Source organism: Tenrec ecaudatus, chromosome 12 (genome assembly GCF_050624435.1).
Source record: "Tenrec ecaudatus isolate mTenEca1 chromosome 12, mTenEca1.hap1, whole genome shotgun sequence".
NCBI lineage: Eukaryota > Metazoa > Chordata > Mammalia > Afrosoricida > Tenrecidae > Tenrec > Tenrec ecaudatus.
In genome coordinates this window covers 54,057,790-54,129,878 of record NC_134541.1, presented here as the reverse complement: position 1 = coordinate 54,129,878, position 72,089 = coordinate 54,057,790, and the positions used below count along the sequence as shown (strand labels likewise).

At 39.3% G+C, this 72,089-nt stretch overlaps 1 non-coding gene across 1 annotated transcript; it reads left to right on the top strand.

Annotated features, from left to right (window-relative positions):
• The first annotated feature begins 29,825 nt into the window (after positions 1-29,825).
• On the top strand, positions 29,826-30,016 carry LOC142423482 (U2 spliceosomal RNA). The gene has a single exon (XR_012779128.1). It is a non-coding gene; the product is annotated as a U2 spliceosomal RNA (small nuclear RNA).
• The last annotated feature ends 42,073 nt before the right edge of the window (positions 30,017-72,089 follow it).

Below are 72,089 nucleotides of genomic sequence, written 5' to 3'. Positions count from 1 at the left end.
ATGGATCTGTTTCTCCATCATCATATATAAATATATTTACATATGTACATGCCTGTATTTAGACCTCTATATATGCCCTTTGCCTCCTGCTTCTTTCCTCCATTTACTTTTACTTTCCTCTTGTCCCACTATCATGCTTAGCCTTCATTTGGGTTTCAATAAATCCTCTCAGTTACATTGCCCTTGATCACTCCCTACCAGGCCTCCTACCCGCTCCTTGCCACTGGTTTTGAATCACTCATTATTCCCATGTCTCTGGGTTTGTTAACACCACTTCCTTTTCCCCACCTACCCCAGAACCATCGGTCCCATTGTTTTCTTCTCTACATTGTTTATGCAGCCTATCTTATCTAGATAGACCTGCAGAGATAATAATATGCACAAAAAAACAGAATCAAAGTCACACAGAAAAACAAGGTGAAGACAGCACCAACCAAAAAAAAGCCAATGACATACAAAATCAAAAAGAAAGAAAGAAAGAGAGCAAGAAAGAAAGAAAAGCCTGTAATTAGTTCAAGGTCGAAAAATCATTCAAGGTTTGTTTGTTGACCCTTAGGGGTGCTTTCCTGTTGGGTCTGATGGGGTGCCACGCTCTGGCCCCCAAATCTATTTTTGATACTTCCTTGGGACTTCCTTGTTTTGCTTCCCTTGCTGTTCTATTGCATGCCCTTAGAGTTTTGCCTCGGTGTGGTGGGGTCAACTCGGTCACACATCCCACACTCTCTCTCCAGTGCTGTCCCATGCAGGGCTATGGGTCAGTGCAGGATGTCACATCTCATAATAGGGCCAGCCATACTGTCCTCTCTGTGCATTGGCTGCTCTGAGCCAGGGTATTGTCAAGAAAGTTTGATTTTAAAGAAAGAGAATGCTGTGAACTAAAATTTCTTTGGACAACTGGCATATATTGGTTGAAAATAACAACAAAGAAACTAACCTGATGCCATCAAGTTAATTCAGACTCATAGTGACTCTGAAACAGAATAGATTTGTCTCATGTTGTTTTCAAGGCTGTAAATCTTTATAGAAGCAGACTGCTCCATCTTTCTCAGCTCATCTTGAGTGCTTAACCATGGCAACACCAGGGATGCCTCTGTGCCCATGACAACCCCCAAAACATGAATGTTTGGTATTTTATCTTAACAGCACATATCTATTTCCTCAATAAAAATATTGTAAACACAAAAAGAAAGAAAAAATAAAATTAGAGTAAGAACTCACCAACTCACCACAATTAACATTTGAGAAGGTGAAATGAAGAAGAAGGCAGCATCAGGGTTGGAGGAAGGTGTGTTTACAAGCCTCAAAGGCAGATAAAGCAGCCCTGCTTGCTGAAAGTGAGAGGACTTGAACCGTGTGCTGATCAATATCGAGGATTGCAGCCTTCAGAATGAATTATAACTCAATGTGAAGAAGATAAAAATCTTCACAGCTAGACTTAGTTTATTGTTTGTGTGATGCTTTGATTTTTTTCTCATAATCATAATGAAGATTATTGCTTCAGAGTATTTTACTATCTGGGTTTTTATAGGGACAATTTGTGTCACTTGATTTTGTTTATTTCTAATAGTTCTATTGGCATGTAACTCAAATATCATACAATTTAATAATTCATTTATATTAGGAAGCATTGTGCAATCATCACTAAAATAAATTTAGAATGTTTTCTTTTATTTTGTATTCATTGTTCTTAGTTCATCATTTCTCTTACCTCTTCTGATAATTATTAATCCATTTACTGACTCTATAGATTTACCTATCCTGGATTTAATATACAGAAAGTCATACAAAACAAGAAGCAAACAAAGCAGAAAACCCACCAACAATTACCAAACAAAGTAGAGAAAAATATAAATTGAAAAGAAAGCACAGGATATTAAAAACCGAATGAACTTCAAAAAGGAGATAAATGAGAAGGTGTTACATTTTAACCTAATTACATCTTCCATGACTGGCTTTATAATGCTCTCTCTCTAATCACAAGTCTATTCACATTCCTGGGCTATGGGCAGAGGGGCTTCATTGTAGGATTAATCTACTGGGGACCTTAGAGTTAGACTTTTAACTTTCACTGTCATCCATAGCTTTCTGCAAATCAAGTTGTTTCAAATTAAAGCTCTGATACTGTTCCCTCTTCTAGATTTGGATTTTATTATTTACAATCCTTGAATCACACAGGTTCATTGAACCTAAGGTCAACAGGAAGATGACCAGCTGGTGATGGCAGAAGCCAAAGAACCCAAGGTCAGCAAGTCAGGTCTGTGGTTGCACAGGTAAATGAATCCCAGTTCAGCAGGAAAGCTTAACAAGAAATTGGGAGACCACAGGTTAATAGTTATAAAGTTGCATCAATCCAAGATTGGTAGGAACATTGCAGGTCACTGGCAGCTGTTCCCAGTGTTGATTGACCACATGGGCCACTGGCTTCTGAAAGCAGATGCAAAATCCAACCAAGTAGGAAGTAGAGGGGCAAAAGAGAGACAAGTTCTCCACAGCACCTATTATAAAATAGGTCATACTCCCAGGAGGCATTATTAGGCTGTGTCCTGATTGAGATTTTTGGTTCCACCCATGTCTTCCCATAGATCAAGCAATGTCACATAATCAAACCATCACAGCCCACCTCTTGGCAAGTTGGCACTTGTACATAATTCTTTAACCATACATAATTTTAAAGACAATTATAAAATCATACTTTTACCTAACATGATACAACTAACACACATACAAATGAAAATGCACTAACTCATTGGCACCTTATATTTTAATAAGTAAACAAAACAAAAATATTTGATGACTATCAATTGCAGTTCTGTGAAGAGCCACCTGGACTTGAATCCTATGATCCTATAACGCTTTCTACCACCTACTCTTCTCTAGAAAAGAAAAGAAAAAATATTGCTTGGGGATCCTTCTTTGTTCCATTTGTGTGAGACTAAACACATCCATGAAAGTTTATACGTCATCTGCTTCATGTCTTTATCTCCCCTCAAACTGGATACCCAATTGCTAAATTGCCCATTGATATCAACCCAGTGTTGTGAGGAGACAAGTATGACTACTTGATGTGAAGAATGTTCATTCCAGTTAGAACTTTAGAGTATTTGCATAAGGAAAGTTTAATCTAGAAAAGGCCATCTATCAAGACTTCAGCAATGCATCCCAGCTTGCAACAAACACCGCATTTCCTATCTAGTCAGGTTCCAGTCAACTCAGTGCTAGATAATCCAAGTTAAGTCAATGGATATGAATAGGAAGCTCAGGAGCTCACACACATCTGGTCCCTTCACATATTCTTATCAACCTTAGCCCCCTTGGGCTATGCCCTATCCTCAGGTTCCACACAACTTTTTAAAACTTCTTTCAAGCTAGCCCTTCCTCATCTATTCTTTTTGTGGACAAGTGGCCAAACTCAAACCATCATTGGTGCGTTTTCCCCATGTCAAGTCAATAAGTAAATTCATATGGTCACCGAATGAGTGCACCAGGCATGGAGGAAGGAAGGAAGGAAAGACTGTGTAAATATGTAAAGATATGAGGTGAGGAAAGTAGAAGAGAAGCAAACTAGCTAAAGCCTAATGTAGGTCAGGTACTGTGATCTGTATTTCATCTGTAGCACCTTTAAGTCTCATTCAAGATAGAAACAAGTGAGAAGATCGCATCTTGGAAAGTTTACGTAACACGTGTAGGTAACAAAGTTATTAAGTGGCACTTTGTTTATTATTGTTGTTTTTACTTTTACTGTGATTTGGAAGGAGTTTAGGAGCTTTGGTGATGTGGTTGGTTAAATTTTGGGATGTTAACTTTAAGGTCAGTAGTTTAAACCCACCAGCTGTTTTTTTGGGAGAAAGATAAGTCTTCCTACTCCTTAAGAAATTTGCAGCCTCAGAAACTCTAGGGAGTAGTTCTACTCTGCCCGATAGAATTGATATAAGTTGGAATGTATTCTATAGCAGTGGGGGTGGTTTTAATTGAGTGAAAGTTTAAAAACAAGTTGATGTCCATTCAGAAATTCATATATTTGTTAGCCACCTGAATGTCTTTTCTGGTGAACTATCGGTTCATATCCTGTGCCAATTTTAAAATTTGCATGTTGTTATTGAAATGTTGAAGTTTTCTATAAATTTTTAAGATTAGTTCCTTCTCCAGTATGTTGTTACCCTCCCCTTTCCAAATTTTTGTAGTCTATCCAGTGTGGTTGTGTTAGTCTGGGTTGACTAGAGAAACAAATGAATAAACACTCATATGTGTATAAGAAAGAGCTTTATATAAAGTGTAATTTTATATTAAGAAAACATCTCAGCCCAGTCCGGATCAAGTTCATAAATCTGATATTAGCCCATATGGCTGATACAAATCAAAATCCTCTTCAGATTCACAAAACGCATGCAACGATGCTGAATGCAGGAAGATCACCAGCCAGTGGGTGTGAAGTCTTGTGGATCCAGTGGCATTGTAAGCATCTCAGTGCTGGCAGGGGTCTCCACATGGCTTCCCCAGCTCAGGGGCACTAGTGGAGCTCCACATGGCTTGTCAGCTGCAATGACACCCAGGGAGCGAGCCTGAGTCCTGCCTTCAGTGAGCTATTTATCTTCTTAGTGCTTCCAAATGAGGTCATCACGCTGCAACCTGATTGACAGGCTAAACCCCACCCCTTCACTCTTAATTCTCTCAAATAGACAATAGATTATGTAAGTACTACAGTGGTAGTCCCCATGTTCTCATTTTTCATTATATTAGGGAAATGTCCTGTCAATAAATTGACAATTTACTTCCTGGTGGTGTTTTTTGTTTGCCTCTTCTTGTTTAGGAATTCTGATTATTGAATATTTGAAGAAGTGTTATTGTTAGTTACCCTGGAGTTAGACCTCAACTTATGATGGCCTCATCATCAAAGCTGATTGTTGTTTTCATTAACTGAATTTTGGATACATACATATTGTCAGTCTTCTGGTCCTAGAATGTCTTATTTAGGAAGCTCCAATGAAATTTGTTCAGCTTTATAGCAATATGACCAACAGGTGACAGCTGTGCCTAAAGTGTACTATCTAGGAATCAAATCAACTGCTACATGGAAAATGATAATTCACACACTAGCTTGTGTGATCCAAAAATGACAATGAAAATTTTTGAATATGGCTAAAGGAAAAGTGTCAGAGCTAAAAATATGAACACCCAATTTTAGAAGGTTACGGAGGACAGTGGGTGCCCCAAACCCATCAGCAGAGTATCTGATCAGACTGAGCCACTAGCAGATCCACTCTAGCACAGGCTTGCTGTCGGGCAGAGACGATTGTGAACTTGAATATGAATAATTGAACTAGACAATTGGTCAGATGACCACTCTATAGACCCAAACTGAGTCTGTTCGGGGTTCAAGTATGTCTTATGTGTTCCATGACAGAAATTCCTTTCCTGGTTTTTGGAATGTTCTTCCTGGCTTTTCTTTCTTACCCATTATTTGTTTTCTGGTCTTTATACTATTATTATTTTATCCTTACCACCTTATTTCAATTTTGGTTTTTATTGTTTCTGTTGAGTCTCCCGGTTTGTGTCCCCCAGGAGAGTAGATGCCTAGTGATAATAACTGATAGAAGGGTTGACAGGGGACGCCGGGCTGGGGTGCTATAGAGAGGGAAAGGGCATTTCAGGAGTACGAAGTGAAGGCAGGAGTGGCAGGGAGTACTAGGACTGACTGTGATCAAACAACTCATTTAAAGGAGATGTAACCATTGGGGGAGGGGTGTTCTAAATTTGATATGGTAGCAACTATATCATTCTCCTTGATATGATTGAATGATTGAACTATTGGATTATATGCTATGTAAATTATGTACCAGCAAAACTGTTAAAAAGAAATAATTTTTTAAATAAGTACATTAATTTTTTAAAAGGAAAATGATAAATCTGCCATGGAACCATCACTACAGGACAATTATTTTACAGAGCATTGCTTAGTTTTGACTTACCCAATAACTTTTCATTTTTGACTGAAAGTCACTAAAGCAATACTCTGCTCAGTGCCCCTTGTTAGAAGTCCTCAATCATGTAATATTGACCGTGTCAATTTTGAGTTTAATTAGTTAGTCCATGCTCAATAAAATTACCTTGTAAATCTTCCAGAGCTTGAAAGCTGACTGTAGACTAAGTGTTATTTTACTTTGAATATTAGAAATATCATTGAGAAATGCATTTTTAATAAACTCTGCTATTTATGTTCCATAGAATCTTTCACTATTGCAAATTGAGCTATGAATTTTTCTTTAGTTTTTTTCAGCTTAAGATGTGCTTAGCATGGTCTTCCATTTTGGTTTTCTAACCTAGGTCTTTACAGCTTTGATTATATTACTTTACTTTGTTTTCCCACGTTGCCCTTTGAAATTTTCTGTTCAGCTCTTCAATTTTATCATTTCTTCCCCTTTTTAACAACTGTCTGTTTTCCTTGTTTGATATCCCTGCTGTCCTCCCACAGCTCACTAGGAGGTCTTCTGTCCTAGAGCTCAATGCATCACCTCTGCTCTTGCGTTGTTCTCAAATTCTGGTGGGATCTTTCCAAGTCTTATTTTGACTCTTGTGGTCCTATTTCCTTTTCTTCAGCTTCAATCTAAACTTACAAATGAACATTTGATGGTATGTTCCATAGTTAGCTCCTGACCTGGTTTTAGTGCTAATATTGAGCTTCTCTATGGACTCTTTTCACAGATGTAGTCTACGTGATTTCTTTGTGTTCCATCTAGATAGTGGATCTAGAAATCTATGTGGATAGTCAGCATTTGTGCTGTTGAAAAAAGGAGTTCGTTATGAACAAGTGTTTGGTCTTACAAACTTCTATCATGTACTCTCCAGTGTCATTTCTATCACCAGGAGCATGATTTCCAACAATTGCTCCTTCCTCTGTTTCCAACATTTGCATTCCAGTGATTATGTATCTTGAGTGCATGTTTGATCAAATTCTGACTGGGACGTGGTAGAATCCTTCACTTTCATCACTAGTTTTATTAGTTGGTTTATAAATTGGAATAATAGTTGCATTGACTCTCTTTCCTTGTATGTGAATAGGTTTTATTCTATCCCAGACAGCTTTTTGGTCAAAGATAGGTATTAAAAGGTCCTTTTTGACAATGCATGAATTGGCATGAATTTGTGAGTACTGGAATAATAAATCATATGACTGATTCAAAATGGCCAACACCAGCTCACTTCAGTCCATTAATGCCTAAAATATATATCTTTATGCATTCCATTTCATTTTTAACAATTTTTCCATATTCATATTTTCTACCTCTTAAATTCCAATTATTATTTCACATTTGATCTTACTTTCATTTTGAGTTATGTCCCATCAGCCAATGAAGATCCAGAAGGCTGTACTTGCACAGATTTTACTCCATCCAAATCAATGCTATTTACTATCCGTGAAGAAGGCAACTCTTCCTCAGTCATAATTTGATTGCTGTCTGATCTGAGGGGTTCCTCTTCTGGCACTATCTCGGTCGCTGTTCTGTTTCTATTTGAGGTTTTCAGCATCTGGTAATATTTAGATGCTATTCCTAAGGTTTTCAGTGGCTCGTTCCTCTGAAATGGTCAGCAAAATATTAAATGATGCAGGAAACACCAAAAGAAGTTAGAAAGACCACACAGAGTCACTGTATTAGAAAATACTAGTTAACACACAACCATTTTAATAGGCAGCATAGGTGCAAGAGCCAATGATACTGAAGGTAGAAGTCTAAGCTACACTGGAAGCATTAGTTTTAAAAAAAGGTTCCTGGAATTGATGGAATATAAAGAGAAATGTTTCAAGAATCTGATCAAGCACTGGAAGCACTCACTCATCTATGCCAAGAAATTTGGAAGACAGCTACTTTGCCAATTGACTGAAAGAGATCCATATTTGTATCCATTCCAAAGAAAGACAGTCCAACTGAATGCCCCAAATTATGGAACAATATCATTATTATCACATGCAAGTAACATTTTGCTGAAGACTGCCCAACAGTGGATGCAGCAGTACATTGGAAGGCGGCTTCCAGAGTGTCAGGCCAGATTCAGAAAAGGATGTGGAGCAAGAAATACCATTACTGACAACAGATGGATCTTGGCAGAAAGCAGAGAATACCAGAAAGGTGTTTACTTGACTATGATAAGGCATTAGATTGTGTGGATCATGACAAAGTATGGGTAGGTTTTAGAAGAATGGGAATTCTGGAACACTTCATTGTCTTCAAGTGAAACCTGTACATGGATCAAACACAACAAGGGAATACAGCATGGTTTAAAATTAAGAAATATATGTGGTAGAGATTATCCTCTCACCATACTTATTCAACCTGTATGCTAAGCAAATAAACAGAGAAGCTGCATTATATAAAGAAAAACGTGGCATCAGGATTGGATGAAGCCTTATTAGCAACCTGTGATATGCAGAAGACACAATGTTGCTTACTGAAAGTGAGGATGTCATGAAACATTTGCTAATAAAGATTCAGGTTTGCAGCCTTCAGTATGGATTACAACTTAATGCAAAGAAAACCAAAATTTTCACAATTGGACTAATAGGTAACCTGAGGATAATTGGAGAAAAGTTTGAGGTCAAGGACTTAATCTTGGATCCATAATCAATGTTCATAGAAGCAACTACCCAGAGATCAAATGATATAGTACATTGGTGAATCTGCTGCAAAAGACTCCTTTAAAAAAAAAGATAATATATATTTAATTTCTTTAAATATTTAATTTTAATATTATATATATTTAATTTGCTTAATATTTATATAATTATTTAATATTAAGTATATTTGATTTCTTTGAATATTTATTTAATTATTTAATATTAAATATATATTTAATTTCTTTGAATATAATCTGAACCAATATTAGTACTCAGAGTGGGGTCGGTATAATTCAGTTTCAATTTATTTTGTATAAAATTGAAATATTTCTTTTTGTACTTCTTAATTACCTTAACATGTATATCTTTTTGTAAATCATTTTATTTGGAGCTTGTACAACACTTCTCACAATCTATACATCCATACTTTTTGTCCAGCACATTTGTTGCCATCATCATTCTCAAAACATTTGCTTTCTACTTGAGCCCTTGGTATCAGCTCCTCATTTTCCCCTCCCTCCCCGCATCCTCCTTCCCTCCCAAAGACTTGATCATTTATAAATTATTATTTTGTCATATCTTACACTCTCCGACATCTCCCTTCACCCACTTTTCTGTTGTCCATCCCCCAGAGAGGAGGTTATATGTAGATCTTTGTGATTGGTTCCCCCTTTCTACCCTACCTTTGCTCCACCTTCCCAGTACCGCCACTCTCGCCACTAGTCCTGAGGGATTTATCTGTCCTGGATTCCCTGTGTTTCCAGTTCCTATCTGTACCAGTGTGCATCCTCTGATCTAGCCTGACTTGTAAGGTGGAATTGGGATCAACGGGACTGACGGTTCTGGGGGCACGTGGGAGAGGGGGAGGTGGGGGGAAGGAAATGGTGTGCACTTGAATTATGGTGCTGGTTAAGAATTTTGAAAGTACCATGGGCTACCAAACCAACAAACAAATCTGTATTAGAGGAAGTATAGCCAGAATACTCTTTAGAAGCAAGGAGTCTATATCCAAAGAGACCAGTCTTTTGAAAAGAACATTTGCTTGGTGTGTTAATCTGGGTAGACTAGAGAAACAAATTCAAGGAGATTCATATGGGTATAAAGAAGAGGTTTATATACAAGAGAAATTGGGTATTTAGAAAACATCCCAGCCCAGTCCAGATCAAGTCCATAAGTCTGATATTAGCCTGCATGTCCAATACCAGTCGATAAAGTTCTCTTCTGACACATGCAGTGACGCTGAATGCAGGAAGATCACAGGCCAGTGGGCCGGTGGTCTTGTGAATCCAGCGGCATTGTAAGCATCTCAGCACTGGCAGTGGTCTCCATGTGGCTTCTCTGGCTTCTGAGATTTGGTTGCATCAGGGTAGGTCCATGTGGCTTCTCCAGCTCCAGACACTAGCACAGTTCCATGTGTCTTGCCAGCTGCAATATCTCCCAGAGAGTGAATAGAATGAGAGGATGTCTTCTGCCTCCAAGAAGGAAAAATAGGAGTTCCCAGAATTCTCAGAAGGGCACGCCCACACAGAGGTTCATTGGTTATATCTTGATGGACAGGCCAGACTCCACCCCTTCACTCGTAATCCTCTCAAATTGACACCAGATTATGTAATTACCACATTGGTTAAGTAGAAGGACAATGAAAAAGAAGAATATTCTGGACAAAAAAGACTGGCAGTGGCTGCAAAAATGAGCCAAGATCAAACTTGAGGGACTCTTACAACATGTACTTTTCAATCATTTACCAGTAGCTAAGAAGAGAAAAAAAGTGAACATCAAATCAGAATGTATTAATATTTCTAACAAATTATATAGACAATCTAATAAAGAATTGATTTTTAAGGACATAGCTAAACCATTTTTTACATAAAGTGAATAATAACTATATAGGATAAACACTACATCTAAATATGTTATGAAAAACTGAAGCACCTCAATTAAGTCTGCTAAAGGAGATTTTACCATTTTTTAAAAAAGGTGTTTTTTGGTTTTGTTTTGTTGGAGCTCTGTAATGTTTGAATATCACTTTAGTTTCCAAATTCCACCTGAGAGTTGCCTTTAAGGCCATGACATTTTATGTTTCTGGCATCATTAGAAAATAAGACATTCCCACATAAATAAAATCTTTAGCTAAATTTACACATCCTGAGAAGTCTGGTAACTGGTGCTGCTGCTGTTCCCTTTAAAATGCTGCCTGTGTATTGAGCAGAACCATCTGTAAGCCATGTATCTCTTTTTAGTTATCAAGTGACCACACCTCCAGGAAGACATCATCGGGCTGTTACCTACATTTATGGTGGAGGGCTTACTGCCAAACCACAGAAAATCTTGGCTAAGACAAGTTGACTCAAAGCCTAATTATCACAACTGACCTCTGAAAGTCAGAAGACTTTACTTGGCTCATTAAGGTAGAATAAAAGTTTATAGCTATGTTTCCCTATGCTAAATGGCCTATAACATTCTGTGTTTATTTTCAGCTGTGTATTTTCTTTAAAAACTTTAACCAAGATAATATAAATTACAAGGAGTACCTAAATAAAACCAGAAAAAAAGTCTACTGGGTAAAGCTCTTATGGTACACACTGTTCCCTGCTAGGTAAGCATCGAGCAACTTGTTCTGAATTAGTGTACACAGTGGTGTTGCTTGGGAAGTTTCTCTCTGGTCACAGTGAATTTTTCATAAAAGCAGTTTCACTCAAACCACATTTTTTTTGTTATGGCCAATTTAAGAGAACTTGTGACTATGAAATTTTGTTTCCTGCTGAGGAAAAATGCCACAAAAACAGTTGTGATGTTGAACACAGCTTACAAAGACAGCATTATGGGAAAAACTCATGTGTATGAGTGGTTTTCTCCTTTCATATTAGGTGAAATGTCAATTGATGACAAACCTCATTCTGAATGCCCAGCAACTTCCCAAACAATGAAAATGCAGACAAAATTCATGCACTTATACTTGAAGACCGACAACAGACCACTGAAGAAATGGGGAAAATTTCTGGTCAATACTAGTGCTCAGTTCAGTGAATTTTCATGGAAGATTTGGGAATGAGAGTGTCACTGTGAAATTTCTGCCTCAGGTTCTGACTGACCAGCAAAAAGAGTGTCAAGTAGAAACATGCCATGCTTTGAAAGAACAGCTTCAATGTGACCCAGACATTTTTTCAAGGTCATTACTGGTGACAAGACATGGTAATATTTTTACTACGCCAAAAGCAAACATCAATCAAGCCAGTGGATGACACCATGGTCACCTCACCCCCAAAAGAGTTCATCAAGTGAAATCAAAGATCAAGACAATGCTTTATTATTATTATTATTTTAAATGTGAGGGGAGTCCCACCAGGTCAGACTATTAATCAAGCTTTCTACTTAGAAGTTCTGAAAAGATAGTATAACAGTATGGAACAAAAAAGACCCGATTTGTGGCAGATGGGGACTGGTTTTGCCATCACAACAATGCACCTGGTCACTTGGCCATCTCAGTGTGCTAGTTTTGGGCAAAAAAGAGCATGCTTCTCTTATCCCATGAATCTTACTCACCTTAACTTATTCCGTATGACTTATTTTTTGTTTCTGAGAATGAAGAGGGACATGAAAGGACAGTGATTTGATGACATTTAAGAGGTGAAAAAAAACAAACAAGGAAGATGTTGTCGGCCATCCAAACAGATGATTTTGAAAAATATTTCTGAGAATGAACTCTCATATTTGACAAATGTACAAGGTGTAATAGAGAGTACTTTGAAGGTGATAAGGTTATTTTGTCAAAAATTTCAATAAGTAACTTTGAAAAAATATTGTAGTTTTTTTTGTTCCCCATCGTATTTATTCTAAAGTAATAAAAACGTTAGTCATGTCTGAGTTCATAATTGAATGGAAATAAATTTACCTTTGGACATTTTCACCAACTTCGGCTATCAAGGTGTACTGATAATTACTATTGATTAGAAGATGAAAATTGGAAACAAAAAAGAAGGATTAGTACTTGGAAAATATCATCTTGGTTGTAGATAAGATGCCAGGGACTGCATGACAGTTTTTCAAGAACAAGATTTATTCATTTTAAACAACTTTTCTTCAAGAACATAAATGGCATGTGAATCTCACTAGATGGAATACACAAGAATATATTTGACTACCTCAGTATGCAAAAAGATTTTGGAGAAGTTCAATTTCATCAACTAGGACGAGGCCACGTGATGGGAAATGTGGAGAAAATCTTAAATTACTCATGTTCAAGTTCAAGAGGAAGCAGAAGAAAATTCAAACAAGCCTATGAAAGCAAAGGAACTACATTGAGTGTATCCCACTTTAATTTAGAGACCAAGTCTAAAATAGATATGATGCAAAGACTAAATGACATAATAAAGACATATGAAAGTGAAAGTATTTTGAAAGAAAATAGTGAAATCCCACTATTCATTGATTCTTGAAGGGCACATTTTTTTAATATCTCATTTCTTCCATGAGTTTTTTCATTTAAATATATTTTCTCTGGATGTGATTGCTGTCAGGTCTCCTCTGAGATCAGTAACATGGGCTTGCTGGCTGGAATTCAGTGATGGAGAACAAACACCAATGCTTCTGATGGACATCAGCTTACTAATTCCTCACTCAGCCTCCACACTAACTATATTACCACCCTTTATCACAGTAGTTCTCAACCTCTGGGTTGTGACCCATTTGGGGGGGCGAACGACTCTTTCACAGGGGTTGCCTGATTCACAACAGGAACAAAGTTACAGTTATGATGTAGCAATGAAAATAATTTTATGGTTGGGGGGGGGGGTCGCCACAATATGAGGAACGGTATCAAAGGGTTGTGGCATTAGGCAACTTGAGAACCACTGCTTCATCACCACGGTCTCAACCCACAGCCCAGACTCCTAATGGACCTCCTGGACTCACCTTCATGAAAATTCTTGTCAGTTTTCATTCCCCATTTTGAGAATTCACGTCAGATTTTGGTAAACAGCTGCCACTTACCATTCTATTGACTTTTCTTTGTAGTAAGCAAAAATGTTGTGATCTAATTGCATTGCTTTACTGTTCAGAAAAAGTCAGCATAAGCTGAGACACTCAAATTATGTTGATGGGTGCCTGTGTTTCCAGGGTTGACCACTGAGGGATCTTGGGAAAGTAGAGGTCTTGGCAATAGATCCTCCCACCTCCTTTTATCCCTGTGGGTCTTAGGGATGTCAATGCCAAGAAAATTGTGACTCATCTGTTATTGTCTTTTATTTGAATTTCTAAAATGGGCAGAGAGTTCTGTAGAAAACTGAGAGAAAATATAGGAACTTTATATTGTAGTAAAGATTATAAAGAAGAAATCCTGGAACTCTTTTTGTAAGGGGTAGTGTAGCTGGCAGCAGATTTGACAGAGGGACTACTGGGGGATCATTGGTTGTTCTTCAAGTCTCCCACACTCCTGCTTCTGTGAAAACACCCTTGAGTGGAGATGCCCACTTTTCATGGTTCCCAGCCTCATACAGCATGGACCTCTGGGACTTTTAAAATTAAGTTAGACTGAAATTTAAATATAATCAAAATAACTTTTATAAGTGAACAGTCAGGTAGCATGTAGTACATACACAATGGATAGCGACTACCTCTATCTAGTCCCTAATATTTCATCATTCTAAAAGGATATGCCATAACCAGTAAGCAATTGCTCCCCTTCCCCCTGGCAACCACTGATTCAGATCGATCTATTCTGGAAATTTCATATAAATGCAATCACACAACAAATAGAATGAAAACACCAAAATGGGTGTTAGAAGAGACTCTGGAGACCTGCAAGATGGTGCCTAGGTAAGCAGCCTACATTAGGAGCTCCACAGAGATCAGTGAACCAAGTTTCCAGGAGGACTACTGTGCAGATTCTGGTAAGTGAACAGAACCCCATGACGAGGAGGAGTACATCCTTGGTCTGGGAGGTGACTTTCCCCCACATTTAACCTTGCTCCAGATCCCTGGGGATCTGCAACCTGGTCCCAGGAATTCCCTGGACCTCTGCTGCCTGCGTTACTTTGGGCACCACAGGGGTCACCACTCTCTGATAACTCCCTATCCCCAAAGTCTGATAGCTTCATCTAGAGTTAGCCAGCTGCCTTACTGAGTCCTTGACAATTGCGGCTGGACTCCCACCTGGTGGCGGCACTCTCCACCATGAGTTGCTCCCTCCTGAGGCTCTCCTCTCCCCTCATGGCAGCAGGTGCTGCCACAAAGTTTGGGTCACTTAAACCACCCACATGTGGCCCTATGGATAGACCTTGCCTGCGGTCCACCTACAGTAAGTTTAGTGTGGGGGTTCTCCCCGCCATTGTTTAACACCCCATCCCCACTCCTGCAGCAGCCATATATCATCCGTTGCTGAACCGTGTCCATGCCCACAACAGAGGTGGCCTCTCCCATGCCCAAATGATGTCCCTTCTGCAGTTCTGGCAGTTGCCCCACTGGTGTTCAGTGACACCACCCTGTGGCACTGGGGCTTTTCCTACTGGTGCCTAACACGCCCTCCCACAGCCGCAGGACACTCCTCGCATTTGCTCACGTCTTTGCATGCAGCAACCAGCTTTCCCCGTGGTAGCTGGCATTTCCACCAGCAGCAGTGGGGATTTTCCTACTGTCACCTGACACCCTCTTCTGTGGCAGAGGAGCCTCTCCTGCCTTCCCCAGCACCTCCATCCATGGCACAGAGGCTTTTCCTGTGGAAGCCCCACGGCAGCGGGACTTTCCCCAAGTTTGCTCAGCACCCCCTGCCAGTGGCAGCTGGGTTTCCCCCACAGTTGTCTGTCACCCACTGCCCAAGCTACACTTGCTGCCTGCAACCGCCTGCTTGTGTGCCCTGAAAGGCCCACTAGAACTTTTCTCAATATAGGGAAGAACCACACCTATCTAAGGAGACTAAAACCCTTTTGAGGTAAAGAAGTATTCCCAACAGCCACCCCCCTAACCCCCTGCCGCTCAGTTGTCTTTAGGCAACCCACAGAAGCATTTCTACCAGGCTCATAAATGGAGAACCAAGGGCTCTTTGACTCCCTGGAAAATGGCATCAAGGTTCTCCAAAATGACTCAGACAGCAACCTCCCACAACAACCTCAATGAATAAAATGGGAGAAAAATAATGTATTGTCAGAGGAAGTCCTGACTCTAGCAATGTGTGTAGAACAAGTAGAAGTTGAGCTACCATTGAAAGAAATATTCAGTATGCTACTTGTAGCCTTAAGGGACATAGGGGAGCATTGCAGGAAAAGGATAAAATGATAGAGGAAATAAAGGCTGTGCATCAAAGGGAAATATAAGCATTCAGGGATGATCACTAAAGGGAAATACAAGAGTAAAGGGATGATGTACCAAAAGCAAATAATAAGTTAACAGGCTTTGACAACAGATTAGAAGAAGTTGAGAATTATATCAGTGACCATGAAGACAACCAGGCAGACTCCAATAAATGGGAAAGACAGGCAAAGGTCATCAAAGAAACTGAAGAACACCTTAGAAAAATGTCAGATGCTGTGAAGAGGAACAATATTAGAAAAATTGGACTACTAGAACAAGACACAACAAATAAGTCAATTAAAAATAGTGTGGAAATTCCTAGATGAAAATTTCCCCAGCTTAATGAATGAGAATCAGGCAACCATCCAGGAAGCATAGAGGACACCAGCTAGACTAAATCAAAGGAAGAATTCGCCAAGGCATATAATATTTAAACTATCCAACTTCGAGGAAAAGGAGAAAATCATGACAGCTAGGAGGGAAAAAGGAAGTCCCATATAAATGTACCCAACTAAAAATATGGTAAGACTTTAAGAAGAGGAGAGAGTAAAATAACACCTTCTAAAAGTTGAAAAAAATGCAAACCCAAGGATCCTCTATCCAACCAATTATCTATCAAGATAGACAGTGAAGTAAGAGTCTTCCTGGACAAGGAAAACTCAAAGACTACTTTAAAAGAAATGCAGCTCCACAAAAAAATCATTGCTACCAAGTGTAATCAGAATAACAACACACAAAGCACAAATAGGAGACCACCATATAGGGCAACTCCATGGAGAGGCCAACACAATGAAAACAGCCCCAAGATAACATGGTCTCAATGGTGAGAGAAGGGTAGAATGAACCACACTCATTCACACAATGCACTGATAAGAAGGGAGATAGGAAAACAGCCAACAAAAGAGGTACAACATGAAATCAGAGTCCACTGATGGATGGTATAACTCTGAATATCAATGGACTGAATTCACCCATTAAAAAACAGACTATTGGATTGACTTTGAACACACAACCCATTGATCTGCTGCTTGATATAATTGATGTATGGATTGTTACAAGAGCTCTAACTTGTAATTGTTACAAGAGCCATCAGTAAAATGTTTAATAAAAAGAGAGAGAGACACAGCTCAAGCTTGCAGACAGAAATAGGCTTTTATTCAAAGGCTGGAGAAAAATATATCAAGCAAACAGCAATTAAAAAAAAAGCAGGGGTTTCCATCTTAATCTATGACAATATTGAACTCAAGGTGCAAACCATAACAAAAGAGAAGGCACTATATAATGCTCAAGGGAATAGTAGACCAAGAACCAGCAAGCATAATAAATATTTACATACCCAACAAGAGACCCACAGAATTTGTCAAACACTTCAAGAGATGAAAAAAGAAATCACAGTCTTAACAATCTTATTAGGTGACTTTAATATATTGCTGTCTGAGAAAGATAGATAACAGGGAAAGAAACTTAGTAAATAAGCTACAGAACTAAATTCTACAATTAGGCGACTTGACCTGATAGACATTTTCAGAGCTATTCCCCAAATGCAAATAAATTCACATTCTTTTAAGGTCCACATGGCACACATTCAAAGATAGACACATAATGGACAAAAGTCGAGCCTATTAAATTCAAGCACATAGAGGTCACTCAGAGTTCCCTCCAGACCATTATGTCATAAGGCTGGAAATCAACAAAAGGAGGATTAAGCAAACTAGGACAAACAATTAGATGGATGAATAGCCCTTTACTGCAAAATGAGTGGGTATTGACCAAATCCAGATATGAAATCAGGAAGTATCTAGAAACCAATGAGAATGAGAATACAACGTACAAAAACCTTTGTGATACAGCAAAAGCAGTTACGAGAGGAAGTTTGATAGCAATAAATGCACACATGAAAAAGGAGGAGAAACTTGTGATTGATATGCTGCCACAAAACCTCCAGCAATTACAGCAGAGTCAACAGGACAATCCTACGAATAGCAAAAGAAAAGAAATAATAAAAATTAGGGCAGAAATAAACAAGTGGGAAGCCAAGAATAAAATGCAAAAAATCAATGCAGTCAAAAGCTGTTTTTTTAAGGATTAACAGAATTATAGACTTTTGGTAACCCTAAACAAAGAAAGAAAGAACAAATATCAATTGTTAGGATGAGGCATAAAACAAGGGAAATGACAAAGGGCCCTAATGAAATTAAAAAACTAATTACACAGTACTATAAAGGCCTGTATTCCAATGAATTCAACAACTTGGAAGACATGGAGAAATAATGGGAAAACAATCCCTCCCTTGACTATCCCAGATGGACATCAAGCAACCCAACAGAACCATAGTAATTGAGGAAATAGTCAAGGTCATGAAGGAAATACCAACTAAAAATCCCCTTGGCCAGACGGCTTCACAGGAGAATTCTACTAATCATTCAGGGAAGAGCTGACACCAATCCTCCACACACTCTTTCAGAGCATAGAAAAAGGCAGCAAACTCCCAAACTCTTTCCATGTAGCTAGTATAACACTGATACCTAAAGCGGCCAAAGATCCCACAAGAATGGAGAACTACAGACCGATAGAGCTAATGAACATCGATGCAAAAACATTGAACAAAATATGAAGCAGGGTTCAGCATTCCCTGGGGACCTTGCCACTCCATTCCCTTGCTGTTTCGCTGCACTCCCCCAGTGCTTTGCCTCAGTGTGGTGGGATCAGGTCAGGTGCAATTCCCACACCGTGTCTCCAGTGCTGTCCCCTGTATCGCCCTTAGTCACTGAGGGGCATCATGTCTCATAGTAGGGCCAGCCATGTTGTTCTCTCTGGGGTTTAGGAAAGGAGATGGATGAGTCAGAGTGCGAGGTAGTTCTGATGAAGAACACTGCTTTCCCCACAGATCCTGGATGCTTCCTCCCCCCAACTACCATGATCCGAATTCTACCTTGCAGGGCTGGATAGGGCAGAGGTTGTACACTGGTACATATGGGAGTTGGAGGCACAGGGAATCCAGGGTGGATGATACCTTCAGGACCAAGGGTGTGAGGGGCGATGCTGGGAGAGTTGAGGGTGAGTGGGTTGGAAAGGGGGAACTGATTACAGAGGATCCACATGTGACCTCCTCCTTGGGAGATGGACAGCAGAGAAGGGGGGTAGCGAGACTCCGGATAGGGCAAGATATGACAAAATAACAATGTATAAATTACCAAGGGCACATGAGGGAGGGGGGAGCGGGTAGGGAGGGGGAAAAAAAGAGGACCTGATGCAAAGGGCTTAAGTGGAGAGTAAATGCTTTGAGAATGATTGGGGTAGGGAATGTGCGGATGTGCTTTATACAATTGATGTATGTATATGTATGGATTGTGATAAAAGTTGTATGAGCCCCTAATAAAATGTAAAAAATATGAAGCAGGGAACGAATAGAAGGGGCTGTGGGGGTTGCCGTAGTCCCAGCTACGCGACCCACCCCTCTGGCCAGGCTGTATCATCAGTACTGTCCGCTCTCGTGCATTCTTCTGGGGAAGGGTTCCTGTAGCTGGGACTAGGGCCACCCCCACAGACCGTTCTATGACTTTTTTTTTTGAGTTTTCTTGATATAGTATTCACATGTTGTACACTTCCATTGTTAAATATCTTTCAAAAGAATTGTATATATATCATCCCAATCAATTCTTGTGATAGCTCCCTCCAGTGTTCATTGTTTTCTCCTCAAGTCCTTTCACCTTCCCATCCCACTCCCATCTACATTCCCGATAAACTAGTGCATCAGTTATTGTCTATGTGCATCCACTCCTTCTGTGCTGCACAGGCTGGAAACCCAACAGAAACAATAAAAACAAAAACTAAACAAAACAACAAGAGGAAAATTGTGGGATCCAGCTCCACATCTAGATGGGTCCTAAGGGGGCAGTTGTGTAATTAAGGGGCATATTAAAGAGACACGAGAGAAGCATACAAGGGCTCACCTCTTCCTATGGAGACTGGAACCAGAAAGAAAGAATAATATATTCTCTCAAGAGTTTATATAATGTCAGGCATGCAAGCCTTGGTAAGCACATATATAACAGGAAGGGGTTATAAGGATATGCATAACATTAGGGGGATGAGCTAGGGGTGTAGATGCAATAGGAAGGGGATGTACTGAGAGGCATACATGTGATAGGAAGGTATTTACGTAACAAGATGAGTAGATTCTACAGCCAAAATGGCAGCCAAGCCTTGGTCGTCTCTGAGTTGGCTTGCTCTTAGATAACTTTAAACTCTTCTCCAGGGGAATAATCTATAATCCTCATCAGAAGGCAATGGGCTGCAGACAGGGTTAGATAATCTGACTGCTTTTGATGGCCGATAACCTTTAAGAAGATAGCCTTCAAGCAACTGACCTTTAAGAGTACAGTAACAACTATGTGCTTGTAATCAGCACTTCAAAACTGGCATTATTATGGGGTATTTTGAGAGGAATAATTTTTACTTAGGAGAGTGTAACTGGAACACATCTTCAACCTATGAATGTGAAGGTCTCCCCCCACAGGAGCCCTGGCCTCCCAATCTCCTGAACACATTAGCATTGAGAGTTTGTCCCCATATACTCTCTTCCCAGTTCTGTTTCCTGGGAAGCAGAAAATAATAATAATAATAATATAAAGATAAAACTACAAATAAGGAGTAAGAAAGAAAAGACCACCATCAATATTTTAAAACCCAAAGAAATTTCGGTTGTGAACACATGAGTAATACTTGAGCCTAGAGCAAATTCAGGTTGTGTCAGGAGTGTCAACTGACTTTCATATTGTACCATGGTTCGATACACCATCATTGAGTTTACAATAACTTCTGTCTGATAGTAAAGCTGTTCAAGTCTCTTTCCTGGGGAGAGAAGGGATCTGCCAGAGACTTAACCTGGCTAGACAGATTTCTGGTTCCCACTGTCCTCCCTTTCTGCAAATTGGGTATTCACAATTTAAGCTCTGATGCTTTCCCTTCATCATATTTGGATTGCGTTATTGCGATGATTGAATCACACAGGCTAGTGTTCTCCTTCTTTGTGGACTTAGTTGCTGCCTCACTTACATAACTGCTTGAGAAACACTTAACTGTCCTCATGAGGAACCTGTAGAGATGAAGACGATGTTTCTACAAGACAAGAAGAAATCGGATGGTTGGATATCATGCTGGCTGTCTCGTGTGTCACAGTTAACCCTTTACCATATGTATTCAATCTACATACTGAGCGAACAATTTCAAAAGTTGGATTATGTAATCCTAAAAAAGGCTCGCAGGAAATCTAACTAATACCTTGTGTTATCAGACACACCTCCTTGCTTGCTGAAAGTGAAGCGGTCTTGAAGCATTTACTGATGAAGATCAAAGACTATAGCTTTCAGAATGGATTACATCTCAAATAAAGAAAACAAAAACCCTCCAAACTGGACCAATAAGCAACATTATGATAAATGGAGAAAAAAACTGAAGTTACTTTACTTTACTTTGGCCCATACACAATAAACATCTATGGAAACAGCAGTCAATAAATAAAACAATATATTGCATTGGGTAAGTATCATCCAGAAGATTTCATTATAGCGTTAAGAAGCAAATTTGTAACTTTGAGAACTAAGATGTGCCTTACACAAGTCGTGGTATGTTCAATGGCCTGTACTCAAAGGAAAACTGCACAACGAATAAGGAAGACTGAAAACTTGATGCATTTGAACTATGGTGTTTTCAAATAACCTTGAATATACCGTAGACTTCAGGAAGAATGAATAAATCTGTGTTGGAAGCAGCAAAGGCCAGAGTGTTTCATATCAGGGAGAACAGTGCGGTGGGGTCTCATGTGCTTTGTCTCATGTACTCATGTGCTTTGTCCATGTTAACAGAAGAGCCCAGTCTCTGGAAAAAGGTATCATACATAGTAGTTAGTAAAGAAGAAGCAGATCTTCAAGAGATGGATGCAACAATTGGCTTGACATAACCGTGAGTGTGAGGACTGCACAAGACCAGGCAGTGTTTCTCTGTTATCCATACAGTTGCTAATGAATCAGAAGTCACTTAGCACCTACCAAGGATAACTAGCGTGTAAAAGGAAGAAGGGAAAGTGTAAAGTAGAAGAACGGAGATGTATTTACCTCTAAGTGTGTAAAGATACATAAAAATGCATCATTTATAAATATTAAATTATTTCCCCAGTAAATTGCAATATACTTAAAAACCATTAGGTGGCAGACTGGTTCCAGTTGTTTTAGTAGCAAGGACATTGGTAAATTTGCTTAATTCTGGAAAACGGTAAATGTGTAAGAAATCAACTCAATTATGTCCCAGAAATATAAAAGGGATAAGGGGTTTGTGAAAAGTTCTCATTGCAAAGATTAGGATGTAGGCTTGGATTATTTTCCTTGAACATATTTCCCTTGTCCTTATTTGTGTTCCAAATGTAAGAATGATAAATATTTAAATATATGTTTAAAAAGGGAAAAATATACCAGTAACTTTTTATGGGGATTTGGGTGAAAGCTTAAATAGAAAATGTCTTTTTATTGTGAGTTGTACATTCATATTCTTTGTTCATATTTAAATTGGATTGCTTAATTTGTTGTGGTTGCTGTTAAGGTGTTGAATTCTATAAATTTTAGAGTTTAGTCCCTTGTGTCATATTGTCATGGCCCCCAATTTTTCCCAATGGTGTATGCCATGTATTATGACCCCCTCCCCGAAGCGAGTCCCTTCTTTTTATTATCTTTATAATTTTATTTCACTTTTAGGTCTTTGATAGATCTTGGGTTAGATAGATGGATATTTTGATAGATAGATAGATAGATAGATAGATAGATAGATAGATAGATAGATAGATAGATGACTGGATCCTGAAAATGGATTTCCAGTTCCTGTCCACTGGATCATTTGTTGTCTGTTCCCCATTTAGTGGGTTTCAACTCTTTGTCCCAGATCAGCTGTCCATCGGTGGATGGCTGTAAATCTAGTTTCTCAAGTCGGTCTCATTGTTCTGTTTTTACTGTCATTGTACCAGTGCCAGGTTGTTTTCATTACTGTGGCTGTATATTAGGTTTTGAGATCAGCAAGATGTAAGGCCTACTATTTGTTTTCTTTTTGTAGTGCTTTGGACATTCTGGGTCTTTTTCCTTTCCATTGAAGTTGCTGAGTAGTTGTTTCCATCTTTTTAATGAAGGATGATGTAATCTGGATTAGGATTTCATAATATTCATCGATTGCTTTGAATATTATTGACATTTTTTGAAATGTTAAGTCTCCCTATCCACGAGCAAGGCTTGAATTCTTCCATTTATGTAGGTCTCTTTTAGTAGGGTTTTATAGTTTCCTTTATATGGAACTTTTTGTGTCTCTGGTTGATTTATTTCTATGAACCATAGTTTCTGGCTGGCTGTTGTAAATAGTATTGATTTCCTCATTTCCTTTTCTTTGTTAGTGTAGAGGAATGTGATTGATTTTTTTTTATGTTGGCCTTATACTCTGATCAGTTGTTGGATTCGCCTATTACTTGCAGTGATTTTCTTGTCAAGTGTAGGATTGTCTAGTGTATGGGACTATATAATCTGAAAATAGAGATACGTTTGTCTTTTCACTTCAGTGCTAGTCACAAATCAAACATTACACTTTGTTGAGCTAAAATTCTAATATATAGCTGTAAGTATTTCTATTGATGTGTGAGGTAAAGGTAAACTGCAGAACTTGATGCTTCTGTTTTATGTTCTTGCCCTGTGATTAGATCCTTTCCAATCTCCATCCAGTGAGACAGGCAATGGGTTAAAGCAAGTCCCATGAAATAAGGTCTATTTTTAAAGGACCCTCCTATAAAATAAGGCCTGACGGGATCAGAGTGCCTTCTTTACACAGCACTTCCTCCCTGTCATGTAAAGTTTTGATTTAGTGCTGGTTTAGAGCATTTTACGGAAAGCTTGAGCACCTTACAAGGCCTACTTAACAGGTGCAAAACAGATCTTCCCAGAACTGTGACTGGTCTTTAAGCTGAGTACAATGAAGTGTCAATGGACTGTGGCCATTCTCAGTGAAGAAATCATGGGGGATGAGGAAGGATGGTCCAGTGTGGCCAAATTTTCAGGGTTGAGTGCAAATTTCCCTCATTTATACAACAGCAAATAAATATCTGTCTGGGAAAAGCAGGTGACTATAAACACAGGTGCCTATTTGGCCATCTTTTCTTTATTTGTGCACATGAAACGTAGGCTGTGTAGAAACACAGATGTGCCTTTGAACACTTTGGACATGCTCAGTGAAAAAACTTTCTCCAGACTTAATGGAAAAGAAGAAAACAGAAGGCCTCGAGGACTCCTGAGAATCTAGGAGTGCAAGTCCAGATCAAATGGGATTGGCTGATATTTCTGAAATGGCGCATATGTGAAAGCTTAAAATTATAGAACTGTAATGTGTGAAAAATAAAAAAGCAGTTGCTATTGAGTTGGCTCTGGCTCAGAGTAGACTTGTGCTCTGTGATAATTAGGTAATTTTACGTCAACTTGAGGCTATATAAAAATATGGGGGTGGTATTTAGCCTATTGGTCAGGTCCAAGCCTGATGGCACATCCTTATGGAATGGCCTCCTCAGAAGGGTGGCCCGGGGAACCCCTCTCTTTTCACTTCCCTACTTCCTGGCTACCTGGAGAGCTGCCGATCTGCCAGAGCCCTGCCATGTTTCCACTTACATACGAACTACATGACTTGGTAACCACTAGCCTGTGGTACACCTGAATTCTCCATCATTGGATGTGATTGTGTGAGTGTGAAGAGGGACATATGAACTGTTATTGGACTTATGGACTAGAGTAGGCTGGGCTAGGATATACTTACTTACTTCTCTATATAAAACTCTTCCTTGCACATCTGTGAGAGTCACTGCATTCATTTCTCCTGTCGACCCAGCCTAACACCTTGTGGTACCTGAGGAGTGGTTACGAGAGAAATAAATCATGAATAGAGAGAGTGGAGGACTGTCAGACCTCGGTCTTAGTTTAGGCTTTTCTTCTTTAGCTAGCTGCAGGTCAGTTATGGCCACCTGCTCTACCCAGTTTTTTTTTCTGGAAAGAGCATGGGAAGTGAAGGTTTTGATTCTTAGAAATTATCTTTGGTTATTCCTAACGGAAATGGTGAAAATGAATGTGATGAATGTAAAATTTAAGTTCAGGCGAAAACACCTCCTGAACTTACTGAGGCCATGAGACTTAGTCAAAATGACTGACAGAAGGCCCTGCCCTGGCTGATGCTGCCAGTGGCCTATGGCCATATTGCATATGAATGGGATAGTAAGAAAGGACTGAATTTGACGGTTTTAAGAATTGTCTTTAGGATATGGTTGTAATGGGATTATACTGATTTTTTCTACATACAGTTATTGATATAATGTGTGATAAGAATGATTATTGGCAAGTATGAATAGAGGTTTGTAAAGCCACTGCCTACAGACATTAAATTGGATCTGCTAAATGGGTATAGGAAATGCCTCCAAAGAATGCTTAGAAAAGAAAAGCCCCACACAATGCCTTGGGTGCTTTTGAAAAGACTTGCCACTAGAGTTGCTGCCAGACAGAAGGGAAAACGAGCTACATTGGCTTTCTGAGTTTTAACTAGCAGTTTGTACCTGAAGCTGAACAAATATGGAGCTATGAAGGATCTCCCTAGCACTGAACATTAAAGGGAGGCTGTGTGCAGCCTGAAATGCTTGCTAGGTGACCACCTGGATCCACTAGTTGAGTGGAAGTAGGAGAAATGCAATAGAGAGATGGATGAGGCTGGCCACTGACTCCTGTGGATCTGACTCGCAGAGACTAGAGGAGAGACAAGACAGGTTGACTTGTCTTAAGTTTAAAGAGTTGTGCAGATCTTTATAATACCCTTATTTTTTCTTATGCTAGATTTGCCTTAAAATTTATTTTTATCAGAAATTAATATTGTCATTCCTGCTCCTTTTTGAGTGCTAATTTGCTTATTTTTTTCATCTTTTGATTTTCAGTCTATTATTGTCTGTGTCTAAGGTATGTCTCTTGCAAACAACATATTGATGGTTTTTATTTTCATAACTATTTTGCTATTCTCTCTATATATAGGTACATTTAATATATTCTGCTCAGTGAAATTATTGATAAGTATGAATTTATTGCTATGATATTGCTTGCTCTCTTTCTTTGTTTGTTACTGATTTCTTTATCCCATATATTTATCTCTGCCAGGTTAGGTTTTCTTGTCATTTTCTACATTGCTGCTGTTTATGAAATCTTTACTAATTTTGTTTATTTATTTCAATGAAGTTAATTTTATTTGTGGTTATCCTCCAACTCATTAATTTCCCCCAATTTTAAATGGTCCTTTCTATCATAAAATCTACTTGACTTCCTATTCATTTGAAATTCTGTAATTACACTATTACATTTGTTTACTTTGCCATTGTCTTTATTATCACTTCATATATCTGCTTTCCTATTTTCAATCTTGTTTTACTTTGTATACTTTTATATCTGGGGTATTTCTGGGTTGTGTTATCATGTATGTTAATCTCAGGTTGTTGTCTACTATTGTTGATTCTCTGTTCAAAGAATTCCTATTAGTATTTGTTGGTAAATCGTTTTAGATTTAACAAATTCTTTTAGTTTCTGTTTATATGGAAATACCCTAGTATCATCATCATAGTTGAGAGTTAATTTTGGTAATCAGTCCCTTGTCCAGTGTGTCATTGCTACAGATTTTTTTCCCTATCCAAGGCTCTTGTTTTTCTCCTTGATGTAGTTTTTGATGTATATAAGTGTTTTATTTTTAATAGGCCTTTCTTTCATATATATATATATATATATATATATATATATATATATATATATATATATATTTATTTATTTACTGTGTGTTCTTCCTTAATTACATGTAGCACTTTGTGTATGGCCTGCAATAGAGCCCTTCAGTTTTTCCAAATTTTTTCATTGATGATCCTGTTAGCTCTGGGGTTTATATTAAGGTATGTAATTCATCTTGAGTTTGTTTGTCGCACGTGGTAAAGTATAGATTCTGTTTCATTCGTCTGTAGATGAAGACTCAATTTTTCCAGCACCATTTTCTGAAGAGGGTTTCCCTTTCCAATTGAATATTTTATAGTGTTTTGTTGAGCATCAGTGCATGGACGTCTTCTTTCCAATTCATTTCTACAGTTGTATGTGTCCATAATTTATCAGAACCAAGCTATTTTCCCTCTGGTGGCTTTGAGGTTGGTTAGTACAAGGTCTCCTACTGTGTCCTGTCTGAGGAGTGATTAGTTCGTCCTGGTTCTCTGCCCTCTTCATATGGAGTGCAAAATTAGATTGTTCTACTTCTTTAAGAATGGAGTTTGGATTTGGATCAGCATTGAATTGCATTGTAGATTGATTTACATAGTATTGGCATTTTCCAATATTGTCTTCTTATCTATGAACATGGTATTCTTCCATATGTATGGGTCTCTTTTGGTGATTGAAATAATGTTCTGCAGTTTTCTCTGTATAGGTCTTTTGATTCTTTGGTTAAGTTTGTCTCCAAGTATTTCATCTTCTGTGCAGCTAATTCTGTTATCTCATTGTTTATCTTCTGGGATTCCTTTAGGCTTAAGGATTTTAATTTGTCAATTTCTTCCATTGTTTTCCACATCTCTTGAAGATACGTAGACACCATAATTCTGGATATTGTTTCTAGAATTTCCAGCACTTCTTTTTCAGAGTGCTCCATTTGGTTGGAGTGATTATCTTGTTTGCTTGTGTTTGTTTTTCTTGATTTTTCTTTAGTGTACTGCAGTTGACTGCATTTTCAGTGGGATCATGGCACAAGTACTGGTGATGTGTGAATTTCTCTGTCATGTACACAGAAGGAATATTATAGCACCAAGAAACGTGCAGCAGTGTAATGGAGAAAAGGGAAGGGAGTTGGGTAAGTAGGGAAAATAGGAGGGAAGAAAAGAGAAATAAAATAAAAGTAACAATAATAATGATGAGCAGATATGTCAATAGGCCAAAATTTTTGTAAAACTAATCGAAAATATATTTAAGAAGGGTAATCAGTATTAAAGGAGTCCTGATGGTATAGTGGTTACGCGTTGGGCTCTTAAGGTCAGCAGTTCTAAACCACCAAGTTCTCCTCCGGAAAAAGATGGTACTTTCTACTCCCATAAAGTGTTAACATTATGAAAATTCACAGGGAGAGTTCTACCTTATCTTATAAGGTCACTATGAGTCAGCATGGATTTGATAGAAATGAAGTTAATCAGAATTAAGGGGTTTCATGGAAATATATTTCATGAGAAGAAGAGAGAGAGCCTAAAGAGATAGTGGATGCGGCAGAAGAACACTGTGTTTGTGTATTAGAATTACAGAGAGAAGGAAGAATAAATGAGAAGGGTAACAAGATAAAACAAGAAAGGAAAAGCATAGGAGAAAGGGAAATAATAAAGTGGGAATATTCAGAGATGAGAAAATAAAAGATATGGGTGTTACTTGAGCCTAAATGCTGGAGTGCTGTTGCTATGACAGCATGGAAAAGGACATGCTTATACACTCAGGGGGGGGAGGAGTCCTTGTCTGGGTGAAAGTGCCAGATAGACAGGGGATCTCAAGGGAAGAGAAGTAGGAGAGGAATAGCAAAAATAATAATACAAGCATTATGATAGAAAACACACAATCCAAAGAACATAGAAGTTAAAAAATGAAACCACTTTGTGGGTGGAGATTCAGTCTTCTTTGGTAGTTTTATTGTGTGTATGAGTCTGCCATGTGATGGGGGTGCATCGTGGGAAGGGAACCAGGGAATAAAGTAGGAAAGAAAGAGGAGAAAAAATTAAATGCCAAAAGAATTGCTGTCACTAAGAATGTTTGCGCCAAGCTGCCCACAAGGTCTGCTATCCATCATGGTCCCCAAAGGCTCACACCGATGGTTAATGGTCAAGGAGAGTTCATTAGCAGGTATTACTGATTTCCCATCTAAAGAAATTTTGGTGTACTTAAATTTTAAGTTCATTTTCTTGCTTCCAGGTATTATAGGATATCCTGTTGCTCAGGAGTGTTTTCCGTACTTGCTGTTTTTGCTGAATTCCTCCATATTTGGTTATCTCAATTCACCCTTCTTCATGATAAACCATGCAATATTCCATTATACTGTTCCCACAACTGCCTCTTGACCAATGCAGACGTTTTTCATGAGCACAATTAAGTGTTTTGGGTTTCCCATTCTTCTCAAGGCTATCTATAATTTGTTATGGTCCACAAAGCTGAATGCCTTTGCCTAGTCAATAAAACACAAGGAAACATATTTTTTGAAATTCTATGCTTTTAGTCAAGTTCCATCTGATATCAGCAATAATAATCTTGTTCCACATCCTCTTCTGAATTTGGCCTGAATTTCTGGCAGCTGCTATCAAGGCATTGCTTTATCCACTGTTGGATAACCTTCAGAAACATTTTACTTACACGTGGTATCAACCATATTGTTCTGTAATTTGAGAATGCTGTTGGGTTATCTTTCCTTAGAATGGTACACATATGGATCTCTTTCAGTCAATTGGTCATGTAGCTGTCTTCCATATTTCTTGACATAGATGAATGAGTTATTTCAGTGCTTCATCAGCTGGTTGAAACATTTTAATTGATATTCCATCAATCTCAAGAGCTTTGTTTTTGGTTAATGCCTTTAGTTCAGCTTGTATTTCTTGAAATGGTTGGATGCATGCCTTTTGTTTTTGGTGTAGTGACCCTATGTATTCTTCCCATTTTCTTTTGATGCTTCCTGAATCATTCAATATTTTCCCCATAGAATTTTTCAATATTGCAACTCGAGGCTCAATTTTTTCTTTAGTCCTTTCAGCTTAATGTATGCTGAGTGTGTTAGTCTGGGTAGACTAGATAAACAAATTCATGGGCATTCAAATGTGTATAAGAAAAAGCTTTATATCGCTTCTCGGCCTTTTGGCTAAGATCAAGTGTAGTATCTGTTCTTATCAGTTTAATATCTGATACGTCCTCTATCCGAGGACAATATATTAAATGGATTTTTGGAGCAGGGAGTTGGAATAGGAGCTTGCTCCGTCCACTCCACGCATCGATCTGGTATTGCAGTACTTCCAGGAATGGTGCACCAGAAAAAAAAAAGAAAGAAAAAAGAAAAAGCTTTATATACAAGAGAATTGAATATTGAGAAAACATCCTAACCCAGTCTAGATCAAGTCCATAAGTCCGAGATTAGCCCATGTGTCCGATACCAATCTATAACATCCTCTTCTGACTCATGAAACACATGCAATGATGCTGGATGCAGGAAGATCACAGGCAAGTGAGTAGGAAGTCTTGTGGATCCAGTGGCACTGTAAGCATCGCAGTGCTGACAGAGGTCTCCATGTGGCTTCTCCAGCTCCAAAGGCAGGAGCTCTATCAGTGTAGTAGCACCATGTGTCCTGTCAGTAGAGCATCTCTCAGGGAGTGAGTTGAGAGAGAGTGTCTCCCGCCTCCAAGAAGGAAAAACAGGAGTTCCCAGAACCTCAGGAGAAGGCTATACCCACACAGAGACCTCATATATCTTGATTGACAGACTGGACTCCACCCTACACTCCTAATCCACAAATTGATAACGGATTATTTAACTATCACACTGCGTATGTTCTTCCTTTTTGATTTTCTGACTCCAGGTTTCTGCAAATTTCATTATAATATTTGTCTTCAGTGAAGAAGATTTTGCCTTCTTGAGCTGCCTTTTGAAAATTTCTGTTCAGCTCTATTACTTCATTTCTTCCATTTCCATTATTTCCTTAGCTACTCTATGATTAATAACAAGTTTCAGAATTTCTTCTGTCATATACTTTGATCTTTTTTTCATTCTTGTCTTTATAATGACCTTTTGCTTTCGTTGTCTGCGACATTCTTGATGTTGTGTCATAGCTCATCTGGTCATCTGCCATAAGTTTTCAATATGTCAAAAAGCTATTTGTGATGATAAAGTCATTTGTCTTGCAAAATTCTTTCGTGTGTTCTCCTGCTTTGTTTCTATCACCAAGCTCATGTTTTCCAACTACTCTTCCTTAGATTTTGTTTGCAAATTTTGTATTTCAATTATCAATTATTATCAACACATGTGGATTGCATGTTTGATCAGTTTCACACCGACATTGGTAAAATTCTTTTCCTGAATAAATTTAAATAATAACCGTATTGACTGAATTTTCTTAAATCAGATAGATATTATCCTATTACAGACAATATTGACTTCAAGATAGATCTTGAAATGTCTCTTTTTTATAATAAATGAGACACCATTTCTCCTGAACCTATCATTCCTAACATAGTAGATCATATGACTCACTGCTTCAAAATGGTCACAATCAGTCCATCTCAACTCACTAATTTCTAGGATATGAAAATTCATGTATTCAATGTCATGTTTGTTGGCTTCCACATTTTCATATTCATACTTTTTTACATTATAAGTTCCAATTATTATTAGGTATTAGCAACCATTTCTTCTCATTTTGAGTCACTCTTCATGAGGAAATGAAGGTCCCAGAGATGTTACTTATAATAGTTTTACTCCATCCTCATCATTATGGTCACCTCTGCTATAAGAAGGTTATATTTTGATTGCATTAACTGGAGAGTCTCATCCTCTGGCACTATCTCTTACAATGTTCAATTTCTGTCCATGAGGTTTTCAATATCGGACAATACTCCACATCTACTCATAAGGTTTCCTTCTGCTAACTCCTCTGAATGTGGACTGTCCATTCCTTCTTCAGTTTGTCTGAGTACGGACACTCTGCTGAAACCTGTTAGTTTTGTGTGACCGAGTTAATTTATTGTGCCAACCTGACCATTAAACAAATGTGGGGTTAATTGAGGGGTAGAGGGATAAATGACTCGATGAGCCTTGCCTTTCTAGTTCTCCGGTCTCTTGCTTTCTGATGGTAGGGCCAGGGTGAAGCTGCATTGGCCAGTTCCCTGCTTTAGCTTGTGGGGCTCACTCCCTGCAGGACGTCCCTGAGGAGAAGCCACATGGACCTACCCCGATGCAGCCCTGGGTGCTGGAACACCTGTGTGGAGACCCCTGCCAGCGCTGAGATGCTTACACATTCACTGACTCGGCATCATTGCGTCTGTTTTGTGAGATGGAGGAGGACTTTGTCGATTGGTGTTGGACATATGGGTTAATGGCTTAATATTGGACTTGTGGGCTTGGGCAGCACTTGGTTGGGATGTTTTCTTGATGCACACTTAACCTTTATATAAAATTCTCTTTTATACATGAGTTTCTGTGGATTTGTTTCTCTAAAGTACCCAGACTAGCACAGTGACCATGCTGGTATTTGAAATACAAGTCACAGAACCTTCACATCACAGCAGCACACAAGTCACCATAGTACAGCAAACTGACAGGTAAGTAGTGGAAGAGAATAATAGAAGCAATAAAAGAAAAAGGAGATTGAAGAAATATATATATATATATATATATATATATATATATATATATATATATATATTAAATATAGAAAAGACAAGAAAACCAGAAAAGGAGCAAACTGTGTTAGAGGCATGACCTTGAGAATAGAAAAACATAGAGGACTCATATCTTGTATGGGTTGGCACTGCCTGTCACCCAACGAGTTCATTGAGAGACTGGAGATGTGGCTAAGGTGGGAATCTGGCCTTATCTGGAATTGCTTTCTATTATCTGGTGTCAAGGACCTGATCCTGAAGAAGAAGTTTGTGCAAGTTGAGATGGGGGCTAAAGTCAGGGTGCTGGATCATGGAAAAGAACTCTTTTTGACCTACAGTGCAGCTGGGGGAAGGATGGGTGGTTATGGAAGCAACTATTGCCCATCCAGGGTGGAAGGTGCCAGGCCACTTGTTCAATGCTGTGTGTTCTGCTATTCCAATGAAGAAGAACTAACAGGCCTACAGACATGTATATGATCTACCCTGAGTTGGGTCTATCATGATAAGGCTCTGGCATCAGGCAGACTAGGGGTTGTGTAGGGACAAGTAGCTGGATGCTGTGTGCATCCCACTAGTGTTGGCCACACCTCCAGTTGTTAGAAGGGTGTTGGCTTAGGAAGGAGTCCACCATTTTTGTCATCAGTCATTGGCATGGGCACTTGTACTGGTCCTGAGCCAGCAAAACTGATTATGGACATGTCTCATCAGATCACCCATAATCAACTCACCTGTCTATATGTTTTCTGATTAGTTATTTTTTTCAGCTCCCTCTTCCAGTTGCTTTTCAATAAATTTTACTCTACTGTCAACTAAAGTCCAGGTTTCCAAAATTATAATATGTATGCTAGTTAGATGATTTTATAACAACTAGATACTCCTAAAGGAAATAGTCAAGCCTCAACTAGCAATATTGGAAGATTCTATGGAAAAATATTGAATTATGCAGGAAGCATCAAGAAAAATGGAAAGAATACACCGTGACTGTACCAAAAAGAACTACATAGTCAATATTCAACTATTTCAGAGGTGTTCAATGTGGTAAATCTGTTCTTGAGATTCAGGTGGGATAAACTCAAAGTTGTATTTTGGCTCTCATGTATTTGATCTAATTTTCTTCAGCAATTGATGAGCAATTGATGGCATGAGCAATTGATGGCATGTTCCACAGTCAACTCCTGGCCTGGTTTTAGCAGCTGATATTGAGCTTCTCTATCTGATCTACACACAGATGTAGCCTATTTGATTTCATGCATTCTATCTGGAGAATTCCATGTATAAAGTCACCGGTTGGTTTTTTGAGAAAAAGGTATTTCCAATGATGAAGTCATTGGTCTTGTAAAATTCTATCGTGTGTTCTCCTGTTTTGTTTACACCACAAAGCTCATATTTAACAATTTTAATCTTCTTTAACTTTTGTTTGTACATTTTGCATTCCAATCATCAATAATTATCAATGCACCCTGATTGCATGTTTGACCAATTTCCAACTGAAGATATTGGTAAAATTCTTTTAATTTCTTCATCACTAGCTTTTGTGATTGCTGCATAAATTTGGATAATAATTGCATTGATTTGATTTCCTTGAAAGAGAATAAATATAATCCTACCTCAGAAAATATTGTACTTCAAGACTTATTTTTACAATGTCTCTTTTGACAATGAATGCAAAGCCATTCCTCTTGATTGTGTCATTCCTGGTATAGTAAATCATATGAGTTTTCTGATTCAAAATGGCCAGTACCAGTCCATTTCAGCTCACTAATTCCTAGGATATTGTCTTTGTGCATTCCATTTCATTTGGATGACTTCCAAGTATTCCTAGATTTTTACTTCACACAGTCCAAGTTGGATTTTTGCACCTTTTTCTCTTAAATTGAGTTATGCCCATTAGTAAATGAGGATCCTGACAGCTCCACTGTCACTGGCTTTACTGGACTCACATCATCATAGTTGACTCCCCTCTGAGAAAGCAGCTTCTCCTCAGTCATATTCTGAATGTCTCCTCATGCAAAAGGCCCTTCCTCCATCACTATCTCCAGCAATGTGTCGCCTCCATTCATTAGGCCTTCGGTATCTGACAATCATTCGGTATCTGACAACCATGCAAAAGGGTTTCAGGGAGGACTTTCTCAGAAGTGGGCATCCAATTCTTTCTTAATTGCCTGTTCATAGTCTGGCGCATCCCTGAAACATATTCCCTTTACCCAAATGCCTGCTGGCATTTGGAATATCTGTGACATAGCTTCCAGCATCACAGCAACACACAACCCACCACTGTACTACACATGACAGACAAATGGTGGTATGTTTGAGGGGAAGTATAGAGAAGCAGGTTCGTCGATTCTACTTACAGTTGAAAAGTGAAAAATCAAATAAAGGCTCACCTGTAAGGAGTGACACCACAAATGCTACATAAAAGATCTCAAAGTGTCCACTTCTTCTCTAGAAGAAAATGATTTCTTATAGTATCATAGGCAAACAGCTAGACATGTACAGCAGCACTCTGGCATTCAATTTCAGTATTGTATACGAGGTTGGACTAGAGCAGCAACTGAAAGTACAGGGACATGCATGAGGAAATTGCTCAAATTCCCACTTCCTTTACAATACCTTTGCTTTCCATTCTTCACCTGTGACCCCACAGGGGTGTTCTTCATGATCAGTTGACTGAGAAAGAGATAATTTGGCTTACAGATCGTTCTACATTCCAGGCAGGCACCACCCAAAGTGGGCAGTGCCAGCACCGCAGCCCTTTTTTTGGTCATTCTGGAACAACAGAAGTGAAGGAATATCTTTCCATTGGACAGAACTTCGAGAAGTGAACCTGGTTGTTCCCTTTGCTTGGAAGGATAAATGGCCAGGTATTCAAGTGTATATTGATTCATGTGATGTGGCCAGTGGCCTAGCTGGATGATCACTAAGAAGGTGCATGATTAGAAAATCAGTGACGCGGTGTAGGCAAGAGGTATGTTGACAGACCTCTTCTATCATTATTGTTCATTGCAGCAAATGTGTTCTTCAAATTCAGGTGGAATGGCCTAAAGGTTGTATTTTGACTTTTGTGCATTTATTTTAATTTTCTTCAGTTTCAATCTGAACTTACATGTACAAAATCTATGGTCTGTTCCATAGTCAAGCCCTGGCCTGGTTTGTCTGTAGATATTGAGCTTCTCCATCATCTCTTCCCACAGATGTAGTCAATTTTATTTATGTGTATTAGAGATGGAAAAGTACATGTTGGCTTTTGTATTGTTGAAATAAAAAGTTATTTTCTATGAATAAATCATTGGTCTTGCCAAATTCTATCATTTGAACTCCAACTTCATGTTTTCCAACTACTGTTCCTTTCTCTTTGTTTCCAATGTTTGCATACCATTTGCCAATAATAACCAATTCATTTTGATCTACTTCTGACCAAAGACATTGGTAGAATTCTTCAATTTCTTCATCATTAGCTTTTGTGGTTGGTGTATAAGTTTCAATAGTAGTTATATATACTGGATTTCCTTAAATATAAATATATATAATCTAATCACAGGAAATATTGTACATCAAGATAGACTATTAAATATCCCTTTTGACAATGAATGATTGTATCACTCCCAGCATAGTAATAATTTGATTTTCTGATTCAAAATGGCCAATACCAGTTCATTTCAGCTCATTAATACCTAGGACAATGATCCTTAAGCGTACCATTTTATTTTTGATTATTTCATATTTTCCTAGATTCAAACTCCATATATTCAAAATTCCTATTATTAGTGGAATTTTTTTCTGTTTCAACTATTTCTTCTCACCTTGAGTTGTGTCCCATCAGCAAATGAAAGTTCTAAGGGCTCCACTCCCACAAGCTTTACTTCATTCGCCATGGCAACCCTCCTTCGAGAAAGCAGCTCCCCCGCAGTCATATTTCTAGTGCCTTTCAGCCAGAGGGACCTTGGCACTATTCCGACAATGTGCTGCTCCACTCACTAGGGTTTCAGTATCTGATGATGTTTCAATGCTATAGACAAGGTTTTCTGCACCTGCTTCCTCTGAAGTGAGCAGCCAATTCATTTTGTATAGTCTGCTCTTTGCCTGGAAGCTCTACTGAAACCTGTTCAGATTGGGTGACCATGCTTGCACTTGGAATATTGGTGACATTGCTTCCAGTATCACAACAGTTTGTCAGGATGACAAACTGACAGACGAGTGGTAGCAGATAAGGTATGTCAATCAATAGAAAACCAGGTCCCATGTCACTTATAGGTTTTCTGTCACTTTCCTGGTTTGTTCTGTGCATTCTCAGAGTATATTTATACACAATGAATGAAGTAGTCAAACACTCATTGGTTTAGGCCTTGAACTGTAGATGATCTTCTTTTGTCACCACACATGTTGTTATCTGGTTCTGTATACTGGAGAATGTCCACATGTGAAATGGTTAGAAAGGGGATTCCTTCCTGTCCTCTTCAGCCCCTGGCTTTACATTCTAGGTTAACCTTGTTTTCTTCTATACACTGTTCCTGTCTGTCTTTGGTGAGTTGCTCTCTTGACCTCAGCCCTAGCCCCATCTCCTCCGGCCGTAAGTGGATCTCAAGGAGCACATGGCCACAGGTTCTCTGCCACAGCTTCTCTTGAGTTATTTTTCATGGACGGGTCCCCAAGGCTTCAGAGCAGGAACATCTGGCACATCTGGAAGCCATCTGCTAGGCAATGGTCTCTTCTCTAGACTTCTCCTGAAGGCCCTTGTAACTCTCATTCTAACCATTTGCATCACATACACTCCTTCTACTCCGGAAGATACTGAATCATGAAATGGCTAGAAGTTTAGGAAGAAGTTGCTCTGCCTGCTGGGTGCTGAGACAAGCATGAGCTCTGTCCACTTGCATTATACACTCCACTTTACAAGCGTCCATGGAGCACACTTCCTACTCTGAGTGAGAGGCCCATAAATAAAAACCTAACTGGTATGTAGTTACTCTGAATGCAAAAAATGCTTCTTGGTGTTTATTACATTCTCTCAAATTCTCCATTTTCATTTCTTCACATTTTCAAAATAAAATCACAGATAGGTGAACAGGTACTTCCAAACTTCTTTTTTGCTAATTGGTAATGACCCTTTGCACCCATGCCCACCCAAGTCTTTTATCACTCTACTCTGTGCATTTGCATCAATTTTCAGAAACAATGGGCAATAAAATAAAATATATCCATATCCCACTTTTGTTAGCTAGAGGAGCAAAACAGTATTCACTTAGGTAATTTCTCAGTTGGTTTTATTTCCTCTGGGATGTGAAATAAATATAATAATTATAGTACATCTATTCTTCTTAAGTTAAAATCTGGCTCCTTGCCCTGGTGGTGCTGTCCGGTAGGTGTTAAACAGCTAACCACAAGGTCGACAGTGAACCAAGCAGTCTCACTACAGGAGAAAGATGAGCCTATCCACTCAGATAAAGATATATCACCTCCGCAAATCGGGCCATTATCACTCGGCATCACCTCAGTGGCAGTGGGTTTTGTTGAACAAGGGCTAGTATAACTGAAAAAGACATCTTTCATTTTTATCACTCTTTTTCCTCACCAGCAGAGGGACTTTCTCTAGTATGTGGTTAGCACAATTAAGTAACTGAAACTGTCCGACTGGTGGCCATCTTTGCGCACAGCCACCAAGACATTGTCTGGAACTAGTGGAGCACATGTATATTTTCTTCGGCTTGGCATCTTTTCCTTTTGTTGATTAAATTTGGGAAGAGTCATAATTACTGTGACATAAATGTGCTCAACTGTGGAAATCCTGTTCTTAGAAGAATCTGGCACAGCCTCCTGTAGTCAATCAAGAGCTTCAAAGAAACCAACTGGGGCATCTAAAGTGACAACAGTTGCCTGACAAATTGCCATTTCAAATCTCTTTGAACTAGAAGAGTGAACTTAATAGCTTTCAGCCACCGATAGTTATTCTTTAAATGTGGCTTTTTTCCTCATCTTTTCAGTCATCTCCTAGTTTTACTTCTGCAGCCTTGAAAACTTTTCTTGCTCCTGTTTACGTTAAAATTGAGATATTTCATATTGTTTTATGATTGCCATTTGGGTTTTGTCTTCACTTGCCAAGTCAATTATAATGTAGAAAAAATGCCAAGAAAATCATCACGGCAAGAGTCTTTTGCTGGCTGGCAAACCATGCTAGAACCAAACATGTCTCTTGTTGAATAAGCAATTTTAAATAACCATCAAATACAGAAATATGACATACCAGGATTTCACTGGGACAGTGGTAAGACTAAGATGTATGAAGCCTTTTTTTGTACTAGACACTTTAGTTATAAGGAAGAATTATATTTAATCCCTAAAATCACAGTCTGAAGTGGTATTATACTATACAGTAGTCACTATACATGACTTAATTTTTTTAACTAAAGAAGTTAAAAATTTGAAACTCATTGCATCCATCTCTCTAGACATATTTCTCGTGTCTATAGGTGGCTGTGCTTCTTGTATTGGACAGTGCAATTCAGAGGTCGTTCTCACCATAGATGTATAATGCACAGATGTACTAGACAATGGTGCTCTAAAGTACCCTCAGAATGCTCACTAGAAGCAATATGGAGAAATTCTTCTCACATATTTTGAACATGTTATCAGGATGAACCACTTCCCCAAGAAGCATATCATGCTTGGTAAAGTAGAGAGTCAGTGATGAAGAGGAAGTTTCTCAATGAGATGGATTGGCACCAGATTTGTAACAATAGGGTCAAAAATAGCAAAGATTTTGAGGATGGTACAGGACCAGAGAGTGTTTTGTTTTGTTGTACATAGGGCCAGAATGAGTTGGAACTAAGTCAATAGTATCTAACAATGACAACATTCTAAAATGGGTATTAATATTGTTCATTATTCTTATGCAGAAGCTGAGATGTAGATTGGTTGGAATCGGGAATGCACATATTGGCTCTTCTCAGTTATTTGACTTTTGCTTATGCCTTCCTAATAGGGAGTCTTAAAATACAATGCCATTTTCTGTTGTCACCTTAACCATCCACCTACCTACTGGCTTCATGTCCATGAACACTCAGGCTAATGTCTCTTCCACTAAGTCCAGGATTCACTATTTTACCATGTTGAAGTCCTCCACTTGTCATCATTATCAGTATGTAGTAATCAATTGATTTGAATAATTCTGGGTGATGTGATGGTTTTTTTTGTTGTTTTCATTTGAATGCATAAAATTTAGAAATGATTCATAGCAAAGTGGAATTGTATGAGAAACACAAGTACGACTAAAGGAAAAAAGAGAGTGAGCAACAGAGAAAGAAAGAATGCTTGTGGAATATTAGCTCACTAACATTAATGTGAGGGAGATACCCCCCCCCCCCGCCAAAAAGACGAAAAAGCTCTGCCCTGTGGAGATTTTGCAGTACGCATTTTTCCCAGTAAGCCAGCATCCAGCAACTTGCTCTGAATCAGTGCACCCAGTGGCATCATCTGGGAAGGTTCTTTCGTCAGTGAATTTATTCATAAAAGCAGTGTGTTAGTCTATATTGACTAGTGAAGCAAATTTATAGAGACTCATGTGTATAAGAAACAGCTTTATATACAGGAGCAATTTAATATTGAAAAAACATCCTAGGCCAGTCCAGATCAAGTCCCTAAGTCCAATGTTAGCTCATATGTCCTATACCAATCTATAATATCCTCTTCAGACTCACAAAACACATACAATGGTGCTGAATGCAGGAAGATTACAGGTCATTGGGTCAGAAGTCTTGTGAATCCAGTGGCAATGTAAACATATCAGAGATGGCAAGGGGCCCCACATGGCTCCTCCAGCTCCCATGGCACGGACTCTATCAGGGTAGTGTCATGTGTCTTGCCAGCAGAGCATCTCTTAAGGAGTGAGTCTAGAGAGAGACAATGTGTTTTCCACCTCTGGGGATGAAAAGCAGGAGTTCCCAGAATCTTCAAGGGAAAGCCATGCCCACACAGAGGACTCATTGACTATATGATTGACAGGCTAGACTCCACCCCTTCACTCATAATCCTCCAAATCAACAAATAATTACATAACTACCACAGACCACCTCTTGTCAATTTGACACTTTCATGCAACTCTTTAGCCATATACAATTTTCAAACAAACAATAATAAAATCATATATGTACAATAATAAAATCATATCTGTACCTAACAGGATAAAACTAAAATGCATACAATCCAATATGTTCCACCCTCATTTAAGCACAACATTCTCTAAGTGAACAAAACAAAAATATCCCATGCCTAACAATTGCAGCTAAGTAAAACCTACGCCTTAATCCCATCGTCCTATGAATATATTCCCCCACCTATGAAAGTTTATAAGTCAACCACTTAATGCCTTTATTCCCCAATTTTGCCTATCCAATTTCTATACTACCCACTTACATCAACCCAGTGCTCTGAGGAGATCCTCCTTCTTTGATGTGAGCCACTTCATTCTACTGGGAGATTTGTGAAATCCACATCCGGAAGCAAAGTCACATCAGGCTAGGCCATGCATAAAGTCTGCAGCAATATGCACCAGTTCAGAGGCTCAAATGTCTTTTTTTCATTTCAGCTCAGTTCCTGTCAGCTCAATGAGGGCTGCCTCACTTAGACTCACCAGGGTGTCCATCGATCGCCTTGCCTTAGACCAAGGTCCCATCACGAATTCTCAACATGCCTAGCCCCCTTGGTTAGTTCATAAACTTCAGACCAGTCAACGCACTCTCATCTTCTCCTCTATTTCCTGTAAACCAGGTCCACGGGTGTCAGTGGTCAGACTCAACCTGTCTCTTTATTGCTGCATTTCTCACTTCCACTCAACAAGTGGATACAGGTGGTCACCTAGCAAGCATTTCAGCCTGCCCCCAGTCTTCCTTTAACCTTCAGTCCTAGAAAAGAGTTTTCTTCTGTTTCCAGATATTTTCCAGCTTCTGACAAAAACCAGTAGAGTTCAAACTTCAAAAAGCCAAAGAGTTCCTTTATTTTCAATCTGTCAATAGCCACCAGGCAAGTCTCTTAGAATGCAAATGTCCTGATTCCTCTAAAGCACGGGGTGGGGCTTATCTTTTCAGAGTCTTCCTTGCAGGCATGTCTTAAACCCATTTAAGGATTCAATTTTAATGGCTGAAGACAAGTGGGTTTACAAGCTCTCTATTTTCATACTTTCCAATAAACTTTTCTATCAACCATTATATCAATAATAAGCAGAAGAAACCAGTAAAACAAAGTAGAATCAGATACTAAACTCAATTCTCAAAACAGTCTAATTCAATCCTTATTTAGCTTGTCTAAATCTTTATGTCAACCATTTTGTTTATATAAAATATGGGATCTGAGAGCATCCAAGCAGATCCAGGCTTTCTGTCAGTCATTTTGAGCTTCTGTCAGTCATGTTCATTTGATAGCATCTCCTACACTCAAAATGTACACAGATTAATCACATTCACTTTTGCCATTTCATAGAGGAATAACCAAAGGATACAACCAAACAAGATAACCAAAACTTTGACTTCCCATATTATTTCCAGAAAACAACCTAGTAAACTGCAAGGACATATTTGACCTCTAGAAGAAACACTACCATGAGGCAGAAGTCAAATAAACATCTACTGTCCATTTTTATAATTTGTTTTTCCAGTACCCCACTCCCAGTATCATGATGTGTTAGTCTGGGTTGACTAGAGAAACAAATTCATAGAGACTTATGTGTGTATAAGAAAAATCTTTGTATACAAGAGCAATTGAATATTGAGAAAACCTCCTAGCCCAGTACAGATAAAATCCATAAGTCCAATATTAGGCCATATCTGATACCAATTTATAAAGTCCTCTTCAGACTCATGAAACACATGCAACGATGCTGAATGCAGGAAGATCACAGTCCAGTGGGTTGGGAGTCTTGTGGATCCAGTGACATTGTAAGCATCTCAGCATTGGCAGGAGTCTGCACTTGGCTTTTCCAGCACCCAGGGCATGGGAACTATCAGTGTAGTACCATGCGTTTTGTTAGTAGAGTATCTCTCAAGGAATGAGTCAAGAAAGACTAAAACAGGAGTTCCCAGAATCCTCAGGGGAAGGCCATGCTCACACAGAGGCTCATTGACTTCATAATGGTTGACATGCTAGACTCCACCCCTTCATTCATAATCTTCCAAATTGACAAACGATTATATAACTACCACAAGAAATTTCACTTGAACCTTGGTTTTTGTGATGACTGATTTAAGAGATCAGCATACAGCTGTGAAATTTTGTGTCCTACTCAGGAAAAATGCCACAGAAACTGTTGTGATGTTGAACACAACTTACAAGGACAGTGGCATAGGAAAAACTCAAGTGTATGAGTGGTTTTCTTGTTTCAAAAAAGGTGATATGTGTAAGAGCCCTTAATAAAATGATTTATTAAAATAAAAATAAATAAATATAAAACACATTTGTCAAGAAGCAGACCAGTCATCACTGGAAAAAAAAAAAGTGGGGCAGGACCTATCACAATGATTGATATGTAATCTCCTCCCAGGGGGATGAACAGCAGAAAAGTGGGTAAAGGGAGACATTGGTTGGTGTCAGACAAGAAAAAAAATTATAAATTATCAAGGGTTCATGAGGGAAGAAAGGGGTGGCGGGGATGGGGGAATGAGCTGATACCAAAGACTCAAGTAGAAAGAAAATGTTTTGAAAATGATGATAGCAACATATGTACAAATGTGCTTGACTCAATAGATGGATGTATGGATTGTGATAAGAGCTCTAAGAGCCCCCAAAACAAAATGATTTAAAAAAGAAAAAACATGAAATGTCCATTGATGACAAACCTAATTTTGGACATCCATCACCTTCCCAAACAGATGAAAATGTTAACTTGTAGTCCATGTGGAGTCCATTCACCAGGTCAGACTGTTAATTAAGCTTTCTATTTAGAGGCTCCAAAAAGATTGCATGGCACTGTGTGACATAAAAGGCCTGATTTGTGGCAGAGGGGGGACTGGTTTTGGCATCACGAAAATGCAAAAAACCCCATCATGCCTCTCTTCCCAGTGCACTGTACTCATCTGCCCTTACTTGGTGTTACTTCTGTTTGTTTCAGCAAAGGGAGAGGGACATGAAAGGACAGCAATTTGATGATGGAGAAAAGGTAAAGAGAAAAACGAGGCAGGTGCTGTCAGCCATCCAAACAGATGAGTTTGAAAAATGTTTTCAAGAGTGGAATCACAGATTTGACAAATGTATTGAGTGTAATGGAGAGTACTCTAAATGGGATAAGGTTGTTTCATAAAAAAACCCACAACTTTAAATACATAATTTTGAAAAACAAAATTCAGGGTTTTTTGGGTTACACCCTCATATATGAATTTAGGAGAAAACTAATTCAAATACAAATAAGTTCATCTGGGATGTGGTTGACATTAATTTTTCTTGTGTTTTTTATTATAGTTTTTAAAAACAACAATGAAAAAAGTGACTATAAGATTTTTGATACAAAATTATCACACCTGTTATCATATACAAATAGTTGATGTTTCAAATGTCTACACCTAGTCATGAAACACTGAAAATGTAACTTCAGTGATAATGAATTGATTAGTTAAATAAAAACACAATACTTATAGGTCTAATACTACAGGATATAATGACATGTAAATATATATTCTTTAAAAGTACTTTAATATGATCAATATTCCAAAAGTACTATCTTAGAAATTATACTTAGGTAAAACTTCAGTAAAGCAAATGTAGCATCAATCAACAGGAGTTAATAAGAAGACATGAGACGGAAGTGCATTAAATATCCTGCTCTGTGCTTTGGTGTTTCAGGCTGGCTGTTTCGAATCGGACTCAAGCTTGTACTTCCTCGTGGGTCCCTTCCTCCCTCACAGCTTTTTTCTGTCAGTCACTTGTGGTGAAAGGGAATCCCTGACTCTAGAGTGACCACCTTGGGCAACCTGTGGACTAGCAGGTGCAAATAAGCTGTTGGGAAATCCTAGATTTCAATTTCTAATTGTGTCAGTTTTTGGCTATTGTAATCCTTGCAATATACTACAATACAAAGGTTGTATTGTAATATATTTCTTTCACAGATCACTAAGCTTTCTCTTGGTCAAGAGAACTGTTAACTGCTTAGGTGTTTTTTCCCTAAGAGTTAATCTACCATCGAAGAAAGACTTGCTATTATTTTAGGTGCGATCAAACTGGTTCCAAGTGACCCTATGCACAACAGAATAAAACACTGCCCAGTCCTACACCACTCTCACAATTGTCATGCGTGAAACCATTTTCCTCTGCCTCTGCACTTTACCAAGCATGATGCCCTGCTCCAGGAGCTTGTCTTTCCTGATAACATGTCCAAAGTACACAAGACAAAGTCTCACCATCCTCGCCTATAAGAAGTATTCTGGCTCTACTTCTTCCAAGACGGATCTGTTTGTTCTTTTGCCAACCCATGGTACTTTCATTTTTCCTTACCAAAACTATACTTCAAAAACATCGATTTTTCTTCAGCCTTTTTTTGTTCGATGATTAAAATTCATAGGCAGTATGAGACAAATAAAAATACCATGTCTTCAGTCAGACAAACCTTGGTTCTCAAAGTAGCGTCCTTGATTTTCAGCACTTTAAAGAGGTGTTGTGCAGCAGATTTATCCAATGCAATGAATCATTTGATGTCTTGCTGCTTCCATGGGCACTGATTGTGGATCTAAAGAAGATGACTTTTTTACTCCATTTATTCAGTGGTTTCTACATTTATCAGATGTTTCCTATTGATCCAATTGTGAGGATTTTTGTTTTCTTTATATTGAGTTGTAATCCATACTGAAGCTATAATCTTCATCAGCGAGTGCTTTAAATCCTCACTTTCAGCAAGTAAGTTTGTGTTATCAGAGTATTCCAAAGGGTTAATAAGGCTTCCTCCAAACTTGACCTCACATTCTTCTTCATATAATCCAGCTTGTCTGATTATTTGCAAAGCATACAGATTGAATAAGTAGAATGAGAGGATACGACCCTGACACACCCCTTTCCTGATTTTAAACCATGCAGTATCCCCTTGTCCTGTTTGCACAACTGCCTCCTGATCCATGGACAGGTTCCACATGAGCACGATTGAGTGTCTAGAATGCTTCTTCTTCTTCTCCAGACTGTCCATAGGTTGTTAAGATTCACACAGGAGAATGCCATTGCACAGTCAAGAACACACAAGTAACCATCTTTCTCTGCTTTTATCCAAGATCTACCTGTCATCAGCAATGATATCCCTTGTTCCACAGCTTCTTCTGACTCTGGCCTGAACTTCTGGTAGCTCTCTGTCAACGTACTGATGCAACTATTGAATGATCTTCAGCAGAATTGTACATGCATGTGATATTCATGATATTGTTCTAAATTGTGCATTCTGTTGTGTCACTTTTTTTTAATAGAAAGGAAGCCACACTCCTCTCCACTTCCTTCTTCAGATGTCTAGTCATCATCCTGTTGCTTATGCAGATGGCTTATGTTTCTGTACCTTTGGGGAAGCTTCTTTTCTACTTCTAGTTGGTGATTTCCCTTCTTCATTGATGGTCTGTGAAGATATATTTCATGTTCTATAGGGAACTCTGGTAGTTTCAGTTGAAGCATTAGAATTTCGCTTTCAGACTGCATTCTACATTTCAAACGATGTGTTTTACATGCTGATGGCTTCTTTAGTTGGAGACTTTTAATTAGAACTGCATTCTAGTTCACCATTTTATTGTGTTTGCTCAATTTTTAAAATATGCTTTATTTTTACTCTTTTGAAGTTTTATTTTTTAAGTAAATATTTAACAGAATCAATGAGTTTCTTCAATTTAACTTTTAGCTAATCATATTTGTCTTCACTTCTTACTTAATCTTTCTGTTTAATGTAATTTTCTCTAAAAAACAGGTACGTTTATTACTTTTAGTACAGTTTCAATTAGAGACTTTTATTTTGCTCAATTTTTACAGTTTTATTGACATATTTCACATATACACACTAGTATTTCAATCATATCAAAGAGAGTTATGTAATAATTACCACAATTGATTTTAGAGCATTATTTTCTCTCTCATGTCCATTGTCAGCTGTCCATTTCCCTCCCAACCACCCCTGCCATGACTTTCCAAACAAAACTCACTGCTATTAGGTCAATTTTGGCTCATGGCAACCTTCTAGGGTAGGACTTCCTGGGTGAGTTTCTACAACTGTAACCCTCCCCCCAAATAATAACAAAATTATTAGGAGCTAATCCAGACATTACACCATTCCATAGTTCAATAACATCAAGCAGTAATGTAATATTGCTAGCAAAATCAGTTTCAAAACCTTTTTTCCTTCTCAAACTCCTTGATATCACTTCCCCTTTGCCTACCTCATCCCACCACCCCCATCACACCCTCCAAGAACCCTTATTCATGTTGTTGTCTCTATAGATTCATTTATCTGGTGTTTCACATATTGAAAAACATAGAAAAACACAGAACAGAGACAAGAAAGCCTTCTTGATCCACAATGACAAAATACGACAGAGATAAACCCCAATATTAAAAAACTAACATTACAGAAAATATTAAAAAACCAGATCAAGGTCAAAGTGCATCAGCAGGGAGATTAAGTGACATGATTTTAACCATTCAAATCAGATTTATAATTTTAATCTAGTATAGTTGTCTCTCCAATAATCTTTCTGGTAACCAGTTTATTCCAATCCCTCAATTCTGATTAGAGGGAAATTACTGGAGGCTTATTTTATGCTGCCACTGTCACCCAGAGTCTTCTGGACTCCAGAATCTCACAATTTAAGCTCTGATACTATTCCTTCCTTCAGATTTGGATCATGTAATTTACAATCTTGGGTCATGGGTGTTGGGTGCTTCTTCCTTGTGAACTTAGTTTATGTTAAATTACAGATTTTTAATTGACTGTCAATTACAACTTCTTCCTTCTGTGAGTTAACATTTTCAACCATTTCTGTTCTATTGCTTCAGTTCCTGTTTTAGCGTCATCTTGGGCAAGCAACTTGAAGCTCTTCTGAAGCGCAACTTTTTATCAAAACCAAAACTACTCTCCTCTCATAGTCAATATTGTCTGAGATGACAAGATATTTAATGCCTGTTTGAATGACTGTTTTTTTGGTTCATAAAGAGCCACCACAACTCTGTGAATTCAGTGTTGAAGGGGCTTGCTGTTTTTATCCTCAATTGAGACTATCCACAGCATCCTTCAGTGAAGCATGGAACCTACACCTATTTGTATCTCTATTCAGTGCTATCACACACAGAGTTGGAGGTACAGAGGACTAATCTCCACCACAGGTGACTCAAGGCTTCTCTGCAAGATATATAATCTTTATGCTGCATTTATGTCACTCTACCTTAAACAGAAAATTACTTGACTAGCTCTTATTTCCCCTCAAAACACATTGGATTTTTGCTATAGTATGTATAATGATCAAAGCAGAGCTTGCAAGGGAAACCAAGCAAATGGGAACTCTGTACCTGTAATTCAGACAATATGATCAGGAAGTTGTACTGATACCTCAAGACTAGGAAGACATCTTTGTGGTTTTCATAAAGTTTTAATGGCTCTAAAGGGTATTGAAACTCTGCCTATGTCTAGTCTAGTAGCTCATGGGCGACACCAGCCTTCCCACACCAGTGTGAGTGCTCTTTCTCTAACCAAACAAGTACCTGATAACAAGGACAGATGCTTGGTGGAGCTGAGGGAGAGGGATCTCTAACTCTGCTCTGGTTTCTGCACAGGAGAAATGGCAATCCTTTCTACAGAACATTGGCAAAAATGAGAAGACTTGCAAGCTGTAAGTATTCCAGGCCATTCCTGGTTTCACAGGAAATGTTAGTGCTAAAACATTAGAACTAAGAGAGAGTGAAACCTAGTTTCCAGACTTCTCCCTCTTAAATAACTTCTTGATGTGTGGAGTCAAAACTATAACTAATGCAGATTCTAAATTATCTTCCTGAAGAGTGCTATATTTAAGTCCAACAGAATAAAACAGTCATTAATACCACATGCAAGTAAAATTTTGTTGAAGATAATTCAAAAACAGTTGCAGCAGTACATTACAGGGAACTACCAGAAAGTTGAGTATGATTCAGAAGAGGAAAATGGATGAACATATCATTGCTGATATCAGACTAGTTTCTAAGAAAACACAAAATACGAGAAATATTTGTACTTGTGTTTCACTGACTATGCAAAGACATTTAGCTATGCGGTTTATAAGAAAGGGTGGATAACATTGTGAAGACCTTGAATTCCAGAGCTTCTAATTATGCTCAGGATGAACCTGTACATAAACTAAGAGGCATTCGTTAGACTAGAACAAGGGGATACTACATGGCTTTAAATCAGAAAAGTTATGCATCAGGGATATATAATTTTACCATATTTATTCAATCTGTGTGCTGCACAAACAATCTGAGAAGCGGGAGTGCACGAAGAAGAACACAGCATCATGGTTACAGGAAGGCCTACTAAAACTTGCAATGCATACACAATACAACCTTGCTTATTGAAAATCAAGAGGACTTAAAGCACTTAATGAAAACGATAAAATATTCCAACATTTGGTGTGAATTACAAATCAATTTAAGGGAATGGAAATAACATCATAAACAGAGAAAACATAGAAGTTTTCAAGGATTTCATTGGACTTGGATCCAAAATCAACTCTCATGGAAGCATTAGTCAAGAAATTAAACAAGAGAACTGTTGGAAAAGCTGCAGTATACGGCCTTTTTAAAGTATTAAAAATGAAAGAAGTAACTTATAGGAATAATATGCACCTGACCCAAACTAAGTATTTTCAATCTCCTTATACGCATGTGAAAGCTGCACCATGAATAAGAACGACCAAGGAAGAATTGATGCATATTGATGATGGTGTTGGCAAAGAGTATGGGAAGTACCTTGATTGCCAGAAGAACAAACACATGTGTTTTGAAGAAAGGACGATGACGACACTTCTCAGAGGCAAGGATAACAACAATATCATAGAATGTGCTTTGAGCATGTTAGCAGGAGAAATCAACGTGGAAAAGGCCATCATGCTTGCTAAAGTAGAGAGCTACCGAAAAGTGGAAGACCTCAAGGAGGTGCATCGACACATGGCTGCAACAATGGGCTCAACCATAGCAATAACTGTGGGATTGGCACAGGATCAGGCAGTGTTTTGTTCTGTTGACCACAGGGTGCAGAGAAGCAGACAATCCCATTGTTGTCAGGTACCATTGATTGGTTCTGACTCATAGCAACCCTGTGCACAACTGAGCGCAGTCCTGAGCCATCTTCTCAACCGTTCCAGTGTTAGAATCATCCTTGCAGCATGGCATGAGCATCTCTCTGAGGGTCTTGCTCTCTTTCACTGTCCCTCCACTTAACTAAGCAAGGTGTCCTTCCCCAGGGACTGGCCTCTCCTGACACAATGTCCAAAGTGTGCTACACTGAGTCTCGCCATCCTCGCCTCTAAGGAGCATTCTGGTCATGCTTCCTCCAAGACAAAAGCTAATGAAATCTTTCAAAACTGGTAGTAGGCAGGTCAAATGACTTGTTTATAGACAGAAAAATTATGTCTGATTTTAATCAAAATGATCCGCGTTCAAATAGTCGGTCTTCTTTCTTTCTTTTTTGAAAAGAAATTAAATTTCTTATTGTGAACATTTATATTTATCCACTTTTAAAACAAAGAGATTCTGAACACTTTCTAAAATATAAGCAACTGAAAATGTCTCTAATTCCATTGTCTTTCTTTTTGATGGTTCATAAAATAGCAAAACAAGCTTTTTATTTGACATGTGTGAGTGATTCATCGGCTTAGAAAGTACTAATGGACCAACTTCTCTGCGAGCAGTACCAGTGCTAAAGAGACAAGGAATGCATACCTGGGGAAGGAAAACAGTTAACAATTACAATACATTGTGAAAAGTGGTATTACAGAAGCCAGTAGGTACAAGCTTAAGGAAACCATGTAACAAGCAAGGTAAGCCAAAAGCTCAGTAGTACAGATAATAGCTGGGTTTTAATTTTAGATGATATAGGCAGAAGATGGTGCTGTAAAATTGTACTAATGGTGGCATGAGGGCAGAAGAAAGATCATCAAGATCAGCATCGGCACAATGCTGAATCCTATGAAATGGAAGTTAGATATACTTCCTCTTATCAACTGTGTGTGTGTGTGTGTGTGTGTGTGTGTGTGTTTAAATCAATTCTGACACCAGTAGTCTCTTACAAGAAACTCTCTACTTCTCTCCTGGGTTAAACAATTTGTTGCCATGGCCATCCAATTCACAGATCATACTCCCAGTAACAGGGTTTTTTAGGGAAGTAACAAGTCACAACTTAGGATCAGGAATGACTTTCACCAAGTCTTAATTCTACTCACTAAACAACTGATGTTTGATTTTCAACACTTAGGGTGGTAGAAAGCAAAGAAGTTCATGAGTCGACTTGTTTTTTCTCCAAGTAGTCAACACAATTAGGACACTCTTGTATGAATGTATTGTATTTGTTCCCTATGGTTGCTATAACAAAGGACCACAATTGCTTAAAACAACAGTAAAGCATATTACTACAATTCCAGAGAACAGGACTCTGAAATCAAAGTGTCTAACTGCTCATGGTCTAAAAAATAATATGGCATGAATGGAACTGCTAACAATTATGCTAAGTGAAATTAGTTCATCACAGGAGGAAAAATATTGTATGAGCCCATTGCTGTATGAATAAAAGCCAAGAGAGTAGACAGCATTCCATTGTCAGGGCATGCACTCCTCTAATCTGGTCTTCTAAGCATCAAGGTGAGCAACGAGTTCATGTGTCCATGAACCATATATCACACTCTTTTTTTTTTATATCACACTCTTTATACGGACACCTTTCAATCCACTCTGACAGAGGAGGCCTCGCCTCAGCTGGGATCAGTGTTCTGCGATGTGTGGAGAGGGAGAGAGCTGTTCATTTGCTGCCATGCAACATTGTGCTGAAGTCACCCCAAATCAACAGGCATGCCTACAAGAATAAGTGAACATTATGTGAAATTCAAGTCAGGATGGGGGCATGGGAGTATACAGGTCTCCAGAATGGTACTACATTTCTGTTCATGGGTAGGCATGGAGGAACAACCTGCCACCATAAAACAATAACAACCACAAACACCTAACAATACTTATACCGAAACTCAGGGAGGAATATGCCCAGGAATATGTTCTTAATTGGACAATGTTGACCTAGTTTCTAATCAGCCCTTAATGATCCATGTCATGTGTTATATACTATTGGGACTTTAGACTCTGTCATTTTGAGGTGCACACCTTTCTCCATAGGGTTCACCAGAAGGACTTGATGTGAAACTCTGCTAAGTGAACTGAGCTCTACCTCAAACTCACCTGTACCTTGGACTTAAGACCCCAAACTCCCTAGTGTTTCAAAACCAGATTTCTGCTACCCAAGGTTATAGTACTGGTGATGACTGAACTTTGGTGTGGATCTCTCGCCTGGAGGGGCCCACTGAATGGTGGCCTGAGACTATCATGTGCTTACCATTTTAATGCTCTCCTTGCTTTATTAAGATCAGCATTAATCTGGTAGGCATGATTGTGAATGAATGATATGGGAAGTTTTGCTCTATCACTGCTTCTATTGTTTTTGTAAAGAGTGTCCAGTCACTTGAGAGTTAAATCTGTACAAGGCAACAATTTATATATTGAGGTTCTTAGCCAGCCGACAGTTGTATACTGTCCTTTCCTTAACAGTGTTTTAAATTCTACACTACTGGCAAAATTAATGATACCATCAATAGGATTACCTTATGCCACAGTAGGATAACCGATGATGTTCTCTAACATAAACTGTTAATAGTGTCTCCAATGCAGTGGTGCTCAACCTTCCTAATGTCACAACCCTTTAATACAGTTCTTATTGTGTGGTGACCCTCCCAAACATAAAATTATCTTCTTTGTTACCTCATAACTGTAATTTTGCTGTTATGAATCAGGCAACACCTGTGAAAGGATCCTTTGACCCCCCAAAGGGGTCGTGACCCACAGGTTGCGAACTGCTGCTCTAACATGAACCAGAGACATATACAAATCATAGCTATTTGCATAGATTTGGGGCTTACATTTCATTCTAGCCCCAGTATAAGAACAATTAGTTCTTAAATTACACGGTCCTGCTTGCTGCTCACCCTCTTAAAGAGATCATTGAAGATATGGGTGCTACAGCAGAGTGTGGCAAAGGCAGGAGGAGGCAAGGCTGGTGAGACTTTCTCTTGTGTACTTGTGTAGGTTGTCAGGGAAGGCCAGGCCCTGGAGAAGGACACCATGCTTGGTCAATTAGAGGGGCAGTGGAAAAGAGGAAGGCAACAGATTACAAGGATCTACATATAACCTCCTCCCTGGGGGATGGACAGTGGGGAAGTGGGTGAAGGGAGATTTTGGATGGTGTAAGATATGACAAAATAATAATTATTTATAAATAATCAAGGGTTCATGGGGGAGGGGGGAGCGGGGAGGGAGAGGAAAAATGAGGAGCTGATACCAAGGGCTCAAGTAGAAAGCAAATGTTTTGAGAAGGATGAGGGAAACAAATGTACATAAGTGCTTGACACAATGGATGGATGGATGGATTGTGATAAGAGTTGTATGAGCCCCCAATAAAATGATTTTTTTTAAAGTAAAGAGAAAAAAAGAGGAAGGCCTTCAACGAGATGGATTGACACAGTAGCTGCAACAACCCTCTGAAATATAAGAACAATTGTGAGGAGGGCACAGGACTGGGCAGTGTTTTGTTCTGTTGTATCTAGAGTGGTTTGAGTTGGAACAAACTTGAAGGCTTCTGAAACAGCAACAATATTCCTACAGAAGACGTGGATGACTCTAGCAAGAAAGAACCCTGGTGGTGTCATGGTTACATGTTGGACTGAGATCCTCATGGTCGGCATTTCAAAACTACCAACAGCTCCTCGGGAGAAAACTGGGCTTTCTACTCCTGTAAACAGTTACAGTCTCAGAAACCCACAAGGGATTTTTCTATGAGTCAGCATTGATTTCATGGAAGTGAATGAATTTGTTTGTTTGTTTTTTGCTCTAGAAAGTGTTGGGATACTCCTTATTAAATCTGAAGTGACATAGGGGTATAACACCCCCCGACTCCCAAAACAAAACCTTTGCCACTGAGTTGATGCTGACTCATAATGACCACATAGTGCAGAATAGAGCTATCCCAGAAAGCTTCCAAGGTTTCCTGTAAATCTTTCTAGAAACAGGCTGCAATGTCTTTCTCCTGCAGCCTATTTGGCAGATGTTGACCCCTGGTTAGTAGATGAATGTTTTAATACTGTATCACCAGGGCTCCTTACAGATAACAAGGGAAGAATTTCAAAGTCTTAGATTTCCCCTGCCAGTTTGTGTAAGCCACTTCACTATTCTGCAGTACAGTTTTACATATATAAAATGGGAATAATAAGAACATTAAAATAAAATGAGATAATATTTATTACAATACTGAATAAGTTCGGATCACCTCCTAAATAAACTACTACTGGTATTTCAAATACCCGTAGGGTAAACTCATGGTAGATAGATTTCAACAGAGCTTCCTGCCTAAGAAAAACTGGAAAGAGTGAAGAGGTGGTCCACTGATGAACGATTAGCCACTGAATATCACACAATTAGCAGTAGAATATCAAATGAAATAGTGCCATAAAATGAGCCCCTTATGTTGGAAGGCAGTCAAAATTCCACTGCTTCCACAAAAAAGAGTCCAATTTAGTAATCTGGATAAAGTAACATTTTCAGAGTCTTCAGAATGAACAAGTGAGAAGTAGCTGTAAAGATCCAATAATAATCAGAACATGGAATGTACAAAGTATAACTATAGGGAAAGGACACTGCATTTAGGATACACTAAAGGACCAGTTGAAAAGTAGAAGATTTTCACCAAGAAAGAGTGGCTGTAATAAAAAATAAAATCCTCAAACCTAACAAGTGGAAGGAGACACAGATGCAGGCAATGTCTCCCTGTGCTGCACAGGGTCTGCATCAACGGGAACCAGCTAGCAATAATATTCTTGACTAAAGATTTAGGTTTGGGGGGAGCTCAATCTAAGAGAGTATGTAGGCATATCTCTAATACCTCATAGCACAGGCCCCACGAAAAGACTGGAGCAGCAGGGAGATGATGGTCAATCTTACTTTGGGGGGGAGTTTCGAAGAAAAATTTCTAGACATGTTGTAAGAATGTTCGCCATGTGCCCATGGAAACTAAGCCTATAGCACATAGGAGGAGCACCCCTGAGCTCCATCTCTTCATGTACTTTAAATATATAAATCGGTAGATTTACATATCTAGATTTATACAATGTTGCTGTTTGCACTTTAATAGGAAATTATTATTTTAACTCATTTAAAAATTCTGTTAATTTAAGCAGTGCATCTGTTATATGCAATATGACCGAGGCATGCCTGGGAGGAGGTAGACAAGTCCCCAGCAGACAGTTCCAGATCCCAACGTGGACATAGTTTCTGGCAGTAGAAGTATGCTTCCCCCCAGAGTTTGAGGGGGGCTTAAAGGGAAAGGGGGTCTGTGTTCTGGAAGCACTCCCGAAAAGTGAAGCGCCAACGTTGGTGTGAGGTCGGGGCAGGACTGTCCAGTGTACAGGGTCATTATGGGTTGGAGCCAACTTGATGGCACCTAACAACAGCAAAGGTACTGAATAAATGCATCAATCCCTTTGTTCTTCATGGGGCACTTCTCTGTCAAGTACCCTATAGAAGCTCTCAGAGGGTCCCAGTAGCAGTGAGTCCCAGTTGGCCGTGGGAGTAGCCAGCTCAGTAGCAAACCCATTAGTGAGTTCCCCTTTCTACATATCATTTCCCTTTCCTTTGGTTCCTGGGATTACCACCCAAATGAAGTACTGTTAGAAATATTGTATCAGAGTCTTTTTTGGGAGAGGGAGCCTAAATGAAGACATGTCTATGCTTAATTCACTCTGTGGAACTCTAGTGGAAGTTCTATGAAAAACTGAGAACCAAAGAAAAATATAATGAAGTCAGTGGTATATGTGGGGGAGTTGGCCTTTCCCGAAGCGACGCTATTATAATTTAGTGAAGATGGCACACTGGCGTTCACAAGAAGGTCATAGTACTGAGAAGGATTTCAAAAAGTAGAAAAATATGTATGAGTGACGCCAGGAAGGTGTGAGCACTTGATTAATTTAGGGAGAGAAGCACAATCCTCTTGAGGCCTCTTCTTCTTCTTCTTTTTTTTCCATTTGTACAAGGGTCAAAGAGCCTGGCAGTACCTGTTCTTCACCAATATACTGAAATCCCAGCTGTAAGTGTAACTCAGGAGAAACAACTGTAAACCAGGATCATGCTCATGAATGCTCAAACATACCAAGAGCCTTTCAAAGAACTCTGCTCAGCTGCACAAGGTGGGACCCGAGGAAAATGATGGAAGGCAGCCAGCAGCCCCCTCCAAAGAGTCTGCTTTTAATTTAAGTCACATTGAGCAACAATGCTTTATTTAGAGGAATGCAGAGAGCGGGAAGCCTGGGTGCACATGGGTGGACCTTTCAAGAAGAACTGGAATAAAAAAGAGGGGCATGTAGAAATTGAGGAGCAAGGTAGAGTAAGAGAGAAGGCATCCAAAATAGAAATCTTGGATTATCAAATGAGTGGCCTAAAAAGTCTTCTCAGGAGGGTTGCAGGGCAAGATGGGTGGGGATGGAGTCATGCTAATGATCTCTGGGAGAGCTTCCCTCATGAAGGAAGTCCTGCCGTGCTTACTAGAGATGTTACCCTGTGATTGTAAAAGGCCGGAGTTAAGGTGCAGAATGTATGCACTATTGAAAAGGAACTTCATGGATTTACTCAGGTGCATGCCAGATGTTTGACTGGCATTGGTCCCACAAGGAGTGACTCTTGGAAATCAACTACAGACCCTGGAATCCCACTCTGTTCACCGGTTAACCCTTCGCAGACCACAGCTGCCATCAAGGATACCAGCTATAGTCACGAGACCCGGGTTATCGACTACTAAATGTAGGCAGTAGCATTTCGTCAACGCTGCTATGTGCACTTCTCATGACAGGCAACACATGAGAAACTGCACAAGGCATTCACCAAAGGAACAGATACACAATATAGTGGAGATAATAGAATGCGTATGCAAAATAGATGTTTGTAAGATAGTAAAATTTAGTTCTAGGTCGAATGTGACCTTGTGGTTTTAATATTTTCATATATGTGTTTTGGAGAATGGACTGCAAATTCATAGAAGATAGCAACCATACATTAGCCTTGATTATTCACCTTGCTCTGTGTTGCTGTTGTTAGGTGCCATCCAATCAATTCTTACCCATAGTGACCCTGTGCCCATCCAATCAATTCTTACCCATAGTGACCCTGTGCCCATCCAATCAATTCTTACCCATAGTGACCCTGTGCCTATGGTCCTGTACCATCGTTATGGTTGGCCCTACACCTGAAGTCATTGATGCAGCCACTGTGTCAATCCGCTGTGTCAATTCATCTCAAGGGCCTTCCTCTTTTTCACCGCCCCTCCGCTTTACCAAGCATGATGTCTTTCTCCACAGACTGGCCTCTCCTGACAATAAATCCAAAGCATATAAGGCAAAGTCTTGCCACCCTTAACTCTGTAAAGCACTCTGCCGTACTTCTTGAAACATAGACCTGTTTGTCCTTTTAACAGTCTGTGGTCTCATCTGATACACTGCAGGCTTCAATATAAGTCACGTAATGTTTTCAGGGGATCATGGGGCTACCACTTGTGGGTTTCAGCCTGACCCATCCATGATTATTCCTTCAGGTAGGCAAAGAAGCACTGCAAAATTAGTTTTCTTGATGAGAGGAGAGGGCCTGGACCTTAACGTTTTGGGTCACATGTGGACCAAATCTTGGTCTTTATGAGGCTCCTCGGTTGGCAAACCCTCCCACTTGTTCATTTACTGGAACTGATGGAAAGCGTTCATTGGAATTAGAAGACAAACAAAAAAGGCTTCCACAGGAAAACAACATTTGTGTCTGTGCACTTGAGGGTAAGGCCGTTAGAAGACAGCTGCAGCATGTCTAGCAGAAGGTCATTGCGAATGAATGAAGAGATGTCAATCACTATGAGAAGTTCCAAAAACTCACTGCTGTCAATTTGATTCTGCCTTATGGTGACCTGTTAGCACAGAGTCGAACTTCCCCCCTGAGGGCTTCTGACACTCCAAATCTTTACAGGAGTAGAAATTCTCATCTTTCTCCCACTACGAAAAATAGACACTTTTAATTTTTCTACCTAAAACAGTGCTTATTTTCTTATCTGTTAAATATTCCACCACTTCTACTGTTTTCTCTGGCTATGATTGTCAACATTGATTAACTCACTGATACCCTCACACTGGTGGACATTGGGTTCAGGCTGGGCTAATGAAAGTACTTGGTGAGATTTTTTAAAACTCTAATCGATTCAGAGGGTCTTTGGTTCCCTCTAACCCTGAGTTATAAGGAAGCAAACCCACGCCTCCAGAACAAGGCATAACACCAGCTTCATTTTGAAGTCAGGCATGAAGTGGCAAATCGAAATAGGCATCAGACATCCCACTCCCTCTGATGATCCCCAAGATTAGTGACAACCTTCTACACCATGTCCAGTTTCCAAAAGCTTAGTTATGTTTGTTTTAACCTCTCCTATGTTAAATTGTTTACTCATTAGCCAAAGAATGAATATAGACATATATACCTGTTCTGTGTACATTCTGTAACAATGGGGGAAAGAAGCCTGACAGAGGTGCTGCGGTGTCTTGTGCAATGGCCTTTTTTCAATCAAAGAGTAAACATTGTTCTCTTTCTGGTAGCACTCGTGGCAAAGGGAGACTGGAGAAACAAATCAATGAGTTTTCATATTGAAAACGGGGTACATAACATTTCTTCTAAGCGAACAGAACATTATCTCTAGGATGCATCCATTTGATCCATCCAAAATGGAAATATCTAAAGAAGTCAAACCAGACCAAGCCTCTCGAAGTTATGAATAATTTATGTTTAAATCGTCATTCTTCTAGGTAACTGTCAGGAAACGAGATAGAAAGTGCAATTTCAAAAACATAATTAGATTCGCCTGCATCTACAACAGTCAGTATAAGCTTGGACTGAAGGCTAAGAAGAGAACCTGGGACTGTGTTTACTTTAGAGCACCAGAGCTCAGTGGAACACACACCCATCCTTTGAAAGCAAAATGTTAGTGGCTTCCTATGGAAAATTAAAAAATATATTTTTAAGTTATTTTGATCATGTCCCATGCATTTCTTTTAAAAGTTCCAAATGTTAGAGGGAAGAAGATATCCCATACATTTTCTCCCAAGGCAGGTGGTGCCATTGGGTTTAGTTAGACTCATCGTAAACCTGTGAGGGTACAGCAGACTGCTCTGATGGAACCGGTGCAGAGAGCAAAAGGCAGTCCTTCAAACAAACCAAGGAGACACTAGATGATTTAATATCGGAAAGCTTTTGTCCTTTCATGGTCCTTATTGATTCGATATCCTCACAATTGTTATTATGAACCCATTGTTGCAACTCCTGTTACTCCATCATTATTTTTTCTGGTTTGCAATCACCTTCTACCAAGCATGATGCCTTCCCCCCACCCCCACCCCAGTGTATGGTCCCCCTGATAACAGGTCTCAAGCAAGGGAGACAAATTCTCACCTTCCTCACTTCTAAGGAGTACTCTCAGGATGCACTTCTTTCAAGACGTGGGTCTGTTCTTCTGGCAGTCCATGGTCTTTCCTTTTTTGTGTGTGTCAGCACTGTAATCCAAACGCATCAATTCTTCTGTAGACTTCCTTATTTATTATCCCACTTTCACATGCAGATGAGGCAATTGAAGACATCATGGCTTGACATACCTCAGAACTCAAAGTGATAGCTTTGCTCTTTAACACATTAAGAGACCTTCGGCAGCAGATTTCCCCAGTGCAACATCTTATGTAATTTCTTGATTGCTGTTTCAGTGAGAGTTGGCTGTGGATCCAAGTACATTAAGTCCCTGACTACTTCAATATTTTCTGTGTTTATCATAATATTGTCTGTGGTTCCGTTGTGAGCTTTTGGTTTTCTGTATGTTGGACTGTAGTCCAAACTGAAGGCTCTATTCTTTCATCTTCCCTAGTAAATGTTTGCATCCTTTTGGCTTTCAGCAAGCAAGGTTGTCATGTGCATATCATTGGGTGTTATTGAACATATTTCCAATCCTGATGCCAAGTTTTTCTTCATATATTCCAACTTCTAGGATTATTTGATCATCATACAGTTTGATAGGCATCGTGAAAGACATGACCCTGATGCACACCTTTCCTGACTTTAAACCATCCTCTTGGATTGCTAGGATGACTGCCTCGTGATCTATGTGCAGCTTCCACATGAGCATATTTAGGTATTCTGGAATTTCCATTCTGTATAATGTTATCCATTACCAGACAGAAGAAAGCCCACAAATGCCTGACTCCTAGGCTTCCCCAATAATTGAATCAGCAAGTAGTTAAGGCTGTATTAAGTTTCCCAGGCTCTTTCTTGGACAGCCTGTACAAAGTCCAAGAAAGAAAATATCCACTGGTTAATTCACACTGCACATTATGAGACTGAAGCCTTTCAGCCTCATACAGTGAAATCAGAACTCTCCAGTGAGATTGGTATTTTCCCCAATATGTTCATAAATAGTGTTAGCTACATAGTCCTTTCTCTTGGTTGTTTCCTGTCCACCCGCAGTCTCTTGTTGAGAATTTTCTCTTCAGGATGCAGAGAGATTGAAAATGTACCTGCGTACAGTGAAAGTGTAAAATGCTTTAGTCCTGTCAGAGAGAGATCTGGTCACTATAGCGTAAAGCTGACTATATGCACACCCATCTCTTAAGGCCTGCTCAGTGCTGCTCTAGGCATAAACTCTGGGAAACTCCCACAGTCACGGAGGCAGACACGGGATTCTAACACTTTGTAATTGAAACACTAAATGTTCCTTCATTGGGATGAAGAAATAAGTTGATGCTTAATCTTTATTTCTATACATTTGTTCAAATGAATAGTTGAAATACACTTATTTTCTTTCAGCATGGAAAATTTCTAAAATCTAACATAGAGAAATGAATAAGTACTGAAAATAGTAAGCATAAATTTATAAAATATTTTGTTTAAAATACTCTATTCATGTAAATAAAAGAATCCAAAACAGTACTATGTATTTTGTTTTTTACATAGCATGTGTGCACATGTGTGACTGTATGATTCTGGTAAAAATTTGCAGTGCAAATTGATTTTTCATTCAATATTTCATGTACATTTTGTTTTGTGACATTGATTGTAACCACTATTTACAATAATATTTCCCCACTTCTTCCCTGTGTTACTGTTTCCATTTGTCTTCCTTGCCTATTTCTTCCTTTCATATGAGTTTTGCTTCCCTAGACAAATGTCGAGAACCCTTTTGAGCACCCCAAGTGCACACCCAAGTGTGATTTTTCACCCTAGGGGCCTGCCTGCCAAGTGGCTAAAAGTGGAGCAAGGAGGTGAGTTCAAACCAGGGTGGAAAAGCCTCGAAAAGTTATAGTGTCAGGATGCCCACTAGTCTCTATCAGACCAATAAACCTGGCCTTTTTAATTATTTTAACTTTAGTCCCACACTTTTCTCCCAGCCTATGCAGGGCCTCTTACTGTGATCACATCCAGAGTGGTCAGCAGGGATGTGGAAGGAGGGTTCACATGGCCCTTTAGTCCTCAGAAATGATTCGTTTCCTTGAGTCTTTGATTTTCTTCACTCTTCTTTCTTCTGGGTGGAGAGGGACCAATAATTGTACCTTAGATTACAATCCACAAGCTTTTAAAATCCCAATCACTGTGCACCAGAGGAGGGCATAGACCATTTTTGTTGTGGGTAATGTTATTCCAATCGATCTTAGTCTTTTCTGGGACCGTGTCTTGAGCCCCCAGGTCCAGTGATTCATTCCCTCAAATTGTTGTGATTATGAAGTTGTGAAAACAACTTTTGTCCTTGTATGCTCCATATTCATGTACAGATTCATAGCAGATATGTTTTAAATACATAGATAGAACTATCCTCTGACAAACTTATCAAAATCCAAAATTATAGTCCATTAACCTTCCCGTCTTGTTCATCTTTAGTGTCTCTGTATCCATTCACAGATCAGGGACATTACTGTTTTTTGCAGGATTGTGTGAGTAATGGTGTTTACCTTTGTTGCTCTTAATTTTAATGCTTCTTTCAATAGCTTCCTTTGTCTTGGTCTTTTTGTGCTGACACCCCCCCCCAATTGTATATTGCTTATCCTTCCCGCTAAGTTAGCATATATTTGCCTTCTGTTTGGTAATGTACCCTCAGATGGTCTCTCAGCAGTGCTGTTGTTGTTAGGTGCCATGAATTTAGTTCCATTCATAGTGACTCTATGTACAACAGGATGAAACACTGGCTCATCTAATTATGGCTCTATGGAGGAATATTGAAAGCAGCATGGGCTGCCAAAAGAACCAGCAAATCTGTTTTGGTAGTGGTACAGCCAGAATGCTCTTTGGGGACCAGAATGATGGGACTCCATCTCACATAATTTGGAGATAATAGGAGACAGCAGTCTGAGGAGAAGTACATCCTCCTTGGTAAAACAGAGGGACAATGAAACAGAGGAAGGCCCTCGGGGAAATGGATTGACCCAGTGGCTACAAGAACGGACTCAAACATAAGAACAATTGTGAGGGAGGTACTTTCCATATTCATTGCCAGCGTCACAATTCCAACGCATTGATTCATCTTCAATCTTCCTTATTTTGTGCCCAAATTTTACAAACATATGAGACAATTAAAAATACCATGGTTTGGGTCAGGGGTTCCTTAGTCCCTTTAATTTTAACACTTTGAAAGATTAACAAAATTTATCAGATACTTGCATATCAAAGGAAAAGAAGAAAAAGGAAATCATATGAACAAGAAATGCAATGAGTGACAGAACAGAACTGAAATTTAAAAAATAATCACACAGTATTAATGGTATTCCGACAAATTTGAAAATTGCGTTATGTTGAGTATTCTAGAGAAGCACAATCAGCAGCATTTGTGTGTTTCATATAAAAAGCGATTTATATCAGGGAGTGACTTACACAGTGGTAGAAACAGGTACGTGCAGCCCCTACAAGTCAGGTTTCTCCTGAATTACGGAGGCTGACCAACAAGATGATAAACCAGGAGCAGCAGGGGCATCGGCTCATGGATGCAGAGTTAATATGAATCCAAAGTGGCTGAATGAACCTACCATATGATGGTTTCTGGGATTAGCACACAATGCATCAGGAAATCAGGGAACCAGACACAAGATCCAGCTTCAGCAGAAGGCAAAGGATCAAAGAGGATTAGACTTATCTTGGTCTCTCTCTCTCTTATACAATAAGGTCACATATCCAAGGAGATATCGTCAGGCTGTCTTCCAATTGATAGGTTGGGCTCTACCCCTACCCTTACCCTGAGGGATCTAGTTGACTTAATCCCTAGTCATCACAGATGACACCTTATCAACCTGACTCCTGTACCAACTCCTGAACCATACATAACAATCACATAAGGACAATAATAAAATCATACTTGAATTTAACATGATACAACTATTATATGTACAACTGAAAACACAGTAACTGAATTTTCATTTTATTTTATAAGTGAACAAAATAAGCAAAAAAATGGTGCACACGTGCAAAGAAGAATTGCTCATGAAAATCACTGCCCTGGCTTCTAAAACTGGTCATGTAGCCAGCACCTGTATTTAGAATTACCTTCTTCCACTACGCATTCTATATTTCCTCTACCCCCAGCCAGTACCTTGATCTGCGTGGTTGTGTGTCTCAAACCTTCAGCCCTGAAGAGTCTACACTTTTAGTCGTTATGCCAGAAAGGAGCGCTGCACTTTACCATTGCCTTTAACCACAGGCCACGGTAGTACTGAGAGATGACCTAAAAACTCCCATGGATTCCAGACACATTCTTCTTTCTCACGATTATGCAGTACTAATCCACTTTACCCTGCGTACTCAGATCAATCATACCATTCAATACAGTAATGCCCTTCTTTGCCTATTGAACCAGAGGCACAAAGAGTGCAAAATGGCCAGGAGACATTTTAAATTTTCAGTTTAATGGAATCAATGCCCTGTCTCCAGGTGGGAACATTCTAGACTTTGGAAATGAGACCTCCAGACCCAAAAAATAGAGGGCTGAAGGGACAATAAGCCAAAATGTGGTGAGTGGGTCATTGGGAGTGATAGTGAGTGATGCCACTCCCATTACCATCCCTTGGCTCCAGGATTCATGGATTCTGGCCATTAGAGAAACACCGCCCTCTGTTGGGTGCTGGTCTAGAGTATCTGCAACCTCCTGGAGAATATTACCCCAAGCTTGCAAAGTGTTACCACCAAGCAGGTGCCATAATTGGGTCATTCAACAGTCATTCCATCATTCTGTCAAGCCAGCTGCTTCAGGATGATGTGTAATATGGCAAGACCAACAGGAACTTCATTTGCTGTGAATTAGGTCCTGTGATCTCAGGTAATTCTGTGTGGGCACCCTGGTTGAGACAGAGTCCAAGCAGGTTGGAAGGTGAAGGGACAGAAAGGGGGTATTTTAGTTTATCGCACTCTTAGAAGAAGGCCACATTTCCAAGATGGCATCATAAAACTACCACTTGATTGACAGATTGAAATGTGCCTCTAGCAAGGATCATCTAATGGATATAATATCTGACTACCAGTACCCACCCCTTGTTCACTGGACACCTTTATGCAACTTTTTAGCCATACATAATTTTTAAACAAAAATAATGTTAAAATCATTTTTATGCCTAATGTAAACAACTGAGAATGGACTGACATCACATCTTATATTCTATAGTGAGCAAAACAAAAATATTCTATGCCTAACAATTGTAGCTATGTGAACACCTACACTCAATCCTATACTACCAACACCTATGGAAGTTTGTAAACTAGTCATTTCATGCCTTTATTTTGCCCCATTTGGGGTAACCAATTTCTATACTGTCCATTTCTATCAATGCAGTCCTCTGAGGAGACATGCATATTCATTGTGAACCTCTTTATCTGCATCCACAAGCCTATTCAAATCAGGCCAGACCATCCATCACAGTCAGCAAATTGTGCTCCAGCTCACAGGGTCAAACATGTTGCTCTTCATCGGGTGAAGTTCTGGTCAACTCAGTCCTAGACATTCCAAGCTCGGTCAATGGACCCTGCAGCCAGCTAGAGAGTTCCCTACAGAACTCCCTCCACTTCAGACCACTGACCATTTCACAAACTGTCGACAAACCTAGTCCCCTCAAGCTAGGTCACACCATGTCCGAACAGCTCTTTGAACTTCAGACTAGGAAACCTGTTCTCATCTCTTATTAGTCCCCATGAACCAGGTCATTCAGTGGCTAGACACCGCCCATCTCTCCATTGCTGCATTTCCTCCACTGTGTGTGATCAGGTGTCAACAGGATTGGGTAACAGGCATCAGAAGGCCAAAACCAACCAACCAAACAAACAAACAAAAACATATTGTTGAGCAGAAACCCCAAACCCATCTGCAGACAATAGGATATCCCCTTACAGAAGAGTCACAAGGAAGGGAGGAGTCAACCAGGGTTCAGTATACACTGTCTCCCTTCCCCCATGTTTTTTGTTATGTGTTGATCATTGTGATTTCCTCTAATCATTATTCTCCTGTATTCATTTCTGTTACACATAATGTCAACAGCAGGCTGTAGGAGAAATCAATATAATCCTTGTACAGCCAGATCCTAAACCCATTTCCCTTTAAACTCAAATTCCATCCTTTCTTATCTAGACTATCCCATTCATATGTTATATGGTCTCAGGCCCCAGGCAGGATCAAAGGAGGGCTGGGTCTTTAACAGCCCCTTTGACTTAAACAGCAAGGCGTTTGCCTCAGAAAAGTCCAAGAGGCTTTTTCCTCCACTGTGCTCAATGTAGTATTTCTTACATTCATTTGCTGCATTTTAGACAGAAATAACCTAAGACAACTTTTATGAATCAAAAGTTTCACGTCCCATGCCATTTCCAGAAGACAACGAGTAATGTCATGGCCACATGTGACTTCCTCTGGCTACCCAAAAATGAAATTCCGACTCCCTTCAAGTATGGTTAGGCAGAGGACAGGCAACCATCCATTCTCCAACTTCATGATTTGCTTCTCTAGCACCCCAGTCAACTGGCACCAACATGTGTTAGGTGGGTTGTCTAGAGAAACAGCTCTAGCAACACGCATATATGGGTAAGAAAGAGCTTTATATCAGGAAATAATCTTGCATCAAAAGAAGACATCCCAGCTTAGTTCAAGACAAGTCCATGTCTCATGCAAGCCAGGGCCCTCTTTAGACTCACATGGCTGCAGGCTAACGAGGCAGCAAGGTGACACAGAATACTGGTGGATCACAGGTTGATGGGTGCAGAGTTTCATGGATCCAAGGTCAGTGTAAATATGATAGGTCATCCACAGCTATCTGGGTGGAGTAGCCTAAAGGTGACCACCCCTGGAGGCAAGAGTCTCAGTAGTCAGGAAGGTGAAATGGCAGAGAGAGAGGTTCCATTTCTCAACTTATAAGAAAGCCACACTCCCAAGGAGCCATCATTAGACTGTGGCTTGGAGTCCTTCCCTAAACTTTCATACAAATTCAAGTTGGTATAAAATCTGTGCTACTTAGATGATTCTGTGTCAACTAAACATTCCTGGCTAGGTGTGGAGTGCGACCTGTCAATCAGGTAACAGCCTGATGCTTTCTCCTTTGAAGAAACATGGCCTTCTTGTAGGCAGGACCTTGGGAACTCTCTTCTAATGACCCTTAGAGCTGCTAGAGTTCTGACATGGGTCCACAGACCTTGAATTCACTCAACTCTGCATCCACATGCCTGTGGTCTTCCTGCCTTTTGCATCTTGCATTTGGCTCCATGTCTTGTGTTAGTCTGGTAGACTAGAGAAACAAATTCAGAAACATGCATATGTATATAAGGGAGAGGTTTATATACAAGAGAAATTGAACATTGAGAAAGCATTCCAACTCAGTCCAGTCCAAGGCCATAAGTCTAATATTAGCCCATATGCCCGATACCAGTCCATAAAGTCCTCTTCAGACTCACAAAACACATGCAGTGATGCTGAATTCAGGACGACCACAAGCCAGTGGGTAGAAAGTCCTTGGATCCAGTGGCTTTGTAAGCATCTTAGTGCTGGCAGGGGTCTCTCTGTGGCTTCTCCTGCTTCTGAGGTCTGGTTGTGTCCATGTGGCTTGTCCTCTGCAATGTCTCCCAGGAGGTAGCAGAGAGAGAAGTGATTTCCTCCTCCAAGGAGGAAGTACCAGATTCCCAGAATTCTCAGGAGAAGGCCATGCCCACACAGAAGTCTCATTGGCTATTCCCAGATTGGCAGCCTAGACTCCACCCCAACACTCTTAATCCTTACATTGACGCCAGATTAGGTGACTGCCACAAGTCTGGAGAGGGGTTTAAGGACTAGTATCAGACTTATGGACTTGAGTTGGACTGGGCTGGAATGCTTCTTGATATAAAGCTCTTTCTTATACACAAATAAGTATCGCTGGATTAATTTCTCTAGGCAACCAGGCCTAACACACCACTACAGCAGGCAGTGCTTATGTACAATTTTAAGAACCTTTGGTCTTAAATTGTTTTTCTGGCTTACAGATAGTGTAGCACTTTAATTCTCATGAGGTCTTTCTGGTAGTTGCTGAGATCTTTCCAAGATTTTTACCTGGTGGCCATTTCCCTCCAATCTCTCTGAAACTGCTTATATACAACCAAACATCTCATGAGATTTGGCTCCTTGATTCAGAGAATTAGGGTCATGGTTCCACGAGTCATCCCAGTTAATTGACCTAATGCCATGTTTAGTGACAGTTCTACCTCCTAGCTTATTGTGTAGTGCCTGGGATGATAAAAGCTTGCAAGAAGCCATGCAGGGAACAATGACTCTTCTATATTCCTTTGGAGTAATAGAAGAAGAAAGAGAGTCAGGAATAGAGGGAGACTTTGGAAGGTGTGGTTAACTGCTTGCCTGAGCAACCTACTCCTTTGCCTGCCATGAGACCAGAAAAACTAGATGATACCCAGTCACCATCATGGAACACTTTGATCAAGTTTCTGTAGAAGAATCCAGATTAGAAAAAGGAAAATTCAGAACAGAATTCCAAATTCTAATGGACTCTAGAACTTCTGGATCCACAGAGTATGGATGAAGCCCGGAAACTCTTGCCCTAAAATGGATTGAAAAAGAAGCTGCAACAATTGGTCCAAACATAACAATTATGAGCATGAGTTTTTGTTTCACTGCCTTTAGTTTGCATGGGTTTTTTTTGTTTGCTTGTCTCTTATTTTCTGCTAGTTGGTTGGTTGCTGTTGGGGTAGTTGGTCTCATGGGTTTTGAATTTGTCATAATATGACCATCAACATAAACCAGAGCCATGCATATCCCAGGGAAAAGCAGATGGACTATGCCCCGCCCCCCTGAACTCTAGCCCCAATACAAGAACAGTTAATCCTGATAACATGGCCCTGTTCGATAATCACCTTCATGTAATTATCATTGAAGATAAGGGTGCTACAGCAAAGGGTGGTGATGAATGCAGATGGTGTCTGCCTCTCAATTGGAATAGCATCTGGATTCTTAAAGATTTGTGTTCAAACAAGCAGCCATCTAAATGAGGAGTCGACTAAGTCCACAGGAAATAAGCACGCCAGCTTGTTTGAGCCAAAGACAATAAAATTCAAATATGACAAAGGGAAAAGTATCAGACCCTAAATTTCGAACACCCAATTTGTAGAAGGCTTTGGAGGACAGTGGGAGCTGAAACTCCATTTGCTGAGTACCTAGTCTGAATTGTTCTTCCTCTAACAACACAAACTCACTACCTACTAAAGTTGCCAACTAGTCCTTAAATTTCTGTAGTCAATTTGATACCAAATACCTAGCTCCTAAAAGAACACAATAATCAAGACAGACAAGTTTTATTACTTAAATATCATAATAGTTAAGTTAAAAGATGACTTGATTTTAGAAGATATCTTGGTTTCAAATGTAAAGATAGTTTTAGGGCACTCATTTTGGGGACCAGACATTTTTTCCCTTTTTTCCAAGATTCTTCAATAGAATCTTTTAATCAAAATATTTAGTAATAGTGGTAAGGCACTATTCATTAATTTTATTCTAGTAGCAAAATAAACTTTTATGGAAGCAAGTAGTCACATTATGGTCTTTATTTTAATAATGAGGAAGTGGAGGTTCAAGGGATATTTCTGGACCATTCGTTTACTGGCTAGTGAACTGCTGAATGAAAGAGTAGTTTAGTACCTGTAGTCTGTATCCAAAGCCTCTGGATTACATTCCTATTACTTTTCTCCATAGCTGTATTCTATGGTGTCCTATTGTTAGGCCTTTGTTTTCTACTTCTACCAGTTTAAACAATAGCTTAGGGTGTAAAGTAATTATTATTATTTTTAGATAAAAAAACCAAGACCCAGATGCTTAATTTGTCCTGAAACACACACATAGACACACACACACACACACACACACACACACGATGGTGAGGAACAAATTCAAGTCTAAATGCTACCTCAGGGCTGGGGCCTATAGGTGAACACCAAGGAAGAAGGTCTGTGATGGGCCTCATGAAAAAGTGAGGCTAGGGTACAATTGACTAGATACACAAGGTGGCAGAAGAGACATTTCTAAGAAATAGCCTATAGGGCAGGTGCTCTGGGTGCTACTTGATGTGGAGGTTGAAGCACCACGAACAGTTTCCGTCATTAATCACTATCTGTAAGATATCATTCATCAAGTTAAACACCAAACTTGTATTTCTGAACAGTTGTTACAGTCAGGGCAGATTTCTCTTTGTTGAGTATATAAAGACTGGAGGAAGAAAAAAGAGTTTGAGCGCATCTTAGAACAATTTTCATGAGTGAAAACAAGCAAGGTGCAGTAGTCATTTTCATGTAATACTATCATGTGTTAAAATAGTAACAAGCTTAACATTTATTATGGGCTGATATTATGGTACATTTATCAAAAAGATAGCTGTTTTTTTTTTGAGAGTGGCATCATTCAGTGCTTTTTTTCTGTAAACATAACTTGTCTGTCAGCCTTTCATACTGTGGTGACTTGTGTGTTGCTGTGGAGTTGGATGCTATGTCACTGGCATTTCAAATTGACAGCAGTGTCACCCAAAGTGAACAAGTTTTAATGGAGCTTCTAGGGTAAGATAAACTACAAAGAAGTGATTATCTGTCCACTTCAAAGGAAGAAGTCACCAAAAACCTTGTGCAGAGTACTGAAACATTGTCATGCCGAAAGCTGAATGAAACGAAGCAGGACATGGGCCGAGATCGTGACAGAGGCTGTGGCTCGGGTCTGAAGACATGAGAAATGTGAATGATGAGGACCTGCTTTCTCAAATGAGAGTCGACCATGCCGATGTGAAAGGAGTAACGCTTGAGGAGGGGAGCCTAGATGGTCTTCATTTGTTGATGGGGCACAATTTAAAATGAGAAGAAACTGGCAGAAGATCTACTTAATCCTAACTTGGAATGTATGATGTATGAAACTAGGAAAATTGGTAGCCATTAAAAATTAACTGGAAAGCATAAAGATCAATATCCTAGGAATTGGTGAGATAAAATGGACTAGTATTGGCCATTTTGAATCATAAAATCATATGGTTTATTCTGCCAGAAATGACACCATCAAGAGGAATGGTGTTGCATTCATTGTCAAAAAGGATATTTCAAGATCAGTGTTCAAGTAAATTTCTGTCTGTGATAGGATTTCAAGTCTCTGCCTTTAAGAAAATCCAGTCAATAAAACTATTATTCAAATTTATGCACCCACCATAAAGGTAGTGATGAAGAAGTGGAAGAATCTACTAATGTTTTCAGTCTGAAATTGATCACACATCTAAACAAGATGCACTAAAAATTTTTGGTGATTGGAATTCAAAAGTTGGACACAAAAAGGAAGGATAAGTAGGTGGAAAACATGATGCTGGTGAGAAGAATGAAGCTGGAGTTCACATGATTGAATTTGGCAAGACCAATGACTTATTTATAGCAAATACCTTTATAGCAAAAACACAAAAGGTGCCTATACATATGGATTCTCCATATGGAATATATCAAAACAATGCCACCAAACAAAACAAAACAAAACAACCTGACCATATCTGTGGGAAGAGGCCACGGAGCAGTGCCATATCAGTAGCTAAAACCAGAGTGTTACTGACTGTGGAACAGACCACCAATTGCTCATATATAAGCTAAGGTTGAAGATGAGAAAAATTATAACGAGTCCATCAGAGACAAAATAGGGCATTGACTCCCACCTAGATTTTGAGGATATCTGAAGAACAGATTTAATGCATTGGACACTAATGATGGAAGACCCCATTCATGAAGAAATTAAAAAGTCATTAAAAAGTAAGAAAATATCGAAGTTGATGTCAGAAAAGATTCTGAAATTTCTCTTGATTGTAGAATGGAAGAAATGACGAATTAAAATAATTGAACCAAAAATTTCCAAGGGCACTGGAGAAGACAAAGTCCAATAACAAAATGTGTAAAGACCTGGAGGCACAGGGAATCCAGGGTGGATGATACCTTCAGGACCAGGGGTGTGAGGGGCGATACTGGGAGAGTAGAGGCTGAGTGGGTTGGAAAGGGGGAACCGATTACAAGGATTTACATGTGACCTCCTCCCTGGAGGACGGACAACCGAGAAGGGGGTGAAGGGAGATGCCGGATAGGGCAAGATATGACAAAATAATAATCTATAAATTATCAAGGGCTCATGAGGAAGGGGGAGTGGGGAGGGAGGGAAAAAAAGAGGACTTGATGCAAAGGGCTTAAGTGGAGAGCAAATGCTTTGAAAATGATTAGGGAAAAGAATGTATGGATGTGCTTTCTACAATTGATGTATGCATATGTATGGATTGTGATAAGAGTTGTATGAGCCCCTAATAAAATGTTTTTTTTTTAAAAAGACCTACATTTAGAAAAACAAAAAAGAACACACTCGGTATATCTTAAACTGAAAGAACTCATGAAAAAATTGAACCACGAATTGCAATATCAAAAAATTCTAAGGGAAAATATTGAGTGATTCAAGAAGCATCAAAGGAATATGGAAAAAACACAGAGCCACTTTACAAAAAGCACTAGTCAACATCCGACCATTTCTGGAAAGAGCACATGAGCAAAAACCAGTGGGACTGAAGGAAGGCGTTCAAGCTGCACTGAAAGCATTTGCCAAAAACAAGGCTCCAGAAATTGGTGGAATACCAAATGAAATGTTACAGCACACTGATGAAGCACTGGGGACACTCACTTGTCTATGCCAGGAAATTTGGAAGACAGCTTCTTGGCCAACTGACTGGAAGAGATTAATATTTGAACGCATTCCAAAAAAGGTGACCCAATGAAATGCTCAAACTGTAAAACAATGTCATTAATATCGCATGCAAGTAACATTTTTCTGATTACCCAATAGAGTTTGCACAGTACATTGACAGGGAGCAGCAGAGGCTCCAACTGGATTGAGAAGAGGCCCTGGAACAAGAGACTTTATTTCTGAG